This window comes from Aotus nancymaae, unplaced genomic scaffold (assembly GCF_030222135.1).
Source record: "Aotus nancymaae isolate 86718 unplaced genomic scaffold, 86718_ANA_hifiasm-v0.15.2.pri h1tg000044l, whole genome shotgun sequence".
NCBI classification, from domain to species: domain Eukaryota; kingdom Metazoa; phylum Chordata; class Mammalia; order Primates; family Aotidae; genus Aotus; species Aotus nancymaae.
This window is the reverse complement of record NW_026988458.1, coordinates 7,574,745-7,646,833: the sequence shown is the minus strand read 5'-3', so window position 1 is coordinate 7,646,833 and position 72,089 is coordinate 7,574,745. Positions and strand designations below refer to the sequence as shown.

At 42.2% G+C, this 72,089-nt stretch overlaps 1 protein-coding gene across 1 annotated transcript; it reads right to left on the bottom strand.

Moving 5' to 3' along the window:
* Positions 1 to 22,284: 22,284 nt before the first annotated feature.
* On the bottom strand, positions 22,285 to 67,068 carry EFNB2 (ephrin B2). The gene is made up of 5 exons (XM_012440970.2): positions 66,241 to 67,068; positions 44,317 to 44,600; positions 28,238 to 28,330; positions 27,399 to 27,512; positions 22,285 to 25,966 (listed from the first exon to the last, which is right to left on the bottom strand). Exons 1-5 carry the CDS (start codon positions 66,360 to 66,362, stop codon positions 25,578 to 25,580), a joined length of 1,002 nt encoding a protein of 333 aa, XP_012296393.1. The 5' UTR covers positions 66,363 to 67,068; the 3' UTR covers positions 22,285 to 25,577.
* Positions 67,069 to 72,089: the final 5,021 nt, after the last annotated feature.

The window sequence follows — 72,089 nt, the reverse complement described above, 5'->3', positions numbered from 1 at the left end:
CTTAGCTATCCTGCTCTCCTGTGTTGCCTGGGAGACACCACCTTCCACTTTGAAGGCTACCGCTTTCTTTAGGAAACTTCTGCCTGTGTGAATGGCACTTTGCCGCTTTTTATTAAGACACAATGGAGGAGGCAGGTAATCCTCACAGTTCCATAGAGAGAAACGCCAGCTTCTTGCAGGTGTGTGGGCAGGATTCACAGGTGTTTCTGGAAATCTAATCTGGGCACGGGGATTTGTCCTCGTCGGCACATGAAAGGCGTCGATGCCTGCCTTGAAATCTGCCTGCAAGGAACAGTTCAGCCCTTGCTTGTCACCAGCCACGGTTAGGGCACAGCCACAACACGAGATTCCCGTGCTGCTGAGAAATCACCTTGACAGCAGCTGCTGCTGTGAGTAACAGCGCGGAAGCCAGTCCCGGCGTTGCACAAGCAGAGCTGGTGAAAGCCTCCGTTCACCTCTCACGGGGACTCCTGCAGACACGCAGGACACACAGCACCGGGGGAGAGGGGAGGTGAGGGGCTAATAATTGGGAGTGATAAGGAGCTGCTAGGAGGCAGGGCGAGGGCTTGTCCTGGGTCTGACTCTGACAGTGATCAAAGCCAGGGCTTGGTTCCTCGGCTCTCCGTTTTGCTCACAGTGTGAAGAATACAAAGAGAAAGCCCAGTTGCCGAGAGCAGGGTGGCTTTGCGCTCCCCGTTTCTCTCGGTGAGTGAAGACGGGAGCGGCAGACTCCACGAACAAATGGGGATTTCTCTTCTCTTTTGCAAACCCTGAGCACGCCAGAAACACATTTCGGTGTGTTGCTTGGTTTGGCTTTAAGTCTTGTTTTTATCATTAGAAGGGAAGAGCGGGGGGATCATAGCTGGGCCTTGGGAGAAAGGGAAATTCCGAGGAGAAGGTTCCAGGGGGAAAACGAAGTTCAATTTTGAAAAGTGCTTTTTATACCAGGCCTCCAGAATTACTGGGTCTTTATTCGGATCTAAATAAAATCTTATCGATTACAACTACAGTAAAAAGAAACAAAGGAAGTCCCCATGCTGCGTTACCCCTTGTTAACTCTACTTACGTTTTTAGATGATTTAACCTCATAAGCATCGGAAAGCAAAAGCGCTGAAATGCAGGGGGCACCTGTTTGGTTTATTCCTTACCCCTTTTGTTTTTCTTTTGAGACAGGGTCTCACTCTCGCCCAGGCTGGAGCGCAGTGGTGCCATCTCAGCTCACGGCAACTTCCACTTCCCAGGTTCTAGCAATTATCCTGCCTCAGCCTCCCGAGCAACTGGGACCACAGGCACACGCCATAATGCCTGCCTAATTTTTGTGTTTTTAGTAGAGACCAGGTTTCATCACATTGGCCAGACTAGTCTTGCACTCCCGACCTCAGGCGATGCCCCCACCGTGGCCTCCCGGAGCGCTGGGATAGTTGACTTCCTACTCTTTATGCCCAGTTTTTTTCTTATTTGAAGAAACTCAAAAACACTTTTTGCTTTGAATATGTTAAAGCGAAGAAGAAAGGAAATAATTAATGCATGATCTTTACCAGTATCCTGTTTCTTAATTCTAGAGAAAACACTTTTATTGAAAAATAAAACTTCTCTTACTTCCAGTTATGCCAGGGCAGCTGCAGCCCCGACTGCGCTTGTGCTCTGGCCCCGAATGCCTCACCTCTCCGGGGATTCCTAGTCAAGCCAGCGCCCCTAGGTCTCCGGTATTTAGTGAGGATCCTTTCCCGCTTTCCATTCCTTCCTGACCTGTACCTCCTGTTCCCTAAGGCCTGTGCTCACCCTCACTGGTGCCCCTGCTAGAGACACTAACGCAGAGTGTAGTTGGGGTCATTTGTGTAAACACCCACCCGAGAGTTTTTAAGCAGATTACGGTCCCCTTGGATTCCTCTTGCTCATTTATGCCTGTGTTTGTTGCCTCTAAATAGCAAAAAACAAAACAGTTGAGACATATTGAGTACCCGGCATGTGCCAAACACCCCGGAGCATGGACTCACGTGCACCTCATGACAGTTCTGTGAGCGGTGCTCTGACGACCGAAGAGAAAATTGAAGCTGATGGAAGTAAAGGAACTTAGCTCTGGTCACAGAGGGAGCAGAGGGCAGAGCAAGGATGACAGCAGTCAGTCTGACTACAAAGCCCCTTCTCTGAACCAAACAATGCATTCAAGCCTTTTTTAATATCACAGCTTTTTTTTTTTTTCTTTTTTTAGGTGGAGTCTTGCTCTGTTGCCCAGGCTGGAGTGCAATGGTGCAGTGGTGTGATCTTGGCTTACTGCAACCTCTGGCTCCCGGGTTGAAGCGATTCTCCTGCCTCAGCCTCCTGAGTAGCTGGAATTACAGGCACCCACCACCACACCTGGCTAATTTCCATATTTTTAGTAGAGATGAGGTTTCCCCATGTTGACCAGGCTGGTCTCGAACTCCTGACCTCAAGTAATCTGCCAACCTCAGCGTCCCAAAGTGCTGGGATTACAGGCGTGAGCCACTGGGCCCAGCCAATATCACAGCTTTTAATTTGAAAAATGGAATGTTTGACTCTCATAAGTCCGTCAGTGACATCAATGAACGCTGCTTTCTAGTGAAATTCCCCCTATAATCATCACACTATTCCACAAGACGCAGGGAACCACACCGCTTTCTCTAAAGATAAAACATGAAATGCCCCTTGGTCGCCAACGGAAAGTGCAGATGTCCCCAGAGCACACTGCAGTTTTAGCAAACGCCTTAAGATGTCATTGAGACTTAGTACTATGTACCTCTGAATGATACTAGATCTTGTTCCTTAAAGAGTTAATCAAGAGGCACACGTAGTACTAGATCACAATTACTTCAATGTTTTGATAATTGTATTTCAAGATATTTGGTATCCTTTGATAGCGGTTTCAATATAACTGGTTTCCTTGGTTCTCGATGTATTTATGTTAAGGATTTTAAAATATTATTCTTAGAAGGGGCCCGTGGGCTTCACCAGACTGTTAAAGAGGTTCTTGGCACAAGGTTGATTAGAAACTCCGTTTATACTGCCTCTGTTGCATGCAAAAATCATGCCTCATCAACTATGAAGCAATTTTCTTAAAAATGGGCATTTCACCTCTTCATGGAGGAGAGCTGGTTTCACAGGGATGAGGCATAGGCTTAATGCTGGGAGTGTGTGGCCTGCAGGATCTGGAGGTCCCAGCCGCCTTACTAATCTGTTTGGTTTCATCCAGAAGGGCAGCCCCACCCAGTCTCCGAGTCAGCTGTGCACAAAAGAGTCAGAATTGACAAGGTAAAGAACGCCTGACTCCTCTTTACAAACTCCAGGCTCCATTCAAACTCCAGACCCCGCATGCATTTCTTCTTACCTAACCCTGCCCTCTGGGTTTCCAGGCGCTCACTCCCTCACCCTGCCGTTTCAAACCCGCCTTGACTCATCTTCCTGGGCCTGCCTCTCCCCTCCAGAGCGCTTGTTCTGCTACCTCTGTAACTGAGCTGATCTCTCTAGGAATGACCTGTGTGCTGATCAAGCCGGCATGTCTCTTTGCTTCCTGATGTCCTGATATGGCAGCAAAGGGTGGTAGAATTAAGTCATTCCTGCAAAGGAAGCACGAAATGAAATAAAGATGCAGTGGCTGACGATGAAAGTGCTTATATGTTCCTAATGGAAGGAAATGCTAAACCTCTATTAGAGGTTGGTAGGAATAGCGAGGCCGTCTTTTTACTTCTGTGTGTAGTTTTGCTTCTTCTTAAAAAAAAAAAAAAATCTGGGTTTGCAAATCTCTGAATAATACCCACAAAGCCTTCGGGGGCTCCAGGTTACAAACCCTGCCGTGGCTGATGGTAAAGGTGACTCACATTTCCCAGGTCCTCCTAAGCTGTGGGTAAAACGGGCTCCTGGTTACACTCATGACTCGGAATTTCTCTAGCCGGTCTACCTCTCTTTTAAGCACCTTCAAATTCCCCTTAGTCAGTGTCAAAGTTCTCCAGGAAGAGAACTTTTGTTCTTACATTTGTTCAACAAATTCTTCTTGACAACGAGGAGGTGGTCATCATTTTCCTCCTCTGCTGCTTCAGCTCACTGGATATTATCCAGCTTCCAGTCCACAAGAAGTGACCCAGTGTCCTGTGAAGTCACCACCCTAGTGACTTGCTCACCAAGGACCGTGCTGCTGTGGCTGCAGTCCTAGGTCAGCCCCCAATATGGACAGCTGGGCGCTTTTTGAAGGGAGCTCGTGAGACACAGCCCGGTTTGTGGTAGCATGCCGAAAGGTTTTCTGAATTGAAGTCGTGTGTTTGCACCGCGCAACAGAGATGGCAGTGAGACTGCTCTTCAATTTGTACATCTCCTCAATTTCAGTACCTCGCTTGGGACTCTGATGGGCGCATGTGAGGGTCAGGCCAGAGCCGAGGGCAGAGTGGCCAGCAGAGTGTGTGCCCTTGTGCATCAGCTCTCCCTGCTGACCCTGGCACTTGGCCTTGAGTCAGGCTGATGAGCCTCGTCTCTGTCTGGTTTTCCGACAGTCCTTTTCCAGGAAGGCTCTTGGGAAAGTTTGCATTCACAGCCTCAGGCACTGGGTCACAGGACTCCTGTGGGCTGACTCACCTGGTCCTCCAGCAGCCCTGGGCGGTCTTAAATCCTGCGGGGCTGGAGTTCAGGCACAGGCCCAGACCCCATCTCCCCCTCAGGGCTGAGAGAAACAGCACGGTCCTGGAGTGAGCTTCCCACGCCAGCTGTCCTGGAGGTCCAGTCAACAGAACAGAGCCAGCCAGAGCCTTTGAGAAGGTCTTCATGGCAGGAATGGAACTTGTAGTTTCTGTAAAGTAAATGTTTGCCAATATTATTTTTATTGGCATATTACACCCATAATAAATTATTTGGAACTGTTCTCAGTTGTAACTCAGTGAAGATTGTTAAGACAAACCCCATGGGGGCTGCTAATTTGCTCTTACGCATTGGAATTGCAATTTTTTTTTTTTTTTTTTGTGAGACAGTCTCACAGGCTGGAGTGCAATGCCATGATCTGGGCTCACTGCAACCTCTGCCTCCCAGCTTCAAGCAATTCTCCTGCCTCAGCCTTCTGAATAGCTGGGATTACAGGCGCCTGCCACCACACCCAGCTAATTTTTGTATTTTTAGTACAGACGGGGTTTCACTATGTTGGCCAAGCTAGTCTCGAACTCGTGACCTCAGGAGATCTGCCCGCTTCGGCCTCCCCAAGTGCTGGGATTACCGTGGCTCACACCTGGCCTGGAATTACAATTTTGATTGGCTACCCTGAAAGAAGTGAGAGGAAGCAAATGCTTTCATCCTTGGTTATAACCTTTTTAAATTAAATAATCATTTTTTAAAAACTATGTTAAAAAAATTATGTTTACCATTCACTGAATCTACTGTATGTAAATGCGTCAACGGTAATAAGTGCAACGGAAGGGGACGATCTTGTTACAGACAGCGCTGTTTTAAGCACTTTACTTTTATGAAGCCATTTGACCATCGTGACAGCGATAGGAGATTGATACTGTTTCCCTGTTTTGCAGATGAGGAAACTGAGGTACAGACTTAGAAACTTGAGCTCATTCTGAGGCGAGATTTGAAGACCTGTAACCCTGTGGATACAAGAATGCCTTCTCACTTGTTAACCGTGTCAGTGACCTCAACTTAACACCCACAGTACACTGAACTCCTTTTGAGAATCTTAAAATTCCGCCGCCAGTGTTATCCATTCACACTGTGGGTTTTGACCTTCAGGAAATTGAGGAAAGTGGTGAAGTGAATGTAATGAGGCAGATTGTTTTAAAAAGAGAACAAAAAAGTACACAAAACATCAGATTGCATCGTATCTGAAAACGGTAAATGTTTCATGAAGCTTTTGCTTTATTTGTGTGGGGTGTGTGTGGTGTGTGTGTGTGTGCTCGCCAGTGCGCACTAGGTAACCGTGTAACCTAGCTGGGTTGCAGTCTAAAGGATTTGACAAACACTGTCCCCAGCCTGTGTGTGCATGGTCCAGGGCAGGGCTGTAAGGGTTTGGGCTCCTGCCGAGTTAACTGGACCCTCCCTGCAAATGTGTAACTGGTTCCTTATCCTTATCTGAGGTAACTGGCTCCTTATCCTTATCTGAGTTAAGGTATTTTACCACTTTGCCTCTGAAGCACAATGACTGCTGTGAGTTTCTTTCATGGTGAGAGAGAAAGAAAAGCATATTATCTTCATGGCATGCGTTAAACACAGACCCTGAGAAATGGAGTCCCTCCCTCCACGCATGATTCACTTATGACGCTAATCACAGAGGAGCTGCGGCAAGACGTCCTTGTCCTCCCTCCCTCCGACCGCCCTCCTGAAGGGACCTGCACCAGCATTTCTTCTAGGGCAGTGACTGCCATCAACCTGGCAACTCTCTAGGAGCTGCTGAAGGTTACCCCAGGAGGGACAGCCCTGCTGGAGGCCCCACCTCACCCTCCCTGGCTTCTAATAATGGGTATCCTTGCCTACCTCCTCCGAGACATGAGAACCACTTCGTGATTGACTAAGCCATCTTCATTATTGTATTTTTCATGCTCCTGGCTTAGCCGGTGTAGCCACGGCTTATTGCATATTTGTTGAATTCGAGGGGTTTTGCTTTTGATGTGTGCAAGCATTTTGAGACAATTTGAACAGAACCATTAAAAAAGTAAAATGACTAGCCGAGCATGGTGGCATGCTCCTGTAATCCTAGCTACTTGGGAGCTTGAGGCACGAGTATCTTTAAGCCCAGGAGTTTGAAGCCAGACTGGGCAGCATAGTGAGACCCCCAGTTCTAAAACCAATGCATAAATAAATCAAAGTATTTAATAATTTCTTCAGAGAAATGTACAAAAAGTAAGTACCTGACACGTAACATGTTTTGAGATTCTCTGTAGCATAGATCTAGGCTAGGAAATATAAAGCAATCCTCAAGAAGACAGAACTCCCAGGCCGTTACGCTGTGTTGTTTCAGTCTCATGTCGCCATTTGACCCTTCTGTACTCAGAAACTTCCCAGGCCATCTGGACCCGGCAGCTGCACAGCCTGGCTCCAACCCTCAACCTTTGTGGGAATAGCTTCATGACTGCATTTTTGTTACTCATTTATCATAAAATTTGGAAATCTGAATCACTGGCAGAACGTGTTCAAGGAAATTGCTGGCTACCGTTAGGTTGGGAGATACGAAGGAGTCAGAGAGTGACAACCTTGGCCATGGTTCACTTGCTGTTTCCCGCCGTCTCTGAGAACGGTCAGTGCTGCTACCAGGACACAATTAAGGATGGAGAGATATTTTTTCCGTTGCCATTTCCCGTATCCTCTCAAACTTTCTACGTGTCTTTATTCTTGCCTTCATCCTAACAGCTGCTTATGTTTAATTAGCCAACACATACCGTGCTCTGAGAATGGGCTGGGCACTGTAAAAATCTTTCGGATTCATGGTCTCATCTGACTCCCGGGAGCCCTCGTGATGTATGTATGCCTCTCCATTTTACAGCAGGAACATTTAGGACTGCAGAGTTTGTGAGATATGCTCAAGGTCACAAACAATTAAGTTATGGGTCTGGAATGCAAATCAGGAGGTTTAATTCCAAACCTTCCTTCTTCTCGTCTGTTACTGTAGGTGACTGCCCAAGTCCTGGGAGGCACCCATAGCCCAGGACACAGAAACAGCCTCTCCATCCAAGTTTGCATTCAAAGCCTCAGACACTGGGACTTCTGAGTTTCTGTATGACAATACAACAATGAAGCTAATATTTTGTTTTTGCTTGTTTTTTGAGATGGAGTCTCGCTCTGTGGCCCAGGCTGGAGTGCAGTGGTGTGATATTGGTTCACTGCAATCTCCGCCTCCCATGTTCAAGCAATTCTCCTGCCTCAGCCTCCTGAGTGGCTGGGATTACAAGTACGAACAACAAAGCCCATCTAATTTTTTGTGTTTTTAGTAGAGATGGGGTTTCACCATGTTGGCCAGGCTGGTCTCAAACTCCTGGCCTCAAGTGATCTGCCTGCCTCGGCCTCCCAAAGTGCTGGGATTACAGGCATGAGCCACCACACCCAGCCATAATACAGTTAATGTTTTAATCTGCCCAGATAACATAATCTCTTTATCCAGTGTTAGAGGAAAATTTTCCAAAAACAGATAGAATCATGACTCTTGTACAGATATAACAATGAACACACAGTAAAGATTTCACTTAACTCATTAATGAGAAAACTGATGAGACGCAGCAAGCAGTTTTTTAAAGAAGAATACAATAGACAGACACAGTTTTGCGTCAGAAATATAGAAACAAACATGCAGATGAAGGAAATTAGCTTCTTCCCTGGTTGGGGAGGAAAGTCCATTGAATGTAAACTTCTACCAGACAGAATTTATTTTTTATGTCTTCAGACAACATTTTGCATTGCTGTCAGTTATCGGTAAGTTACAGAGTTATAGAATAGTTCAAAGGCGTGGAAAGCCAGGACCCAGAAAACCCAAAATGGCGTGCTCTCCACCAGCTGTCTGCAAATCTGGCCCGCACCTGTTTCTGTGAGTAAAGTTTTATTGGAACACCTCCATTTGTTCACTAATGGTCTACGGCTGCCTCCCGTCACCACGACAGAACCGAGTAGCCACGGCCGAGGACCACATGGCACATACACCTAAAATCTTTACTATCTGGCCCTTTTCAGGTGAAGTTTGCCAACTCCTGCTTTATATAATGACTGGTTTTCCACTGAAGCACACAGATTTCCTTATACCACCTAAAACACATGGCTTTGTATGTTATGCAAAGCACGTGGCAAGGACTCTAAGAATTTCTTTAGGAGCAATAACTGATTACCGGAGATATTTAGTGTGTTTGTTTTGCTGGGGCTGACATAATGAAGTGTCGTCCATTGCATGGTTTAAACAATGGAGATGTATTTTCTCACAGTGTATGAGGCTAGAAGTCCAAGATGAAGGTGTCAGCAGGGTTGGGTTCATCAGAAGACCGTGAGGGAAAAGCCTGGTGCAGGCCTCTCTCGCTGGCCTGTAGACGGTCGCCTTCTCCCTGTGTTTTCACACCATCTTTCCTCTATATGTGCCTCTGTCCTGATGGCCTGTTCTCATAAGAACATCAGTCACATTGGATTGGGATCTACTCCAGTGACTTCCTAACTTGATTACGTCTGTGAAGTCCCTCTCTCCAAATATAGTCAGTTTGAGATACTGGGGATCAGGACTTGAACATATGAACTTTGGGTGGCACAATGAAGCCTCTCACATTTGGTCAGAGGGGACTCTGTGTGCCTACTAAATACACTGTGAAGATGGTCAGATTCTCTACCCGCCCGTGAGAATGATGCTACTGTGGCTCTGCCAGAAGTGGGCTCAGCAACACCCCATTCGTTCTGGAACTTCACGGTGGCTACATGTGACCGCCTCCACTCCTGCCCTCCTCCGCATTTGGAAAAGTCCTGCTCTCCGGCAGCAGCTGGCACATGTAGAATCCTGACACAGACGAGAACGTTTGCAGAGATATATTCTGTGTGTGCTTTTCATATAGCTACCGTATATTTTGTCCTATTGCATAAACCAGGAAAAGCTTGATCTCACTTTAGGTCTGAGTCGGTAGCATTTTGTATGAAGTATATATTGGTGCTGACTTAAATAGTAAAGGCAGGAAAGTCAGGTGCAAAGAACGTTCTTTCCTTACTCTGGGAAAAAAACGCAAATGGATTTCCTTATGGAGATCGCTCCACCAGCGTAGAGACCCCTCCGTGTCTCCGCCATGACGGAGTTAGAGCCCGGACATATTCTCCCCACGCTGAGGGCAGTCGAGCTGAGGAAAAAAGAAGGAAGTGATAGAGGCCTGAGTTTGCAGAAGCCTATTCTTGATCCACTGAGCTAATGGCATTTCTGGGTGAGGCCTGCGTGACTATCTATGAGACTATTGTCTCTTGAAGTTCCCATTCTGGGCTGGTTTTATGACTCTGTCTACCTGCATTCACTAAATCCCGTGATCGCTCACATGTTACTAGAAAAATGCTACCCCTCAAATTATTGCTCGCCTTGATGTTGTTTACTGTAACTGTAGTCATTGATAAGAGGATAAGAATCTTAATAGGATTAGAATCTTTTGTTTAGTGATCTTTAGCTTAACCTGTATGCTACCCCCTCCCATACTTACTTTGTAATTTTCTGTTCCCTCCTGATAAAACTTTTGTAATGGGACCTACGTCAGACACTGTATGAAAAAACATATATAAGCAACTGTGCACAAAGAATAAATCGCTGATCTGAGCATAGCTTTTATCAGACCTCCAGACCCATTTCTTTCTCTATCTCTCTTTTCTTCCGCGCACTCTCTCTTCCAGGTATTAGGACCCTCTTGCTGGTCAAGAGATCCCTGGCAGACGTGCCGATCTCACGGACCCCAACATTTCCTCTTCCCTTAGAGACATCTAAAGATGCTGTACAATGCGGCTTCCTCTTATCCGTGGGGATACATTCCAAGATCCCCCGTGGATGCCTGTAACCACAGATAGTGACAAACCCTGTATACACTATGTTTTTTTCTATATGTTCACACCTATGACAAAGTTTAATGTATAAATTAGGCACAGTAAGAGATTAACAAAATAATAAAATAGAACAATTATAACAATATACCATCGTAAAAGCTACGTGAATGTGGTCTCTCTCTCTCTCTAAATATCTTACTGTATGTTACTCACCCTTCTCGTTGTGATGATGTGAGATGTTGTGATGCCTGCGTGATGAGATGAAGTGAGGTGAATGATGCCGGCATTGTGACCTGCATAAACAATTCCAGAAATAAACAAAGCATATGTTTGAAATGGTGCCCACCTTAGCAGTACGATGACACCTGCTGCTGTCTGCATTCAGCCTGGATTGCCATTCGCCACTTAGTAGCTGCCTTGGTTCTCAGATCAAGCATCAAGGTGTCGGAGTGCTTGTGTTCAAGTAACCCTTATTTTAGGTCATGATGGCCCTACAGCACAAGGTCAGCGAGGTAATATTTTCAGAACTTGGTTGACTGAGGGTAAGTGAAACCAAGGAAAGCAATAAGGAGGGACCACTGTATACGTAATGTAATGTTGTTAACACTAACGTTTGCATGCCATTTATTTATTTATTTATTTATTTTGATGGAGTCTCCCTCTGTCGCCCAGGCTGGAATGCGGTGGCACGATCTCAGCTCACTGCAACCTCTGCTTCCCAGGTTCAAGCAATTCTCCTGCCTCAGAATCCCGAGTAGCTGGGATTACAGGCATGCACCACCACTCCTGGCTAATTTTTTGTATTTGTAGTGGAGAATAGGTTTCACCCTGTAAACCAGGATGGTCTCAACTCCTGACCTTGTGATCTGCCCACCTCAATCTCTCAAAGTGCTGGGATTACAGGCATGAGCCACCCACCTGGAAAAAGAGGTGTATTTAAAAATATATATCAGCAACGTGAAATTATTTGTGGTCAAGAATAAAATCTAGAGCTGGGCATGGTGGCTCACACCTGTAATCCCAGCACTTTGGGAGGCCGAGGTAGATGGATCACCCGAGGTCAGGAGATAGAGACCAGCTTGACCAATATGGTGAAACCCCGTCTTTACTAAAAATACAAAAATTAGCCAGGTGTGATGATGGGTGACTGTATTCTCAGCTATTTGGGAGGCTGAGGCAGGAGAATCACTTAAGCCCAGGAAATGGAGGTTGCAGTGAGCGGAGATAGTGCCATTGCACGCCAGCCTGGGTGACAGAGAGATTCTCCATCACAAACAAACAGTAAAATCTATCACAAAGCCACATCTTGAGATCAGCTATTTGAAATGCAGAGACACTATTCAAAGATCATTACTGAGTGCCTACTGTCTTCTGTTCCCACTAATCTTCACGACAGCTCTTCACGGTGGGTATTAGTAGACCTCTTTTCACAGATGAAAAAACTGAGGTTTCAGGAGGCTAAGTAGCTTTCTCAAGAGTTCAGCTAACAAGCAGCAGGATGGGGTTCCCATCGAGCCCATCTCCAGTGGAAATGCACCAGCAGCTGTCTGTCAGGAATGTGCGAGGAGGACGCTGCATTTGTGAAAGAACCCCCTTCTCTATCAGAAGTGCCATGATGCGGACTGAACAGGAAGGCTGCCACGGGCAGGTTTTGCATGGTGCGGGATGAAGGAGGCGGTGGGGATGAGCAACATTGTCCTGAGTTGCATGCCACTGGATTCCTAGCACAGGGGGAGAGATCGCTGGCTGGCCGAGCCTGCTCCTCCTTGCAATATGATCTTTTTCTAATGTGTTGTTATAATGCTCTGTGGGGCCTCCTGAAGCTCAGATCCACGGAGCGCAAGCCCTATGAGCTAATTCCTTGCATGTGGAAATTGGCAAAAAGAAAGAGAAAGAGCCTGAGAGAAAACAAACGGACTCCATTTTCTCTCTTCTTGGTTACCTCCGCTAGCTATTGATTGTGTTGTGTGTGTTTGCTGAAGTCATTAGAAGCCTCACCCAGTCTCTCAATTCCTTTAAGAAAGAGTTGAGAATGTTCATGATGCGAAAAGAGAGGAAGGAAGAAAAGCAAAACAAATTTTGCTTATCCTTACTGTTCTAGGGAACCACAGCCAACCCCAGGCCTGCATCTGGACAGCAAAGGCACAGTTTGAACGTTGCAGAGAAGCTTTCATTGCCAAGAAAATCTTTCTGTATTGACTTGCTATGAGCTGACATTTTATTGGGAAAAACAAGAAAAACAGGGGCATTGTCTTCAGAAGTCCTAAGTTAAATAAACCATATGTTTCCTGAGCAAGGCCTTCTAACCTTTAGAAACTGTTCATCAGATTAGACAGTCGAAATTTGGGGGTGGAGGAGCCGGGATACAAAGCAGGGAGACCAGTGGATATGTTCATGCCAACACAAACTCTGCAGCTGGGTGATGAGATGAGGGAGGAGGAGCCAGGAGGAACCCAAGAACCTCAGAAGGCCCCAGGACACACGGCCTGGACAGTTTGGGAGGACGAACGAAGCAGAGGTGCATTAAACTCATTCAAAAACAGCCTCGCCATTTCCCTAAGGGCTGATCCTTTTGCCAGTCTTTCAGTGGAAAGTCTCTGATTGTTGGCTTGATCTCTGTTTTTGAACCATCTATATCATCTGCAGACAAGCAAGGCCCAGACAGGCACTGAAGAGGTGTAGAAGGAGAAGGTGTTGCTTCGTCAAAGGATGCATTGGAGGATTGGTTAAGTCTTACCCTAGACAGAGTGGGCAACCTCCTATGTTGTATGATCTATGGAGTCCGAGATTTAAGCTCAAGTTCTAGATCTAAGTTATTGTCCAAGAAAAAGAAATATGTACATACAAACACACAAATCTCCTTATCCTCATCTTCCTTTCATATCTGATCACTAAAATTATGTTAGACAGCCCTTTAACTGAAGAGGTTGAGGCTTGTTTATTAAAAAGAAAAGAACAAAAAAGAAAAGAAGAGAAAAAAGTAATCCCATGAAATGGAAAACTTCAGACTGTTACCAACCATTCATACAGCAGCAATCCTCTGTGCTCTCAGGGGAAAAAAGATTCTTGGGTCACACCAGCTCTGTGGAATCTGAACCTCTGGCTTTGGGTACAGGAAGTTCTATTTTAAAACAGGGCATCAACGTTTACAGAACTTCTTTAGTAGGCTGTTACAACTCTCAAAACAATGACTTATTTCCCTAAAATTTTAATCTTTTAAATAAAGAATAGTTTTCTAAGAAGATTGTATTTCTCTTAGAAAACTAGGATCACTACAGTGGGCTGTGGCTGCTGTTTTCATAGCAGCTCTATCGTAGGTGCCTTTTATGTTTCCTGCAAAGCTTCTGGCACAATTTTAGATAAATGGGGAGACACTTGGGGAGATCGTGAATATTTGGCACAATAAATAAAGCATGTGATTTTCAATGTTTCTGTAGTACTCTTAACATATCCTCTTACTGGTTCAAAAAGGAGAAATAAGTAAAAAAGTATATCAAATTCATGAGCGAATTACTGCCTTAATCTCATTAGATGAAATTTCGATTAGATCCTGAATACTGAGTTTTGTTTGTGCTAGCAAGATAACTGACTGCAATTCCATGGCTTACACTTAGACATCTTCTCTATTAGAAGAAAAATACAAGTCTTTGTGCAGCATAGTACCAGGTCCACTGCTCAAGATCACAGGCTGTGGTCACGTTAGCAGATATCAAGTCCTGTTTTAGCAGCAAATACACTAATGAAAGGGCTCTTATGTATCCAGAGCTATCAAACAAAAGAGGTCTAAAACTGTAACAAGGGAGCGGGGCCTTCAGATTATTTGATATATATTTATGTATTAGATTTATTTCTATTATTTTCAATAGAAATTATTTCCACAGCTGGCATCAAAGCGATATGTAATGTTTCAACAGTTGTTACTTAAAACGGAGATGATACTTTAAATACAGTAACACACAAACAGATTAAAGGCTCCTTTTAGTATTAATCTGTTTCATCCTATTTGCCTCTTGTAGGTTGTAAAGCACATCTCAGAATAAAGATGTAAACAAACTAGAGAAGAGAAGTAATGGAGTGGAACACAAATTATGTATTTAAACCAGAAATAAAAGAGAAAGGAAATTGGAAGGCAATCTGGCAATATCTATCAAAATTTCAAAAGGGCATTTCCTTCCATATAGCAGTCTCACCACCAGGAATTTAGGTGAAGGATACATTTGGAAAAGCACCTCGACGTGTCAAGTGTATGTAAGAATAGGTAGGCTTACACTGTGGTAACAAACAATTTCCCAAATCTGTGGGCTTAGCATCTTCATTTTATTTATTATGCAAAGAGCATAGTACCCCAGGTCAGCAGGAGGCTCTGCTCCACAAAGTCACTCAGGGACCCAGGCTGATCAAGTTTCTATCATCTTTGAGCTGCGCATTCTAGAACTTGTGATATCTATAGTCACTATAGCAGGAAAGGAAGAGTACATGAAGAACCAGCTCCTGTTCTTTTATGTCACCACATCATACCAGCTACGGCCCATTGCCCTCAACTTACGTGCAAGTGAGCCTGGGAAAAATAGTGGAGCACCTCAATTATCTGATTAGCCCTTCTGTCTCTCTACGAACCAAAATATGTTCATACAAGCAGAAGAGCTTAAAAATCATATTTTGCCTGTAAATGATGAGAAAAATAAATGGGCATTATTATGTGGGATGAGGAACGGTCTCCGAGACATATTACTTACTAAAAATACATGCCATAAAACAGTATGTGTAATGCAATCTCTATACTGATCATTTAGAAACAGTAAATGTATTTATATACAAGTGTGTGCTTATGTCATTTTTCTGAACAGATAGACAAGACTGCTTATGCCAGTGCTTCTTTGGGAGATGGAGGAGGGGATGGGAAAGGAAACATAATTTTTAATCAGATAACATTATAGTATTATTTTTATCCACATTTTTTTAAAAATCTAAAAAGATAAATTTAATAGATTAGATAGTAGATTATATTATGAGATGCTTATAAATTTTCTCAAGACTGATAATAGCATTGTGATTATATGAGAGGATTTCATCTTCTGAGATGCTGAGATGTGGGAAGTATTGTGAGATCTGAAAATTCTTCGGTCAAAGAATGTGTGTACACAATGTGTACACACCCATATACACACATACATACTGTGTACATAGAAACACACACACACAGAGCACACACATATGTACAAAGCACTGATTATTCACTCTACATAGAAGGCAGCTGGGAGTTTGATGTTCTGTCTTTCAACTTTTCTGTATATCGCAAAATTTCCAAAGTAAAATACCAGGAAAAATAAAAAGAAACAGAAGAATAAAAGGCACATCACCTGCAAACAGAAAGCGCCACGATCTCCAGTCTCCCTAGCTTAGGGCTCTGTAGAGTTCATAGGTAGAGATATTTGAGTGTCAGAAATCAGATATTGACATCAGAAATCAAGAAACACCACAGAACGCATGGGCATTCATGGTCTGTAGCAGGAAAGTTTTCCAAAAGGATTTCTGTTTGCTGCTATAAAAAGCTGGGGTGACCTTATAAAGCATTGCCAGACTCTTTAAACTGCTTAATCACTGTCGTAATCGTAGTACCTGCTCGGCTGGCGGTGATGGTTAAAAAATTCTATTGCCATATTTCAAACACTTTTCTGGAATCTGTTCTTAAAGTTAGCATGACTGAGACTCAAAAACAATGCACAGGGGATAAAAAGCCATGCGGCTTTAATCCATGTTCTCGTGGCCCCTGATGTGGTGGTGACTCAGGGAGACAGCACGTCCCACCAGGCGGTCTTTAGGAGGTGAGGACTTGGTATGCCACCTTTCCACTGGACAGCTGCCTCTCCCCTGCGGTTAACGACCACAGCACACAAGGCTTTATGAGCCCCGCTCATTGCATTACACGCAAACTTTAATGCCTCCCACTTTTTCAGCAACTGTCTGCAGCAAAAAACCCAGTCCCTGCAGCCTGGCCTCATGGGAGCTTCAGAGACCAGACTATCAAGGTCTATTTTCCATTGTTTAGTGAACTGCCTGATAGTTTTGGAAATGGAGAATAGTGCTTCCACCATGCTTAAGGAGACACATTTAAATTTTTATTTATTTTTATTTTATTTTTATTTACCTATTATTTTGTTTTTGAGACAGAGTCTCCCTCTGTCGCCAGATTGAAGTGCAGTGGCGCGATCTTGGCTCACTGCAACTTCTGCCCACCCCTCCCCCACCCGCCCCGCCGGGTTCAAGTGATTCTCCTGCCTCAGCCTCCTAAGTAGCTGGGACTACAGACGCGTGCCACCACGCCTGGCTAACTTTTGTATTTTTTTTTTCAGTAGAGACGGGGTTTCGCCATGTTGGCCAAGATGGTTTTGATCTCTTGACCTAGTGATCCGCCTGCCTCAGCTTCCCAAAGTGCTGGGATTACAGGCGTGAGCCACCGCACCCGGCCCAAGGAGACTTTTTTTTTTATAAGCCCACATGTGACTGCCACACAGAATACGAACTTCTGACACATGTGCTCCTGGAAAATGTTTTTCATCTTTTTCTGACACTCAGCCAACAGTTTGGAGGAATAAACTTGTGTAAGTTGAAGTGTAATTAATGCAGTCGTTATTTTTATCTGAAATATTTAAGGGAGTTAGTAGGAGACCCTTATCTTTTCCCTCCCCTTTTATAAAGAAGGAAGTTAAAAGGCAGGGACCTGGTTGCTTCAGGAGGAGCCCTGTGTCTGCTCATCTGAAATGCTTCTGCTGCACGTAGCTTGTAGGTCACTTTGGCAAACGCCCCAGATGCTCAGACCTCCTTTTTTTCCTTCTGTTTTTGGGCCCAGTGCTAACTACTGTTCACAGACGTAAAGTTCTCTGCAATTCTTTCCGCAGAGCTAGCTACCAGAAAACTACCAATTATAGCCAAGAAACAGTCTTTCAAATACACATACACATTGTAATGTGGGCTGGAAACCAATTGGAAACTTTCTGATTTGCCCTTTAAGGGTGGAGGCAGGCACTTAAGGCAAACTCCTAAAACGTTGTGAAGAACAGAACAGTGATTCTAAATTTAGCATCCTAAGCAATCAGTTGGCATATATGTAATGAAAGATTTAAAAAGAAAGCAATGAAACCCACAGTAACAGAAGATACAGGTGGATGAAAGACAGCTACAAACAAACACCGTCCTAAAACAATGCCCAAGAAATACAGACCTAGAGCAGCTATAAGCCTTCTTCCTTCCTTTCACACCTGCATCTGAGATGCCTAATTGCTATTCATGAGGTTTTAAAATTGCTGACTGGACCGAGAGTTCTCATAGGAGGATCATGTTATAATCTCTGATATTTAGCACACTGCCTGGCAGATAGTAAGTGCTAAATAAATGATGTTATACGAGTGGACAAATTAATGTGTGTGTGTGTGTGCATGCACATGTGTGCTCATTATATGGAAGCTTCTAGACTTATCGATAAGCAAGAGTCTGCTTGGGTGAGCTCATTTTGAGTGTCTCAGACCTGTCTAATAAAAGGGTGCTGGCTGAGGGTGACTGAAACCAGTGCTGGCTCTGCCTGGCCCCCAAGCTGCTTGCTAACCTGTATCTGTTCTCTGCTGGAAACAGAGATGAGATTTTTGGATTTGCTGTGTTTTATGAGCTACATTTCAACATTAGGTGCATGTAATTGAGCTAAATCTTAGCAAGTCTCCATGAGGAGCCAAGAAGTTCACATTACAGATAGTTGGCCTAAGTCAAGGACCAGCTCTGTGGTTTGCCTCAGGTCACACGAAGAAACAACAGTGCCAGACAGAGGCGCCCCACATTCCACAGGTTCCACGCTTTCTTAGTACATAAAGGAATCTGAGCTGTACCAAATTATTCATGTAAAATAAGAAAAAGTTGGAGTTATGTGTATAGAAGACTCTCTCACTTCTTCTTTGTCGTCTTGAACATCATGCGGGTCACTCAGTGGCTGAAGAATTAAGAGATCAAACTCTTCTCGACCCAATGGAAGATACAGCAAGCTATGAGCTCTTCCTGGAGCATTTTGTTCCCCACTTGATGAATCCCAGAGCTAGAAATTAATTTCTACTACTTTTTTTCTTCCTTTAATGTTGTGTTAATGAAGCCACTGTACAAAAATGATATACCTGAAGAGGATTATTGGAGTGTTCAGTGTAAGATTCTAGTTAATTTTAAGCAATTTGCTTTGATAAAATTTATCTCCTCTACTGTTCTTGGACTTTTTAAGATAAGAGTCATCATGCCTTTGAAAACCACACACACACACACAGACATGCACACACACACACCTGTAATCTCTTTAAGCATGAATGGCACTTAGTTAAGAAATAATAGCTCTATGATCAACTAAAAGATGTTTTTCAATTCTACAGTTCCTCGTCACAGACTACAGAATTAGAGGTGTAAATAATAAGAGGGATAAGGATGTGTTCCAGATACAAGCATGAAAAATATTCAACAGGAAGTTAAATTAATCTTGAGTCTACAAGGAAGACCAAGTAAAGCTGGGCTAAGTTAACTGGTGGCGGAGAACACCGCTACCACCTGGCACAATGCCTGGCTCCTGGGGCATCTTTAGGAGACATTCACTTAGAAGGATGTAGCGAATGTGTTCAGACCCTGCCTGCAGTGACCTGAAAATTTTTTAAATAAAGATACAAGATTCCACTTTAACAATTAGAGAGAAGGGCTGACAACATCGGTTATTATGTATACATGGTTGGTTCTGAAGTCTTTTTGGATTTTGATTCTAGGGAGGGATGAAGAGCTGCAGAGCCCTGAGCCCTGGCAGTAGGTTCTTGCTGGAGGCAGTGGGTAGATGGGCATGAGCAGCTGAAAGACAAGGTGGGGCCGACTGGGCGCAGTGGTTCACTCCTGTAACCCTAGCACTTTGGGAGGCTGAGGCGGGTGGATCACGAGGTCAAGAGATCAAGAACAGCCCAGCCAACATGGTGAAACCCTGTCTCTACTAAAAATACAAAAATTAGTTGGGCGTGGTGGCATGTGCCTGTAATCCCAGCTACTCGGGAGGCTGAGGCAGGAAAATTGCTTGAATCCGGGAGGTGGAGGTTGCTGTGAGCCAAGATCATGCCACTGCACTCCAGCCTGGCGACAGAGCAAGACTCCGTCTCAAAAAAAAAAAAAAAAAAAGAAAACCAGACAAGTCAGCACCACCTCCGCAGCAGGCTTCAGAGCTGTGTCTGCAGGACATCAGGACACAGAGAAGTTTGCATGAAGATACTTTCTTACAGCTGAAAATGGTGATGGCTTTGCTGCACATCCTGCAAAAAGCCAAAAGCAAACTTCGGGATCTTAGAGTCCATCCCTCTCACTTTACAGGTGAGGCTGCTGAGGCACAGAACATAAAAGGATCTGCTGAAGGTCGCAGCATGAGACAGTAGCAGAAATGCGGCTAGAAGCCAGGTGCCCCCTTTCATCCAGTGAACACATTTGTTAACGATCTACAACTGGCCAGAAACTGTGCTGCTAAAATTAGTATTAGTTTCCTTGTGCCATATACATGGCTGTGTACCTGGTGTATACCTGGAGGCTTTCGGAGGGGTTGGTTGTCTTTAAAAATATAATTGACTTCATATGAAGAATTGTTTTAAAGAGATTCCACTAATCAACTCATCCAAGTAGAAAAATCTTGAGCTGGGGATATCGTTAGCTTTTAGGACACATCTAAAAATGAATTAACCTACCTGGTTTGCTATATTTTCTTACAAACAAATGCAGTATTTTAATACGCCCCTCAAATCACTGATGATTGATTCTCTAATGAATTGGAGTAGGAAATACTCTTTTCCGTGACAACACTGAAAATTTGCCTTCAAGTAAGTGTATAGTGTAAATATCACAAACATAATTCAAAAATCCATCCAAAGTAAAAACCAGAACAATAGCACATCCAGGCTAGGAGCCTCGGTGCTGCAGTTAGTACTGTGTCTCCTGGACCATCTGAGACCTATTTGCTACCAACCGAAAAGTAGGGTAATGGTCCTTTTTATTTATTTATTTATATATTTATTTATTATCTACATTGGGAAAGAGAATTTTACTACTCTGGATTTTTCTTTTTCTTTTGCTAATTCTTCTCTGAGTTGGGTTCAGAGACTGACAGTAAGCTGGCTCTCAGTTACCCAGGAAGGGATACTTTATTTTTTTCTCATTTCCATTGCAAACCTTTATCCGAGGGTTTGAATGGCCATCTGCTTTGCCAAAAAGGTAGTTGATAACAAAGAGAGCTGGCTGCTGGCTGGAGAACACTTCCCTGTGCAGAGCAGTAATGTGGTAACAGCAGGCTGGGCTCACCTTTCAGACAGAACAAAGGGCACCTGGTTATACAGACTCTGCAAGGAGCTTCTGCATGTGGTTCCTCCTTCGCAGGTGAAAAGAATGAGCGGACAAATCTTGTTTCTTGGCTGGGCTTGGCTTACTCACTTTGGAAAACGTGGTCTAAAAACAAGGTCCAAACTATGACATTGTGTATTTGTTAATTTTATATTGTAATAGAGACCACAAAGTAAAGGTTGAAAAAGCATTATTTCACTATGGTTCTTTCCTTTTGCCCAAACTAATCAGAAACGACCTTGGTACATAGGGTCGAGGGTTCAGCTTAGTTGCCTGGCCACGAATCGCATCCGTAAACTTGGATCTGCAACTGAAGGCAGATGGGTGCAGCAGGATAAAATCCTGGAAAAGAGGAAACTTAGCATTCTAGCATCAACGAAAACCCTGTGCCTCTGGGGATTTTTGTTGTTGTTGATGAAGGGAGGCATTTATTTAACAAACATTCCTCTAGTACACGTACTGTGCTAAGCTGCATAGATCCCTGGCCGCCCAACCAGCCTTCATCATCACCTGGGGAAGTGTTTTGAAACATATAGTTTCTTCCACTGACTGGGGTGTGGTCTTGGGCAAGTCAGTGAGGCCTGAGGACTCTTCTGGATTGCTTCCTCCTGACTTCAGGGCCTTTTCTTATCCTTTCTTATCCATAGGTCTCACTCCTATGGCAAGGATTAACCTGAGATAATGTAAATAAAGATCTTAGCACTCAGATCTCAAGGCGGATGAAGCTCTCTGCTACAGGTGGGACTCTTGGCTGCTTAAAAAGCTACCCAGGAAGTATAATCATCAGTCTTAATACCCAAGATCACAAGAGGCCTGAAAAATAATTGCACCCCTCAGGGTACATAGTCACGCTCCCCACGAAGGTGACCACTGAAAGTGTGTTTTGAACTCACAGCTGGCCTCTGGCTTGCCTTAAACCAATATCACGAAATGTGCTTTCATCAATGTTAAGTTTTTACAAAAACATTTGACTTTTTCCTTCTCCCTAGGATTATTCTGTTAAGAAAAATGAAGCAAAAGACAGCTGCTTTGCTTCTATGGAAACTAGATCAATTTGGAATTAAGTGTAAGCTTAGAGTACATTTCCCTCTTTTTCCTGAGACAACTAACCTAGTAAACTATTCCGACTGTGCAATTCAGGTGCAACCAGGGAGATTTTCTGTTGAGGAATGATTAGGATCTCATACAATTATATATTATTTTTGAAATGTGAGTTCAGTGGCTTTATGGGGAAACTAATGAGCTCATGGCTCTTAGCAAAATTAACATTTCTGTTAGGTGCACATCCTGATTTGGAAAGTGGGCATACGTGTCCATGGACAGAAGTCTCTGGATTACTGCAATTTTTGGGGAAATAGAGTAAAAGAAGGCAAATTAAAATAACAAACAAAAAAAACTGAAAAGAAAAGAAGGAAAGTACTTTAAAGGCACTTTTTCCATAGGAAAAAAATATTTTATTTTTTTAAGAACAAATTCAGTTTGAAACAGATGTGGAATGTGATTTCACGGATTTCATTTTCTGGGGCTAACTGCAATGTGGAAATAAAGCAGATTTAAAACCTATGACGGCTATTAAAATAAAACAAAGAAAGAAAAAATATTTATAACTCAAGCATAATACTGTGTTACTTACAAATTGGACAACGAAATTTTAAATAAATATTCATGGTACATAATTACGGCACAAATATGCAGCAATTTGGCAACCTTTTATACCATTTTTTCCTCATTACAGTGCAAAGGGGAATGACACTGCCGTTAAACAAGCTGTAGCTAAATACATTGCAAAATTCAGATTTTATACAAAACATCTTGCTTAGACTTTATAAAAAACCAACATTGCTCTATGTACACAATCTGGGTAAGAAAAGCCATTTCTGTCTTGATTTCATGTGTATTTTTATTAAAAAGGTGAATAAGGCTACTGTAACACCCCAAATCCATAGACAGTAAAATCTGAACCTATTTACAGCATCTTCACTTAAATATGATGGTGCAAATTCCAAAGTCGGGTGACCAGGCATGATCATACAAGCAAGGCATTTACAGTAACTTTCCAAAGCTAAACCAACTTCAAATAAAGGGACAGTTGGTAGATTGTCATATTCTGCACCAGACACAAAACAGACGCACAGAACACTTTTCAATTGGTTGCAGGGAACTCTTTTATCAATTCATCTGATTTTTCACAGTTTAGCATAGAACCAAAACGTAGCCAACTGATGATACATACATTTGATTTCATTAAAATCAGACAATTTCCCATTTTTCCCCTTCTTGCCCCTCTCCCCCATCCTAAAAGTAACTTCTGATGGCTTACAAGAAACTCTTGCATGAATGCACAGAAAGGAGAGGTTGGGGTGATGGAAAGAATTACATATGTACTGTGGCTGGTTACCATGGCAACCCTCCACAGAAATATGATATAGATATATATAATATATATTGTAGATATATATTATACATATATGTACACATGTATACCACACACCCACTCACACATACACACACGCACTTTGGACCAACATCATTTCCAGGTTCAGGAAATAGGGAATCATAATTTCTGTGACAACTCATTTTTGCAGGTACTCACTGGAGGTCTGAGAACCTTAAAATGCTGTCGCTACATTTTTTTCCCTTCCAATTCAGAAAGCAAAGTGTTACCATAGTAACAGGACTATGTTAAAGATGTCTATTTTGCATAGCACATAAAAAAGTAGGTTTCCTGTTTACTCTTCTTGTTTCCCAGAAGGGAGGGGGTGTGGGGGAGGACAGGAGGAGGGAGCCAGAGCTAAACTGTCACCTGAAGCCCCCAATGTGACCTGCTGGATTCTAGAGAACACTTCAGCCCATAAGGCAAGGGAAAAGCCAACGCAGAAAATAGATGCCGGAACATCTTGTCACTGTGAAATATATGATGCAGTCACATCGATTTCCTGGAATTTGGGGCTTGTACTTCCTAGTCTACGGTTCCGTGAGGTGCGTTTGGAGGACCTGGTTATTTTTGTATTTGCTCTCATTATTGTTCTTTTTGGAATGATCTTGTTTTTCCCAGAAGTAGCTGTCCAATTTGTTTTCTTAAGCACTGAGCATTGGGACCACTTAATTGCCACAAATGAATTTCACATCTTCTGGTGTGTACTGTGTGCAACCTTAAAATATATATTAGTAAAAAATCTTTCATTTTATATCCCTTGTGTTCTATATACCTATTATAAATACGTCCTCTCTTCCTTCTCCCCCGGACATCGTCAGTTACTTCCGTCTTAAGGACCCTAAGAGGTCTGCCGTGTGTGCTTCACCGTGACAGAGCACCAGGCGCTGCAGCCTCCATCAGTACCGACCCTGCAGCCCTTGCACCAGACAGCACCGCCAGAAACCGAAGTGTCTGTCATAAGGCTCAATCGGGGTGGGGGGGGGGTGCCTAGGGGGAGGGGATCTGACCTACCTTTTATAGATGAGAATTCTTTAATAACGACAATGGTGATGGAATTACAGCCTGTTTGACCTTTGGCTTTTCAACTTTTAGGTCAGATTTGGCTCTCTGCTATTCTCCTAAATGCTGTCCCTGTGTTTAATAAAATGTGATAAGTATAGCAGCTGAGTCTGCTTAAAGCATCACCCAAAGCAGACCGACTCCTTCAGCTCGGAGCTGTATATCTTATTGCCAGTACCACAACAGTCCTGCCCGAATACATCATCAGCGGCCTACTTTCTCCCTCCCTCCAAGCCTGCCCCTTTCCCAACAATCCCCGTCTTTGTTCCCCAGAATGCAGAGGGGCTCTTTTTCCTGCACGTTGCTATTTGATAACAGTGACTGCCTCCCGAGCACTGAAATCCACTGTGTGTGCTGTTGTGTCTCCTACTTGCCTCTTAAATCTTAGCAAAACCAAAGTGCTGTGCTACCTAATTGGTTTTTTTCTTTTTTCCTTTCCAACTTTCTGTTTCAGAGGCAGCAGCAGTGAGCTGCAATTGCAGCCAGCCCTTCCCCCAGCCCCACCTCCTTCTACAAACTCCCAGCCTTCCTCGCAGACAGCCTAGCGTCTGGCTAAAGGGCACCGTGTTAGCAAACACAATTTCTAGGAGCGGATTACCCCTGGACTGAAGCTGCTGCTGCAAATGGCTGGAGTAGGGGACTCCAGAAACGAGTGTTCCATTAGTGATGCAGATGTGAAGTGGAGGTCTCAGGTGAGGTGCTGCAGAGCCCTGGGTAACAGAACGAGTGTGACAGTAAGGACTAAACGCTAGAGATCTTTGCAAACCTTAACTAGCCCGAGGTCCGTGTGACAAGTCCGGTACGTACTGCGGGGGAGACGCGCCCCAGGCAGAAGCCGGCCCTTCCAGACATGGCGTCCTGGGGCACCTGCCAGGATGCTCACAGCCCTCTCGCCCACAAACCACTGTCTTCCCTTGGCTTCCGCAGAGGCCTGAGTGACTGCAGCACATGGCTTCGAGGAGGAGACGTGGGCCGCGGCACAGCAGTCCGAATGGGCATCTTCTGCACAGTCTTCCAGCTTCCAGGGAGCATGTGTGTTCACCAAGGCCGAATGCTACAAGACTAGGTAAGCTGTCCAGCGTGACGGGCTCTTCCGAGAAGGAGTGTCTCTCTCCCCCACGTGCTGCACTTCAGTCAGTTCTCCAGCACTCGGGCTCTGAAACCCTCAAGGGAGGCATCGGGACAGTTGGTGTCCTCTGGGAAAGCGCAGGTACCGCCAGGGTCCCTCTCAGACCTTGTAGTAAATGTTTGCTGGGCTCTGGGGGGGCATCTCCTGGACGATGTACACCGGGTGCCCGTAGTCCCCGCTGACCTTCTCGTAGTGCGGGCAGAAGACGCTGTCCGCAGTCCTTAGTGGGATGATAATGTCACTGGGCTCCGAGCCGTTGTTGTTGCCGCTGCGCTTGGGTGTGGCCAACGTGCTGAGCGACAGCGTGGTCGTGTGCTGTGGCGAGTGCTTCCTGTGTCTCCTTCGGTACTTCAGCAAGAGGACCACCAGCGTGATGATGATGACGATGAAAATGATGCATCCTGAAGCAATCCCTGCGAATAAGGCCACTTCGGAACCGAGGATGTTGTTCCCCGAATGTCCGGCGCTGTTGCCGTCTGTGCTAGAACCTGCAGACGTGGAGAGAGGAAACGTCAGCGATGGTCACTGCTGTCCCGGTGCCGACGGACTGCTTTTATGACCCTTAGAACTGTGAAAAACAAGCCAGGCTTATTTGCCTAGCCAATACCTCGTCGAGGAGCTCAACACAAGTAGAAACAAGAGGTATCTCTGGGGGGCACTTTCATGTCCTCCCAGACACAGGGTTTCCTTTGTGTGTATGTACCATTATCCAGCAAGAACACAGACTGTGGGTGGCAGCCAGCCCTTGATCTTGCTTCATCTTCTAACCCGTGTTAGCCAGCCTGGGGCAGCGGCAGGGAAGAAAAAAGGAAGTGGCCAATTCCCCAGGTCAGCGGACAGCGTTCACGTGGCATGGCTCTTCTGCCTCCTTTGAGAAAGGGTGTTTCATGCGAACCTTCAAAGGGCCTGCCTTCTAAAGAAGAGCCCTGCCTCCTGGCAGAACAGCTTGGAACGCGGAAGGAGTGAGGGGGCCTGGGAAAATGTTCAGCTTGTAACTCGTTTGTATTATTTGATTTACACTTAAAATATATTTGGAAGGCAGCAGAAACTCTCACACTGAACAGACCGCCAGCCCAAATGTTAAGCACTAAAAAATTGCCTGGCATCATTATATTATCCATTTATCAGTTTGTCACAAGAATTTGACACATCTTGTCATTGAAAGTTAGAAATAACAACTTCCCTCCTTGACTCTTGGAAAGAGACGGAATATTGCTGCAGACGATAAACTCGCACAACTACCAACCAAGCACACAGATCCCTAATACAAAACTGCTGATGTGTGCTCAACAGCTCCTCTATAAAACATTCATTAGCATGGTAACAAATACAGAGCTATTTATTTCAAGACTGTTAAGAAAACGAAGGTCAATGACGGGCAATTTTATCTGGTGTTCTACACTTTTGTCAGGGACCTGTTTACTATTTTCTTTTACATGGAAAATGTAAAACAAAATAACGATAACCACCTGAAAAAATACTATTATGCGATATTTTTAAATGTTACCATCTAAAATTTAGAAGAGGATCAATTAGGCCCTCAGTGGATTAGATATAATTAGATGAGGGATTAGCACATTAATTACATATACATTAAAAGCAGTTTTAAGCTGGTGTTGACAACCAGCTTGATAAAATGTCAGCCAATGAAACCTTTGGCCTGACAGAGTAATTCTAATGACTGGCATTTACAGCTCATGAATTCTCCTCTTTTGAATGTATGACTTTCATTGGAATGAGTTATTTTGTTCTTATTGAGTGTAATTAATATTGACTCACTGAGAGCAAAGATTCCTGATCACTGTAACGACCAGCTAATCCTAAGTGGTAAGAAGTCCTCAGACTCTGCCCTACCTTTTGAGATGCTACTAAGAATGTGGTACCCACAGACCTCCATACACACAGATCACACTGCTATACCTGGATTTGGTTTTACAAAGGGACTTGTTGTGGAACTTCTTCCGTTTGTACCAGCTTCTAGTTCTGGACGTCTTGTTGGATCATTATTCCTGGTTGATCCAGCAGAACTTGCATCTATATGAAAAACAAATGATTAATTACGGCACAGACATCTGACGAGATCTAGCTTTAGGAGCTGCGTATTTATTTCAACAGGCATGAATAGCAATGAACATAAGAGTCTTTATGCAAAGTACTGTGAAATACAAGAATATAATTTTTCTTTTAAAACAAAATGGTTGTACTAGTTATTTCAGAGGTTTAGATCGTGAGGCCATCTGTGGAAACTATAGGGATTCTTGCATTTGGCAGGCAAAGCATTGCAGATGACATTTCAATTTAACTGAGCAATTTGATTGACTACTATACCAATTTTTAATTAGAAGAATAATTCTTTCTTTCTGCACAATAGGTTATCTATATTGGAAAAGGCACAATGAACAAAAATCTTCCGTAGCCAAGATTCAGAAATGAGCAAAACTGCACAAGCTTTTAGTTTTCATTCTGGATATTTTGATTCTGAACCAAAGAGGTGTTTTGTTTTTTAAAAAGAAATATCTATCTATCTACACATGGCAATAGACATTCTACCTTGCTGACCTTAACTCTTAGCGAGATCTCCAATAAAAGCTTAGTACATTGACTTGAGGAAATCTGTCAGTGGCTCAAAGTGCAGAAGGGTTTGCTTGGAAAGCTAAAGAGAAGAGCGAATGAAGGTGAGTGTCGGCAACATTAGCACCACGCTAGCTGGGGGCTACACCAGGTCACAGTGGCGTCACGAAGCAGCAGATGGTCTTTACCTTGTCCAACTTTCATGAGGATCTTCATGGCTCTTGTCTGGCACACCCCTCCCTCCTGGTTATCCAGGCCCTCCAAAGACCCATTTGATGTAGCTGATTAAAAATAAAATGGACAAAACAAAAAAATAAAGAAAAATCAGGAAATCAATAAGCCAAGTTTACATGAACATGAAATGTCTGAAAACAATTTGAAAAATAAGAATTCAGTCTTAGTCACAAGTTTTCTGAAAGTATGGGGATGCTGAAAGCCAAAAAGAAAAAGAAAAAGAAATAAAGAAAAATGGATATCGGAAACACTGCCGCATGTGCGCTATCTGGTTCCAAATTTATTTAGGCACTTTCTCCTTCCTTCACGAATGACTGATTTAATATTAGTCTATAAATAAAAGGGATGGTCTTTTAAAAAGTCTACTGACTCTTTGGGGGCCAAACTCAAAGAGCAAAATAGTTAATGCAGCCATTTCCAAACGTGGTAATCATCCCACGACACCTGCTTCCTCCACTGCAGATTTCCTGCTTCAAGAACAATTAGCTTGACGCTCTGTTTGTCAAGCATCCAAGTTCTGTAAACACTAGAACAGGAGCCTCCCACAACCCTTGTCTTCTTTAAGAAGTAGACTAGAATTCAGGTCTTTAAAACCTCCCCTTTTTCCTCCAACACACGCATTATTACTGCCAATGTCAACCTTAGTCAACCTCTTCAACCAATCTACCTGTTGTGGGAAAACTCTGGCTGAATGGAGGGTTAACACACATGCCCACCACTCATTCTGGGTTCTGTGGCAGCCCTGGAGAGAAAGTAGGGACTTTTACCAGCCACTTGCTGGTGTTCGGCAACAGAATTCCCTTTCTACCTCAGCAGTGAGAAGTGGAAGGAAGGACAGAATTATTTTACCCTTTTCTGTATTTTGTTTTTAACAGCCTATGCTCTACTCTATTTAAGCACATCCTTGTTCTGTCTCTTTAGACCAGCGAGGTCTCTGAATAGCTTTCTAACTAAAGCTGTAAAGTGATAGGCTGCCAGGTACTTTAATGAGAAACAGGCTTTGAATTACAGTTCGAGTTCCAGGAGAGAAAAGAAGGTGGAGAGTGCTAGACATTTTCATTCCCCTAAAGTTCAAGGGGCAAGGAACAAAAGTGTTTCATATACATTTCTGCAACTTAAGTCCATTTTCTACTGGATTATCAGAGTTCTGTCTTGTAACATTGTACTCTGCAAGGGACTGAAAAAAGGATTGCTTTTCTGGTAAAAATAAATCCCAATGACATTCTTTTAATGGGATTGTTTGTTTTCCAAATAGTAGGTCAGCAAACAAGTTCTATGTGCATTTACAGTAGAAATATGCATTCCATGGAAATTATATTAACTACAAAAATAAGGCACTTATTTACCTGTCTTTGTGGTCTTAAATTAACTTTTACTTTCACTGTTTTCCTCAAAACAAAGGCTGCCTCCTCTGTGCATAAATATCACCGTGATTCTCTGAGTGCTTGCTTAAACTTTACAGTCTCACGGTCGCATCTCATTCTTCCCTTACTGTGGGTGTTACATTTTTCCTGGGAACCTGAGCAATAGTTGCCATAATAATAATAGTTTTGGAAGAGTAGTGAGAAGCAGACAGTATCTGTAGATACAGACACTGAAGACTAGTAAGAAAATGTTTGGCAGACAGGTTAAAAAAAGCAAGATACCTATAGACTCCGTACACGTTTGTGTAAAAAAAAAAAAAAAAAAAAAAACTTTTTTTCCAGTGATTCATTCTGCTCTTTCCCTTTTCTCTCCACCAAATATGTGCCTAAATTTCAAAGTATCCTTTCCTCCCAAAGCTTCAAACAGTATGGATTTCTATGAGCAGACCCTATTTCTGGACCATTTCAGAGCAGTGCTATAATCTTCAACTAATTGTTGAGAATTTTCCTATTTGATTTTTCTAAAAAATTAGGATATGTCTGCATATAGAAAAAGTGAAAAGTTAATGTCTCTATTTGGCTGATAGTTTAAAATGTTTGGTACTCAAGTGGAATCCCAATGTTTTTAAACTCACATGCACATAAATGAACCTACATGCAAAAGTGCCCTCAAACTCAAAGTTAAAATGACTTACTTTTTGTTGCTAAAAGTTTCAACACTAAGCTGAAAAATGACAAAATGAGACCTGAAGGGCAGTGCCCAGAAAAGAAAGGAGAGGAATATGCCTTTATTTATTTTAATCTTGAGGGGAAAATAAAGTCAAAGATTCAGATCCAAAAGAAAAACAATTAAATGAATACCAGAAAGGGAAAGACAGGCACAGTAGGGCAGTTACTTGTAAACAGAATTCAGAACTGCGTCTGCAGAGGGAGAAGCTACTGATGACTTCTACTTTGTCAAGTTGGAAGCACAAGAGGTGCACATTATTTGACTTTTTTTCTTTTAATTTGTAGGTCAATGCCTTTTCTGAATATCAATGCTTTTGTGTGGAGCTCCCTAGGTTTACCCAAAATGATGTCTTGACAACCACAAATATACAATCTCTAGAGTATTAAAATTCAATTGCAATCTATACTTTAACATCCACAGACTACAAGACAGTAGGAGGAAGGCTGCGTTGCATAAGAACAGAACTGCTTTGCACTGTTAAGAGTGAAACAACTTTTTTCTTAGTTTAAAAAAAAGGGTTGGGGGGAGGAGGGAAACTTTCAAGTCTTAGAGTTGAATAAGGAAAAATCGACAGATGCTGCCTTTGCAGGTTCTTCAGAAACCACAGGCTACTGCTTGTTGGAGGACGGTGCTTGCAGGGTGGTGAGCAAAAGTGGGCTGAATGGTCTTAGTGAGGACAGTTTTTCTGCTATGTTCGAGGGTTTGATTGTTTTCCTTTTAGGTCAACTTGTGACTTGCAAAGGTTACTGAAGTTATTGAAAAATTCACTACTAATATTATAAAATAATATTATATTTATAATATAATATCCAAAATGCTTGGCTGCTTATAAAGGAGCATTTAAAATGCTGTTACACGTTCCACCAGAAAAGATTTTTGCCATGAGTTAGAAATGATCTGAGTTGTCATGAATAACTCTGTTTTAACCCAGTTAGTACGCTGGAACTAACAAACTCCAGAAGGTAAACTTTACAAGTATAACTCAATTCAAAATGACTTCAGTCTATTTTATATTTGACATAAGTATAACTTCCCATAGTGAAAATCACCTTTCCTCTCCCTGCTACATTCTCATCATGGAGTATAATTCTTATGCTGAGGTTCCAGCCCCTCTCCTTGAACAATGACACAGGTTAAAAAAAAAAAAAAAAAAGTCTCCTATCCCAATTGTACCTCCCTCCTGGCAGCGAACTCTGAAAGAAAACCGTAAGATTAATATTCTGATTTCTCCTGCAATAGTCAGTCACCAAGAAGCTCGGAAAGGCTTAGTGGCTGATTTTTAAAAATAACAAGAAATTGCTAATGCTTGGAAATAAATCTATTTCCATTTCAGAAGACAATTTTGCAATTATTTTCATTGTTCATTTGAATGTACTGGGAATTTTAAACTTAGAGAGAGAGTGAAAATAAATTGTTAGTTCATTATACTTAGTTTTTCTTTGTATCTCTCTATCAGCATTATCTAATGCAGCCACAATCATAGTATTGCTAAATAGATGAAATCACATTTAATCATTCAGAGACAGAAAAAATAACATTGTTATATCTAAGCTTTTAGTGCCCAGATATTTTTTTTCCCTTGGCTCAGGAAAAAAATAGACTTTATAAATTTAAAAATTACTAGAAAAGTTTATCTATCCAGTTGGAAAACAGGCTTAATAAAGATACATGGGCATTTTACAGCCTGCCTTAAAAGCTTTTGCTTCAGGGGTCTAATTGTATGTAGTAAGCATATAGAAGTTACTGTGTTCTTTCCTCTAGGGCCTAATTTCCAGTGGGTAAAAATTACTGCTCAGCAAAAAAGTTCCTTTCACATCCTCTTAACAGTTCCGTAGCACATCTGAAACCACAGAGCCGACATCTGCGGTTTGCCATCTATTTGCACCTATACTTATCTGTAGTTCTCAGTCACTGGGAAGAGTATACTGGTTATTTGAGTAGGAAAAAAACCTGAGAACCAGTGAGTAACTGTAAAGCAGACTCAAAGGGCAAGAATATTTCTGGCTGTGCTTTTTAGCCCATCCCCACGGAGAGGAAGTAGTATTCCATTTTCACATGCCCTTATCTGATGCTCACCGCTCTGCTCCCCAGGAGGCTAAGCTGCAGCCCCGCACCTTGGCTGTGTTTAGCCCACCACATTGGTAAGAGTGTGCTAATCAGATGGAGAATCAAACTTCTGGATTTGTGCCAATATACGGGTCTCATTGGCATAGAGATTTGAAACAGGGGATGAAACAAAGAATCCTACAAAATAATGGTAAGTAATTTTAAGTTCTTATGGAAAGAATGACGCACCAAGAAATAAAAATACTATGGAGGGTATTTCAAATTATCTAAAAATGTAGCATATTTGTATGGGGCCAGGATGGAGTAGAGAACTGATGGACACTTGAAAGCAAAGAAGTCCACCAGAGAGACATCTTCAGCATCCAGGGACATGAAAACCACAGAGTCGTAGGACTAAAAACGTTGCCCTTATATATAGCTGCACTGGACACAACTTGCTCTCATGTGACCACAAAACAAACAGCATTTTATGAGCATTCTCTGTCAATATCTGTGGAAACTATTCTTTTCCAGCATGTTCTCACATGCTAGCCTTGCTAATTTGGATTTCTTAGGCTAGTCTTCCTACACATCAGTTTCCTTAAGCTCAACACAGACTTCTGAAGATCGGAAGACTGTTATCTTGGCAAACCGAGGAACTAAAGAAAGCATAATCCAGTAACAACACGGAAAGCAAAGCGTGACTTTAAAATAAACATAAACACGACGACATACCAAACTGTATTACTGCTTTATTCTACCAAGGGCTATCAAATCTTTGAGTGTCAAAATAAAACGAATAAGGTAAGTTGAAAAATAAGAAGGCTGATAATAAAAATAATTAATTAATGTGAATATACAACCCAGGAAGCTAAGATTTATCTATTTAACACCATGACATCAATTCAAAGTATGTACTCTAGAACTAAGAATTCAATTTCTGAAACTCAAATTAATATAGTTGAATGCCTTGCGTTTCACAGTTACCTTTTAAGATGCTAACTTAGATGAAAAGTTCTAAACATAGAAATGATAATGTTAACTGAATGCCAAAAATAAATGACTGTTTCTTTAAAGTTAATTAATAAGATCTTCTGAAACAGAAAAATCTATTTAATTTGCCAACAGGAAAAAGAGAATTTTATTCATTTTTTTCTAACTTCTTTCTTTTTATGTGTTTTTCGCTGTGGCTTTAAAATGAGAGAAATGAGAAATATAATCATGACTTTCCAAGGGCCTCATTATTCTTGTTTAGCTTAATATATTTAAAAATTTCAGCATTACTTCAGATCACATAGCACTTCATCTTATAATACCAAATTTGCCTTATCTTAGAGCAAAAGTTTTATGGTATACTCCCTTAAATGGCCTCACTTGAAGAAAGAAAAATACAAAGGAAATTATTTTCAAGCAGAAATATGCACTTAGCAAAGTTAATTTAAATAAAACAAAATAAGCCCTCTATTTGATGAGACAGTTCTCATTAACCTTTGATTAACTCTTATTTTGCACGTAGGAAGCCACAGCTAAAACACTATATAAACTATCAGTGATGTAGGATATAGAGTTTTTCACCTGTGAAAACATTGTTTAATATGATAGGAAAAATCACTTGAATTAATACCACATTGCTATGGTTGTGTTTTGAAAATTTAAAGCAGTAAATCATGCATTAAGAAGTAATAACTGGCTTAGCCTCAGTGACTTTTCTATGCAACACAATTAATTAGTTTTCTGCACTAAACAGAATAATTTGGAAAAAGTAGATTCTAAAATAGAATCACAATTTAGACCTCCCCTCCTGTTTGTTAGCATTGAAATATGCCTGAAAATGTACCAAGTACAAATGGACGCTCTTAAAGAAAATGGTACACTTTATTTCCTAATTTCAAATATTCATCATGAACAATAATAGGATATTCTACCAAGAGCTCAGAAATAAGAGGAGTGTTAAAAATGGAACACCTTTGAAACACTTTGGTAAGTTGTTTTCGTTTGTATGTGCACTTAAAAGGCTTTGATGACATCTATTACTTAATTACTTCTACTTGAGAAGAGAAAGGATACCAGGATACAGAACTGAGTTTACAGATGCCACCATGCCAGGTGAGGCTTGGACACTGCGGGAGGTGGTCAGTCTACTGAGAGAACAGTCACAAAGTAAAGCAATAAACATCACATCTAGAACAGGAGAAATTCTATCACAGCTTTTGCATATGGCCTTTTAACTATTAAAAACCAGATGAATGTCAAGTAATAATCAGTGAAGACACTCACGGCCATAGGTATTGTTGACAATACAGACTTGAAAAGTTACTGACTACAGACACTCAGAGTGAAAAGACAAAAGAGCAGAAAGCAGTAACGGCAGGTGCACATGTAGGTGCGTCTACCTGTGTGCGTGCAAGCAGGTGTACATGCAGGGGGTACAGATCAAGAAAACATACCCTCCAGGCTCAGTGACGCACACTGACACTTTTCTGAGAAAGATCAGACAGTACTTCCTCCAACCGCCCCCCACCCGCTTTTTTTTTTTTTTTCGGCTAGAGATGTGTTTAACCACGTAAGATTATTTATGGAGTTGTTTATTTCACTTCCCCTCAAAATATTACTTGCAACACCTTGGAGTCTTAAGTTTTAATGAATTCTGTTGAGGATAAACATAACTTTCCAAATCTAAGATCTTATTGTTAAAAGTTACGACAATTTATGCAGGAGGAATCTCTCAGTTTAAAAAGAAAAGACTTCAACATGATTTCAAAAAAAATGAAAAAAAGGCTTTTCATCTAGTATACTTTATGGGATTGTTTCTTATTGCCACAGTAATTCAGAAAAACTTAATATAGTGGGAACATGAGAGTCACTGGTAAAAGAATAAATAACTTCACATAAAAGAGCCAGCCTTAAACACATCTGAATATGTGTCAGCTAGGGAATCTGGGAGTGGCCAACCTGGAGAATCATTTTTTGTCTATGAGGAACATCTGAGCGCTCGTCCCGTCCTGTGGAACATGGACTGTACAGGGACTGAGGTCCTAAGTCTGGAGTAAATGAAGGTTGCCACATGGAAGGCATTAGAATGATGGTGTTAAGTGAAAATGCTATAGCTGGCCAGGTGTGGTGGCTCACGCCCATAATCCCAGAACTTTGGGAGTTCGAGGCTGGTGGATCATGAGGTCAGGAGATCGACACCATCCTGACCAACATGGTGAAACCCTGTCTTCACTAAAATACAAAAAATTAGCTGTGTGTGGTGGCACGCGCCTGCAGTCAGAGCTACTCAGGAGGCTGAGGCAGGTGAATTGCTTGGAGCCAGGAGGCGGACGTTGCAGTGAGCCAAGATTGCACCACTGCACTCCAGCCTGGGCGATGAAGCGAGACTGTCTCAAAAAAAAAAAAAAAAATGCTATAGATAAACTACATGCTGTTTTCAAGCAGTTACAGTCTTCCTGCCCAGCTCACTGTTTCAGGGCCATGCAGATATTTGTCCAGCCTACCGCCACTGGACTCTTTCTCCCCCATATATAAGCCCCCAATAAAACCCCATGTCTCAAAACAAACAAACAAAAAAGAGTCAGCCTTAATATAACATGGACCAAAGTCTACTAAGAAAGAGGAATTGTGTTTTAAAAATAGGTGGCCAGATGACCACTTCAATAGCAATGACTAAGCTCACATTTTTAAAGAAAAGAATAATGTAAGAGTTCCAAAGATAAAACATAATTCCCTATTGTCTATATTGCTATACTTAAGCATCAGATTTTTAAAAATGAAACTTCCCAGGGAAAGGATAGTGATAATATCTAATGAAAATATTCTGAACCACGAAGAAGCATGTGTTTGAGTGAATTATTTCCAGCACATCATCCAGTGCCCGCTCTCAAGATTTTAACAGTCTCAATCATTAAAACAGCCTTGCCAAGATATGAAAAGGTCTAGCTAGGAAAGGGTCAGAGTAAAAAGTTCATGGAGGGGAGGGTGCACATCCCATAACCCTCTAGCTCATTCTACTGTCACTAATTGCATGCAATGATATTAATGACCCAGTAATTGCAAGACGAGTAGCACTGAAGTGGAAAACATCCAACGGAGGCTGAGTTCATCTCTAGGTGGTTGGACTTCACTAGCGACCGAATTAATGTCTGCTGACAGTTTCGAATATAACACTGCTGATGAGAAAATGTGCCACTCTCATGGCACCATGGTTTGGATGGACATGTTTGCTTTGACCACTCAGAGACAAGCAGTAACCCCAATAAGGTGCCCCTATCTAAATTTGCCCTACACATGAACCTTATTCTGTTCAGGGGACATGTTCTATACGCTTTAGAATCCAGAGCAATTTCCCACATGTTTGCTCCAATAAAAGAATACCTTCATCTCCTGTTTAACATCAGGAACAACAAAACGGGCTACTTCACCAATGCAAAAAGCCACTTGCAAAGCAGAACTGTCACCCAGCCTGGCTCCTCTGTAATGAGATCAATTACACTCCAGCTTGAGGGTCTGCCAATCCATCAGTCCATCCAGCCAGCCAGCCAGCCAGCCAACAAAACTGTAGCACTTATACTGGGCTGAGAAAATTTGAAGTCTCATACTACCTCTACTTGTATGTTTGAGAGATTTTTATTTTTAATAACTATATTATGTGGCAATTTTCTATTCAGGGGCTCAAAATACTTGCTAACACAAAAACACAAAATAGTATGGACTTACTAAAAAAACTGGAATTAAGAGTATGTCTTAAAAACAAAGAAAATTCATAAGATCTAACAAATTGCCATCATAACTACCTTTCCCAATGGCCTTCCTTTCCTACTACCCTCTAGGAGTTTCTTAGTTCAACTTTGGGGTCAGATGATTGCAAGTTAGTTATATGTTACACAATACATGACAAAGCGTCAGTACCAAAATGGCTGATACAAGCATCGAGTCCATCCTTTACAGTTCATGAGCTTCTCTGCTGTTGCTATATATGCAACATGTGTGTATGTATACTCCCTTTGCTGTCGCTACATGTGTGCTATGTATGCATGCATACTACCTTTACTATTGCTACATGTGCACTTAGATGTCTGGACCCAGGAGGCACTGCTGTAAACTAATGATGCCAGTCTGAGGGTCCAGTGGCCCTGGATTGAGTTTGTCTCTGATACTTGATGGCCAACTAAATTGTGCTAAGCTACGCATACTCTCCCAGTGTTGGCTTTCTCACAGTGACAGAAATTGCTCTAGGACGTGTGTTTCTAGACTTCAAAGTGAGACAAGCGTATGTGAAGGTCACAACACTTCCCGAAGTGATCAAACACCCAGACTGAGATTTGAAACTTCAGGAACAAATGTGTGACTCTTAAGAACTATATAAATAAGTTTTCTCAAAGTAGTATTTGTCATGTTTGTCTGTATGTCTTGGCTATTTTCATGTGTTTTACTTTGCTTTAAAGTTTTATCTTCTTGATGAATGTTTAAATGTTACTAAGAAATAAATTTGTCCTCTTTCATACTTGTACTAGGTCTCTAGTATTGTCCAACTATTTATAAATCCCAGTGAACCTTTAAAAAGCCATAAATACAGGTGCTGAAGATACTAGGATATTTCATGAAATAATGAAGGCAGTTTTATTCTGAGTAATTCCCGATTACCGCTGTCACGATGGCTTAGGTGATGTCATCTAATGTGAACAGAGTCTCCGTCCACAGTAGCCTTTTCCTCTTACACACTGAGCCACATAGGACAAACATCCCCACGGTCATGACTTCATTATACCTGAGAGCCAGAAGTTTCTCAGTATAATCTCAAGTTAAGCAGAAGCTGAGACTTTATTCCTCAAGTGTAAAGAATTTATCTTTATTCATATTAAATTCAATAAGGAGCCTCACTGATACACACTGGGAAAACCTTGAATACAGCCAGAAAGGGAGTTCACATGATGTTAAGAAATAATAGAAACAACGCTTCTAATTATCAGACTAATGGACTGATCTACTTTCCCAGCTAGCCTCAGAGATAACGCAACTCTGACATATTTTCTTCTCTGGAGGACCATTTATACCACATTAGGATGCTGCTAAAATTATCAATAAAGACACAGTATTTTCTTTCTGTAACAGGGAACTGAGAAAAAGTCCTGGCAAGGCTGGTGACATGGAAACTGGGAAAAATGATTATATGTATCTGAAGACTCCTCCCCTGTCTGTCTCTTTTGGGTCTTACAAAGGATCTGCTAACAAGCTTGGGCAATTCCAGGAACAAAAAAGATATATAAATGCATGTTTCTTGGTAAAAGAAGCTCAAGGACAAAAGAGCTTTTATAACATTCAAAGAAGACAGAGAGAAGATCTTATAATTAAGTTATGCAGCATGACTGAAACACGTAAACTCTTTGGAGTTCCATTTTATGGATGGACTTTGAATCAGTGAAGCTTTTGTGGGCCCATCCTCTCCAGCTTGCAGTCAGCACAGGTCTGCCTCTAGCCTGGAACCTCACACTTCCTCCCCTGCTCCAGAGTTAACTCTTAGCTGTACGTATCTGGTGTCAAGGGTGGAAGTACACATTTTATATCTTCCACCCCACTGGACTCCCATCAACCCTGTGAAGCAGGTGCTGCCATTATCCCACTTTACAGATGAAGAGACTGAGGCAGAGACAGGTTAAGTTACTGATTGAAAGGCACTCAGGAACTTGGGTCTTCTAGACCCTGGACTCTCAACCTATGATGTTGATCTTGGACTGGGGGAGGGGTGATGGTGCTGTATCCCCCAAGCACCCAAATGCACAGTCTCCAGCAAGATTCTGATTAATATCCTATTACAAAGATGACAGCTGTAGGTTAAAAATAAAAGTGTGTTTAAATGCTTGAACTCAGCCATTATGCACAAGGTATCAAACATAAATCCTCACCCCGCAGTCAGAGGACCCAAGTGACAGGCTGATGTTGCTGTATCACCAAATGGGATTACATGTAATGATGGAAATGTGGCTTTTGCTACATTTATCATACATAAATAATTCATCAAATAAAGCACATAATCGCTTTATACAGCCCACACATTATTCTATATTCTAAAAGCAATCTATAGGTAAGAGGACATTTGAAAGCTCCTGTAACTATTTTGCTAGAGAAAGAACAGTGTATTCAGTACATTTCAGTGCTACTTGCCAAACCTACTCCCTAGAAATAAGTAAATCAAAGACAGAAAAAATAAGAAAACAAATATACTCTCAACAACATAAGCAATAGACTCTAAAGTTCTTCTGTTTTGATTCTTTAAGAATACTGTTTCTTTATATTTGTGCAAGCATTTTACTTTATTTTGTGATTTTGCTTAGAAGTGGAGTATATGTCTAAAAAAATAGCAAAGCTGTTTGTAGAGCCTTCCAATTTTACATGCTCTTTATTAAAAAAAAAAAAGCTATAGAAGACTAAACCAATGAAGGCCCTAAGAAATGGTAGCTTCTCCAGACTCATTCAGCGTCTCAAGGAAGACTTTGCCAAGGCATGGAGAGTGAGGGAGGCCTCCAAGAGGGATGCCGTGAACACCACAGGGTGGATCTCACAGAACAACTTTTAATCAAACAGTCCTTAGTAAAGATGACTTACAGACTATGCCACAAGACGTGTCTTAGCTGTGGATTTGCAGCAAAATAATGCAAAGGCCATATGAAGCTAAACTGGGAGGTGCTTCATTAATATGGTTTTCTTTGTCTAACGGCTCTGCTGTAGCTACTGTTCACTTGAAAAGTATGAACACAATGGCACTCACTTTTCATCCACCTCTGACTCACATGATTTTGGTAGTCTGACGGAAACCTCTGTGGGTATTTTGCAAGGTTTTATGCTAAGGTCAAAGAACCAGCCCATAGAACCTTGCTTGGTAAGGATAGCTGTTGCAAAGGGCCAACACACCAAACCTGCCAACTCCTTCAGCTCTGCATGTCACCTCTGAAAAGAAACTAAAACAGGCACAGAAAGTGCTGCAAAGAAGACTCTATGGATAAAGGCTAACAGGAAGGCTTTCCCAGTATCAACCAGAGAATTTATGACGTCTAAGACAAAGCTTCCCTTGAAAATGGGCAATTTCAGAACAGACAGTTATTCACTGGACATTAAAAAAATCTTTAAAAATATAATAAAAATAACTATAGGTTATGTAAAATACCTACTTTGTTTTTAAGGCAGTTAAAGATATAAACATAATAAAGAAAAGGTCTCTTCAGACCACATGGCCATAGTATCTCCATCTTTGGATCACTTGAAGATTAGAAGATTTCATTATGCAAATTAGGTCCATGGCTGATTACTGAAATAGGTCCCTTGAAAAAGTCAATTCTAAACAAGAAGAAAAACCCATATACACATGCTCCTTGACTTAGGTGGGACTATATCTTGATACTTAATAAGCACAAGGTAAGCTAAAAATACCATTAAATTGAAAATGCATTTAATACTCCAATAAACCCATCAGAAAGTTGAAGAATTTAAGTTGAACCATTGTAAGTTGGTGACCATTTGTATATAATTTTGCCACAAGTTAAATAACCATCTATGAGAAGACTTAATGAGGATGCATACCAGTTTGCCACATCATCTCCTAAGCAGATTTAGTGAATACTTAGTAGGTTTAAAAAATACAGTTCAAATTAAAAATTAATATTCACTTCTGAAACTCAAAAGTGTGATGACTATATTTTAAAGCAGGTAACACCACAAATCAAATTAAATGTTTTTAAAGAATTTACAGAGGATCCTGTCCATTTGAAACCACACCGACAAGTGATCCTATATAGGATTTGTATGCTCAACCATAAGATGGCTTGAAATTGGAGAAGACCTCCATCATTAGCCAGAAAAATGACAATGCCAGAAGTGTTTTTTAGAGAAGTAAATTACAGTTTAAAGAAACAAAGTGACTTTCTCATTAAGCTCAGACAGCAGGGTGCTCCCCAACGCAAGTCAGTCCCTTTGGACTGCTCCTCATTGGGTAAAGTCAAGCACGCCTCCAAAGCATCAGATCTCTTTTCCTTTCCATGGAAAGAAATCAGCACGCAGTAACATAATATTTATTATAACACTGCTCATTGTAAAGGCACTTACCAACTAGACACAGATTTAGGGTTAAACCCATGTAACACTTATTAAAGCCACTCAAATGCCAATATTATTTACTGTCTTAAAGTGAACCAATGATTTAAAGTGTTAAAAATATACATGTAAATTTTAGTACTTTCCATCAAGCTACCTAGCACTATTTGTAAATGTACTAATATAAAAATTGCTAACTTCAAAAACTTTTCATCTCGAAAAAACCAGTACAGAGCTTGACTGTGTATATGCATGCGCATTTTAAAAAGTAGTGACTTTTTAAAATCCATTAATTATTTTGGTGTCTTTGGACTTTTGAAGAAGCAATACAAAGCCAATATTAGTTTGTAAAACTATTTTAACATTTGTTCTCTGCATTTCTCATTTCCTTTCTAGGGAAACTTGTAGATCAATAAGCTTTGCTGTAGGGTGGGTGAGAAATTGGCTTCTATATTTTCCCAAGTATCTGAAACACCTTCCTCTGCCTACGCCATCATGGAAGTCTTTCAACTCTGCCGAAAGTCTCAACAAGACTTCCTAGCACACTTCTAAGCCCTGAGTCCTTCACCCAGCCCTTATGACAATCCCCCAAAACAACATTCAAACAGCCTCTCATAGTTTCAAACTTGAGACGCTCAACTCTATATTAAGAAAGATTCATTTATCCTAGGCTACCATGTGCTTTTGCATGGTAAATCTTAACTCTAAGGAGAGCTCTGATGGCCAGAGTAGCTCAGTAACTGCAATGAACCTGTTAGTGTGGTATGAAGAGTTGCCAAAAAAAGAAAATAAGGGATGCCATTATTGTGTAGATTAATATTATAATTATAAATTAAACTGTGCTTCTAAATACAAATCTCTCATGTATTGATAAAAAGCAATTATTAAATGTTCACCACATTAAGTAAAGTGATGTTGGTAAACCATTTCTTTATTTGCATATCTTGCCTATTATTTCACACTAAAAGTTAAATTCTCAATGTTTACTAAAATTCCACTTTTGCTCAGTAGGAACTTAGAATTTGCAAAGCATTCCTTATGAAGTCCCAAGCTAAAATAAGGGGAGAGACTCTGGGTCTGTTGGCTTATCAGTGGACCTGGGCTGCATCCACAGGGTAGGCACATGCAGTCACTGCCCGAGAGCATCTAATCTCTAGTGTGTCCACTCTTCTGGTACCACTACCTTCTTTCTCTCGCCCCACCCAGGGGCATTCACTTTCTTCATAAATTCATCTGATCAGTTTTAATTCCCTGTAAATGTCATGCTAAATAGTAGCTTTCACTGAAAAAGTCTTACTTTAAGTCTTTACTAATATAAACACATTGTTAGGCTTCCAAAAGCTTAAAGTTTCCATTTATTGTATCTGATAATTATTTTACATTTTCAAAGATTTCCCTATTATTCTGTATACGTGACCACCCCGTCTACCTGTTTCATTTCAGAATGCTTTAATTTTTATTTTATAATCATCATTACTTTATTAAATATATACTCTACCATTCTTTTTTTTTTGTTACTAATTATTGGTAAGCTACTCTATGTATCAAGTTGGCTTTAAAAATAGGTTTTGGTTCTGTGCTTTAAAGTACAGCTCTTGAGCTGGGTGCGGTGGCACATGCCTGTGGTCCCAGCTACTACTTGGAGGCTGAGGTGGGAGGCTCACTTGAGCCCTGGAGTTCAAGGCTACAGTGAGTTGTGATCACGCCACTGCACTCTAGCCTCGGCAACAAAGCTAGACTTCGTCTCTAAAAAAATAAAATAACAAGTGCAGCTCATAGGTTGAGCTGCAAGAGTTTCAGTTTCATCACCAAGAGTCTCCTACCTAAAGTTTTAAGAGTCCACCTTGGGGCAAATAATAAACCAGTGGCAGACAGCAGTTCCCTAATAAATGGAAATCTATGGTAACCAAGCGAATGGAAAATTCAACACAATTATAATTTTAAACCAAGGAGATTAAGAAAAAAGACTTCATTGCTTGAATGATGTGAACAGCTGTCTAAGTCACCTAGACTTTAACAACACCTGGGGTCCTGGGAATGATGCTGGCCTCATACCAGCAAGAGATCTGCACATAATAGGTGTGGGCTCCAAATGTGCTCATCAGCTGACTTCACGTCCTTATGAGTTAGCCTCAGATATGACCCAAAGGATACATACCACCTATTCCTGAGACAGTGTATCAAACTATTTTATATATATGGGAAGAAAAAAGAGTAATTCACTGAGCAAAGCAAGTTTTGTCTTTTTCTTCTGAATCTGGTTTTAATGTGACCCTTGCCTGTCATCCCCATCCTTCTAATTTATGAGCTCATCTTCTCTGGATTGGTAACTTCTTGAGGAAAGCATGCTGTTATACTATTTTGTTCACTGCTGAATCCCTAGCACTTAAGCACAGTCTCTGCCACAGAATAAATACGAAATGAATGAGTGAATGAATGGATGGATGGGTGGGTGAAGAGAAAAGGCATTGCACAAGATTTACCTATCAAAATCCACCAATGGTCCTTAAAAATGGTTTTGTCAGTAGAGATGCTGAATATATTCATATAATACATTTATTTCAATACTATGAGAATTCTAGGAGTTTTTTTTTTTCTCTTTGGGGATGTATACTTAATGAATACTGGTAGCACAGGGTCCCAAATTCAATGAAGGTTTCTTTGAAAAAAAAAAGGGGGGGGGGACAATTTTTCAGCAAAGATTCTCACCAAATTATTTGCCAGAATAATTTTAAGGAAACAAAAATTGATACAAACCTATATAGCTTATCCTAATTTCTATAAAATAAATGAATAAAATTATACTTACATATAATGTAATAATCTTTGTTCTTCTGAAATTCTAGACCCCAGAGGTTAGGGCTGAATTCTTGAAACTTGATGGTGAATTTTACGTCTTGGTCTGGTCTGGCACAGTTGAGGAGAGGGGTATTTTCCTTCTTAATAGTGCATCTGTCTGCTTGGTCTTTATCAACCATATAAACTTTATAATATTCATACTGGCCAACAGTTTTAGAGTCCACTTTGGGGCAAATAATATCCAATTTGTCTCCTATCTGTGGGTATAGTACCAGTCCTTGTCCAGGCAGAAATCTAAAAGCATAAAAAAAAAGCCATTGAGTTGATAAAAATCAACAGTATTGATGATAGTTACAATACAGCCAGCCAATGCCAATAATCCCAAACTACGAATTTTCAGATTCACGCTTTTATTTACCAAAAGTCACTTAGTTCAGATCAATATAGGATGAATGTATTTTGGAATTAAGCTTTAAAAGAAAAAGGAAAGACAGAAAGAAACCACTTGCCTTACTCTACGCCATAGGATCAGGCTACCTGCTGACATTTCTTTACCACTCCCTCACTTGCAGTATTTCAGTACTCCTTTGTGTAACTTTACAATTAACTTTTCCTCCACGGTGAGTCACATCTTCCCACATGTTTGTTATTTTTTAACCACTGGCAGCTCTAGTTTATTGGGCATGCCACAGAGAGATCTCATCAATTGGAGGGAACAGTGAATCCACTAATACTTTGTTGTCCTGTTAGTTTCCATTTGCTGTTGATGTTAATTAACAGACAAGTTTCATCAAGAATGTTTCAAATTACTTATCATAATTAGTCACTGATCAAACAATGGGTTTTTTATTACACTGAACAAAAGAAATGTCTGACAAACCCATAAAAGATAACCAGAAATAATTAGTTGTAGTATTGATTCAGCTGCAGAATGAAGAGTCCTCTACTTGCAAGGACAACAACCACTGTCCCTGCTCTACAAATCTTTTCTTCTTCCCTTGAGATGTATTTGCTCCAATTAATTCTTAGAAGCAAACCTTTAGAACTAAGACTACTGATACAATATCCCCTTAATGCTCATAGCTAAAAGCCTCCCTCCTCCCTCTCCTCTTTCTTGCTAGCCATGCTGCTGAAAGCTCTTTCTTAATGGGGAGTTTCTCTAAAAAACTGAAACAAGAACTTCCTAATGAACATCCTTCTACAAGTGCTAACACTAACAACACACTTAGAAATCCCAGCTCGTTCCCTAAGCAGCCAAGCCTGCAGGCTCATTAAAATATTAAAGCCTGAGAACAAAGAATCGCCTCTGAATCCGTCCAGTCCAACCCTTTCTTTAACCAGAGACGCCCACCAGCCATGATGACTACAGGGTCATAATTCACTGAAAGATAAAGCAAGGATGATAGGGCGCCTCCAATTTTAAACCTATACCAAGGTAACAGCTTATGATTTATGCTAATGAATGGTATTAATTTTCTGAAAAGCGCATGATGAGCGTGGTTATGAAGCAGCACAAAACGTAAGAGAAATCATATTATGGATTCATATTAAAAGCCTGCACTCTTTATTGGCAGGAAAAATGTATGTGGCTGTTACCTCTTTCTTGGCCATGTGTTACTAGACAACCCCCAAAAGAGGGGTGGTCCCTTTCTTTTTAATTGAGCTCCTTTAGCAAGGACATATGTCATTCATCCATTCAAAAAAAAAAAAAAATCTTTCTGTGAAACAGAACTCAAAATGAATTTTTATAACAATGATATATTTAAAACCACCATGTGTGTACTGTTGAAGAATTCTCTAGAACTTCTGACAAATGCAGATCAGTGAGAGCCTCTCCGTGGTATCCCCTCAAACCTTCTGAATGTCAATGTATTCTCTCTAGACAATGTCATCTTCTTTTGTTTGTGGATGAGGCTAATTTCTTTACCTCCCCCAACCCCTCCAACACACACATAGTAATTCTGATGTGCTGCTGAGGTCACAAACCTCAGGCAAGATGCCAGGCAGTAGGCACAAACTCAACTCCATAAGCATTAAACTGATCATCTTCCTGACATTTTCTTTTTCTCCTGTCTTATTCCTTGATCTTTTTAGGGCATCTTTAAGGTTTACAAACACCAGGGGTCGGTTCCTGCCTAGGGTTTCTCACACCGCTCCAAACATTTTCTATCCTGAATCTGCTCCTTTTGTAGCATGCACAGACAGCACTATATAAGTGTTAGCTACTGTTAGGAGAAGTATTCCTAAATTACAAGCCCTCGGGGCTTCCCAGGCTTCAGAGATCAGGATTCTTACCAGGCCAGATGTACCCATTTCCTCAACCATTCATTTAGCTCTTTTAAGAAAATGCATCACACCCCCTCCCAAGCTGTACATCACTGCAAATCTTAGAACTCTCCCACATTACACCCTATGTCTCAAGTTTGGCTCACTAAGCGCTTTCTTCATTCAAACTGCTCCCAAGATCCTGTTTCCTTCATAAGGATTTTTTTTCTCCTGCTTAACTGAAGACTCACAGGAGGTTTCCTCCCTGGCCATGCAAGTCACTCCTCTTGACTCTCATCACTCAATGATGCGGTGAGGTCGAGAACACGTGACACAGGGGTCGGTGGGGCTTCGAGGATCTCTGCCTTTGAGACCATATTTTCAGGAGGCATAAGTCACATAAATAATTTAATGAGCCTTTTAATTCATTTTACAAACGAGCTAGGTCTTCCTTGACGTAAAGTTTTCGTTCAGCGTGTACTGTCCAACTTTGTTAAAAATCTGTAACGGTCAGTGAAGGCAACCCAGGAGAAGGCTTATCAAAACAAGAAGTTTGGTAGAGAGGCTCACATTTCAATACACATATTTGATATGCAAATCCCGGTAAAACTCATCATTCCTGATGCTTCCAAAAGCATTAATTCACCTTTCAGAACACATTGTGGCAAAACATAAGGCAAGAATTTGATCCTCGGCTCTTTAAAAGTAATTGTTTCTAGAGCTCATTAAAACAACGATTGCTTCTTTAATTAAATCAATACAAAAGGCCCCAATACTTGAGTGCTTTAGTAGTTTACTTTTTAAGCATATACCTAAACAGCCATAGCATGCCAGTCCCTTTAACTGATGAGGTTATGGCTTCTCAGTGGACAGAGTGCAGCTGAGCTGAGAGCCTGAACCACATTCTCCTGGCCATGTGTTCATGATGTACAGTCTGTGTTACTGACTCTGACTCCCGGGAACTCTCACACTTCCTAAAGCACTGTGGCAGCAAACAAGAGTGCTGTGAGTGTAACAACTATGTATTTTGTGCCAGACGTTGTGAGTGACAGAAAAGTAGAGATCACTGATCATTAGGAATTTATAGTCTAGCTCCCTGAGGGTAGGCAAGTCCCACATGTGACTAATTCAGTATTAAATGCCCAAGGGGCTGACATAGACTATAAGCTCTATAAATAATGTATTAGTTGAAAAAAATAGGAATGAACACATAGAAGCTAACATTTATACAAACTGAAGTCAAATTAAGTACCACTATTTGCAGATCACAGGCATGATAGGAATTCTGAAGACAGAACCACTTAGAGTTGGGGCAGGACACACCAAGGAGGAGAGACTGGATTTCTGCAGATGCTGTCTCAGGCATAGTGGTGTTCCTGGAGAGCAAGGGGCCCTGCAGATGGAGTTTCTGACCCTTTCGCTCAGAAAAAGTTTTAAGTATCGGCAGTCTTCTACAATCCCTCTCTACTTCATATGCAAGGCAATCAGCCACTTCCAGAACCACTAATAATACAAACACAGCTGCTTTGAAGCACTTGCTCCTGGCTCAGCACTGTCCAAAGCCCCTTACATCCCATATTCTTCATTTAAGCATGACATGTGGACCTAACACACAAAACAGGTGAAGACACGCTGCTGTCCAATAAGCCATGACAGGAAAAGTCCCCTTTCTCTGCATACTTTTCAGTTCTCACTGCAGCACATTAAATTATAACTCTGGCCTTGGGAGACACTTCCCTCCGCCGCCGCCAAAATCAAGCTGTTCACAGATAAGCCATGAAGTTAAGGGAAACTGAGAGAAAGCTATACACAGGCACATGTGAGCGTCACATGGAGAGCCAGAGAAAGTCTAGCTCCACGCCAAGCACACATCAGTGGTGCCTAAAAAGAAGAGGCTTCTTCCGAGGCGGTCATCTGAGACCACGGCTCAGATATGCAACCCTTCCCCAGGAGGCCAGGAACTAAAAGGTAAGGAAGAAACCTATCAGCTATATGGAATTTGAGTTTTACATTTAATATTACAGATGGACTCCAGACAATTATGCAAACAGCAGACTACAGATGAAAAGCAAATGGAGTAAGTTTCCTAATACTATCATTTTTTAATGGAAAACAATGAGTTCCATATGCTATAATCAAGTCAGTAAACAGAGTTCCTATTTTTGAAGCAATGGGGTTCATATCTGAATTGTTACTTTTAGATTGCTGAGGCACATTAAAATGAAACTGCACAGCACATCTATCTATGCCCTAAATATTTTGTAATATTCAACAATATACTTATGCTGACTTTGAAAGTGTTAAAAAGAATTATGATGATGACAACTGGCTAATTTTAAATTACTAAACTGACTTTCCATTGTGGATGCCAAGTACAGATTTCTTTTTGTGTGTTCCGATAATGCTCATCTCGTAACCAAAAACAGCAGAGGAAAACCGCCAGTTACCACCCATACCGCATGGGGGGAGGCTGTTCTTGTTAAACTTCGCGCAGACAGAAAGTGGTTAGAGAGAGGTGTCATTTAATAAAGTCTGCTGATTTCTAATCCCAAATAAAAAGCAAAGACCACCAAAAGTGAGTCATGTCTCACACAGGAGAGAGAACTGAGCCAGACCAGTTCCATCTCTGAGCAAAGTCGGAGCAAGCTCTCTACTGTCTTCCTGGGAGGGGAAAGCTGCCTTTTCCTTTCCATCAGGAGAATGTCCAGGTTCAGGAGTGCTTCCCACGCCATGGCATGTGGCTTGGTGCATTTTCACTGGAGGGCCTCCCTGGGAGCCATGGGAAGCTGCTCTAAGAGTGGGGCACACCGGGTGGAAACAGGCAACTCCTTCAATGGTTTTCCCCAGTGAATCAGTCCCAAGCAAGACAATAGATGCCCTGCCTTTGAATCAAATATAGAGACAATATAATGTGGAAAAAACTGGAAACACTCAAGTAGGGCTTCCAAACTTAACATGCCTCTGGTGAAATGATCTGATATTAGAATCTATTTTTACTCTTGGATTACCTATTTAACTTAATCCAAGCTTTTACAAGTTTTTCAACAATCTGGACTCTAATATTTCTACATGGATACTTTGGCTAAGTCTAATAATCTCAATTAGACATGAATATTTAGTAATCTAAACTGGATCTCTAATAATTTAAATTAGACATTTCAACTTCACAGTCATAATTGTAAAATCTTTAAAAAATAGTCATTATGCAACACAGTATTCTTTAATATTAATAGACTGGAACATAGCACAATTAATGAAGACAGCAGAAAGTTTTAACCTACGCTATGAGCACATGCTTGTTTAAAACACAGGCCTAATACACTGAAAACACAAACCAGCCACTTAGAGATCAGAGGTCACCACATGTGATTTTCATTCACAGACCAGACCACGGCACGTTGGGATGTCAAGTCTGGACTTTTCTGCTGACCAGTATTGCATTATCAGGTCTCACAGGGTGCCTGGGAAGTAGACGGAGGCGGTGGTTGCCTGATCTATTTCTGCACTTTGCCCAGTATAATAGGAGGATCCGTGGGAAGCCAGCAGTAAGAGATGTTTATGGAGAGCTGTGTAGTGAACCTGAAATTGCACTGCCTGCTCCCCCTCACCCACAGCTACTCCATTTTCCCTGCTTCTTTCTTCCCCTGACCACACTACATGCACCTTAGCACAAACATCTGATGCTTTCATACAAGGTTCCTCAAGGTTGGCCAAAGCATATAGATTAACCGAGAAGAAAACCCAAATCACTGGGGGGCCACTTGACGCTAGTGCGGTCTCTAGAAATACACACGAAATGTGTGAAAATATACCTGGTGGCTTTCCTGAGGGAAGCCAAAGATCCACAGAGGGAAAGGATGGAAGAAGGATGAGTTAATATGTCAGTAACTCACTACAAGAATATTAAGCTGACACAGAATAAAAAGATCAGAACAAAAAGATACAAACAGGAACTACCAGTTTCTATGTTCAGACAGATAACTAGGCCAGGTAAACTCCAAACCTAGACAGATACGATGACAGTGCTTGGAAATGCTGTGGGAAAGCTTCTATTAAAAAAGCATCAGATTAGATCCAGAGCCACTTCTACCTAATATTAAACACACAAAAATCTATTTAAATAAAATATTGAGTATCTGCGTGTAATTATGGCAGGTATCATGCACTTGAGAAACAGGGCCACGTGACTCACGTAACAGGAAAAGGTGAGTCCTGACATGGATGCTGGTATACCTGCAAGTGGAATAAATCAGGTAGGGGGAGAGGACCCTACATAAAGCTCTTCTACCTCTGGAGCAAACTGCCCAGCAGTCAATTTGCAGTACTTTCCACAAAGAATTTTTATTTTTCTTTTCATTTCAAAATTATATCATTAGTGTATATGATCATTGTAAGTAGATGGCTAATTTCAGTTGAAAGCATACACATCAATAATATATGGTATGTTGTTCTGTTTATTTTGCTGACTACACAGAGACAACCATAAACAAATGGGTGCACATACCGCCTTTACCTGAGACCACTTTGGGCTACTGAATGGTGGACTTAGAATGACTTTTAGCTTTCTGTGTTTTCTTTGCAATAAACAGTCAATGCTTTTGTGATAAGATTAAGACAGTATTTTTTATGGAGTTTCAGAAAAACTTTGTACTATCTTTCATAACTGACTTTAAAAATAAGCATTTAAAATATTTAATGCCTATAAACTTCCTAGCGAGCAAATAAATAAAAGTATCCTAGTTGAAGTCGTGGCCTGATTAATACATACATCTTTGAGTCCACAGAAGCTGTAGTAACAAACTTGTTTACTCAAATAAGTGAAATATAGGGAATACATACAATTTATGCTTAATCATTGAACTGTACAAACATTTCAAAGATTCTAAACCCCAGCTTTAAAAAGAGGCTCAGCCTCTTGTTGCAAACCGAAAGTCATATGATAAAAGTTTACTCCCAAGCCAGTGATCTGTATGAAGTACACTTTGAATTTACTCCATTTTGGAAAACATGGACTTTTTCCATGAATGGCTTTCATTTTTTTTTTTAATTAAATGCCAAAGCCTACAGTGAAGAAGAGAAGTCAGAGTACAAACCGGTTTGTCTGCAATTCCGAACGCGGATGAGCAGTCTGCAGCTCCGCTGTAATTGGCTGGTGTTTCCAGTCAGCGCCTGACAAAGGATGCATGCTGCTCTGGATCAGCCCAAACCCTTGACCCTTCACCCTACCACGCACTTTGGGCCTGCCATGTCTATATGGAGCTAGAAGACCATTAACACCAAAGACCGAGGCTCCTTTCCGAAGTGCTCTGTGCACCTGGGAATGCAAATACTCTCAAAGAATGACTCTGCATCATGAGCGTGTGGATGTGATGGCACACTTCATAAACAGGCAGAATCTTCAGTCTTGCATGGCTTCCATTTAATGCTAGATTGCTGCTACAGCTTATTAAGATATTCTCTCAATGGCCCAAACAGAATTGTTTTGTTTTAAATTGAATAAATAAAGGCAGGGCCTAAGAAAGACACAAGCAGTAATAAGAAATACTTGGAAAATTTTTTCCCGTTTTTGTGGATAGCACTTTACTGCCCCCTTTTGCACTTTAACATCAGAACAAGTTTCTGCACAGACTTATTCTGAAATCAGAGAAATATTGGGGTGTAGTGATAGGATGTCAGGTTTACATGGAATTACGTTACCAGATACCACTGCTTAGAGTAAAAAGTAATTACCTTGAAACTTCCAGCGAGTGCACCACTATCTTCTCAGTGGCCTTAAACCTCCAAGAAATAAGGTAGTAATTGGAGGCTTTAATTGACATTTTCTGCCTTAATTTGAATGTGTATGTGTGTTGGAACAACTGCCTGTTTTCACAGGTGCCTCTTCTTTCACACTTTCCTAAAACAAGTATCATCTGCAACATGAACCTGATTTATTCAAGGCAAAGAAAAGGGGTCTAAGAGCAGGCTATACAATTTGGAACCCTTAAAGTGTTATAAATCTGAGAGCAAAGACTAGGTGGGGTGGGGGTGGGGGAGCAATTCACACCAATGACAAGCAAAAGCTTTTCAAGAAAAGGAAAGATGAGAAGCACAGAAATTCAAACACAGGGTGAGCTGATAGGCACACAAACCAGTTTAGCAACTCTTCAAGGTGAGGTGTATTTGTGCCTCTTCATCGTGCACACCTTTGACAAAAAGTAATTAAACTACAGTCTAAAGGAAGGTTCTATTTGTCAAATCTGAATCTGCAATAACAGAGCTAGAGGGTCCCCAGTCCCTGGCCCAAAGACCTCAATCTGCATTTGACAGAGCTGCAGGTGATGCTGTGTATACGTTCATTTAAATGTAATCCATTTTCCTCTGTCATTTTACAATTAGCATATGAGTCAAAATAATATTAAATTTCACAGCCTACAGTGCTGCACAATTGAATGAAAACTGACTCCTTTTGATGTTAATCTTGTTTTTTATTTGTGATATAATGCACAAAATCCTGGTGGCTAATTTTATTTTAAAATGCTTAAAGACAGTATTCTCACAGTTTAAGCATTTTTTTTTTCAAAAAAATAACAGAAGTATTTCTTTCATTTTTATCTGTGCCATGATTTTCACTGTCATAAAAAGCCTCCAATTCACAGAGGGGCAAACCTGTAAGAGGCTGAGGCTGAAAAATCATCTACTTTTGTATTAATCATCTATAAGTCAAACGTTAAGAGTGTGATCCCCAAATATCATTGTTGTCTTGTCTCTTCAAAAGTTAAGAGACTAGTTAAATCTCTGCCATGAAATTAAACACAAAACCCAACCACCTACCTCAAAATAAAAATACAGGTCTTTACTTACCAAAAAAAAAAAAAACAAACAAAAAAAAACACACACACACACATACACCAAAAATGGCCTCATGAATTTTGTAGCTAGGTAAGACAAAATGTGGAGATTTGAAGAGTAAGGCTGGGATGCTATGTAGGGTGGGCAAGTGAGAAGGGGTGTGATCTCACAAATGCCAAATTTCATCCTGCTGGCTTGGCCAGGCCGGCTCCATTACGAAAAGGAGGATTTCATAACCCTCAGAGACAAGATGCACCGCAGGCTTCTTTCCCAACTGTAATCTGTGTGCACCTGCACGGTCTTGTTCCAAACCACGCTTTTAGCAAGAGTCTACATAGGAAGGTGGAACTCCTGTTATTTATAGGTGAGGCACCCGAAAGAAAAATGGTTTTCATAGGGAAAGAAATTCAAAGGGCATTTCCAGCTGGTTCTCTCTTGTTTTAGATATGAGCGTTCAAATCCATGTGCTCATTTACCTGAGTGGGAAAAGTTGCAGAGATGAAAGGCTCACGTAAATCATACAGGGAATGCTTTGGCATTTAAAAAACTCTGAGAAATTGAATTAAGATACAGTGAAATGCATAACAATACTACAGTCTAGGGTTAGAGAGAGTATATCTTTCATTTCAACCCTCTCCCCATCCCTTTCCTTCCTACCATCGCATTTTTTAACTACAAAGAATTTTGCCTATTTACAAAAATGATTCAACCATGTTTTATTAAAGTAAAACCCTTCCCTTTTGGTGGGGCCAACAGCCCAGCAAGGGGCTGCCATTCCTGCTCCTCCAGGATTGAGTGTCTTGTTTACCATGGGACCCTCCCCCTGCCCCCACCAACCACCAGGTTCCTTACATAAATAGGTGCTCAATAGGTGTCTGTGTAATTAGAGAATGAACAAATAAATAAGGCGTAAGATGAGATACCACTCTCCAAGTCCTCTCTTGCTGTAAGATTCGCCTTGCCAGTCAAGCATAATCAGCCTAGTAACACAGTTTACAAGGCTGTGTGCAACTGCTTGACAAGCAGTTAAATGGCTGCCTCACAGATTCCTCCTTCCTGGGCTCCAGAGGAGGGTCAGGGCTGGGTCTGCTGTGGGCGTATGACAGAGACATTTTCCTGCACATCTCAGGGCTTTGCCACAGCCAGTGAAGTTGGGGAAGAGAAGGAAGAAAAACAAAGCAGACTACAAAACAGCCAGGTCTATACTGCTAACATCAAAAAGGAGCAAAGTCAGACGGGGTCCCTGACTTCCATACAGATCACCCCCATAACTGTGTACCTTGGGAAAGTGGGAACAATGCTCCACTGTACCTTTGTGGACGATCCACTTATTTCCTGCTTAGTCACCACATCCAGCCTGGAATTACCTTGACCAAAACCCAAAAACACCCCAGAAGTTAAATACTGTAAGTGATTCAAACAAGCAGCTACTGAGAACTGCATGAAAGGAACTGGACGAGGAGGAGGAAGGAAGATGTGCTGGGGTCTGAGTTCTGAAAGGCATGAAAATGTGGTTGTGGAGACCTCTGGCCGGCGGCTGCGTGCTCTCCAGGTAGGCAGATGCTAAGCATGGTGAAAATGCAAACCAAGAGGCACCACGTGGAGTCAAGAGAACCCCAGGCCCACCGATATTCACCGCCTGGCTTCCTTAGACAAATGGCTCCAAACTTGCAGAACATCAAAAGCCAGATGGGCTGTACTGAATGAATCCGCAGGCAAGAAGCCAGAATCCCAGTTTGCTGTAGAAATAGGCCTGGACTTGATTTGAGTCTTCTCAGCTCTGACAAGCTGGAAGCTGGCATGGATCCCAAAATCCAAAATAAAATGGCATTTAATTGTGACTAGACTCTAAAAAAGATGTCATACTATCTCCTTAGCTTGACACACACTCAGCATCTCACCAAATGGATCTCCCCTCAAAAATCTGACCTCTTTTTCTCTCCACAAGGATCCATCAAATGTTTAAATTTTTAAAAAGAAAATGTTAACAGTCAAAGGAATAATAATATATGCATGACCATTATATATTGTAATAACTCTCTAGTCATCCTTTAAATGGGCTGATCATTATTCTGTTCCATTGGGTATAACCTTATTATACCCAAGATTTGATATAACCTTATTATATCAAAGATTCAAAGGCTCCATTTAAAACTACATGACCATCATAAGAAAGTGACTATAAATCAAAATGGATAATGAAAGAATTATACCAATTATACCCCAAACATTTTTATCCATCATGTATGCACTGCTTTAAGCAAATGAATGCTTAATTTAGATATATGATGATGAATACTCCCTGCAACAGCATAAACAGGAGAGGCAGAGGATTAAGAAGAGGGACCCTGGCCCCAGAGTAGCTGGGTTTAAATCCACTTATTAGCTCAGTAAGACTTTGGCTAAGTTAATTAACCAATTTGGCCACAGTCTCCCCACTGGTATTATGAACATAATAAAAGTACTTTCCTCACTCATATGGTTACCATGAAGGTTTCAGGAGTATTTGTCAGGCAGTTAGAACAGCAGCTGTCATATAGTGAGTGCTATAAATAAAATGCTGTTACATAAAACAACGTCCACCAGTTAAGCAGTTTTCTAAATAAGAAATATGAATATCAATGTAAAAAATGCAAGACTGCCCATCCCTACAGGTTGAATTCATGTATTCATTCAACAACCCAACTGCTCACAGAACCTGTACTAGAATATACAAAATGAATTCAGGCAGAGCCTCATCTCAGTCCATAGTTGCACAGCTGAATGAGAAAGTCCAGGGTTATAAGTGCTATAACAAAGCACCAAAGGCAGAGAAGTATAGAGGAGATGAGAAGAAAGAGGAGAGAGAACCTAATTTAGCAGGACTAAAGAAACACAAAGGGTGCTTCACTTAGCAGAAATAAGGAAGGAGTAGAAGTTTGGCAGGTAAACAAAATAAATTAACATCAAAGAGTTTAAGGTGAAAGTATTATGCTACAGTCTTTATTAACAGAGTATTTTAATATTTTCCTTGTATACAAAGGCAAATTGAACCACAGCCAGGCACACAGTACATATTCAATTGATTTTTATTGGTAACAACTGGCATTGTATTGAAAGGTTCATTGTGCCAATCAGAGCTTAGCTCCTTAAGTACACGTAATGTTGACCAAAAGAGTAACAACTCTTTTATTCAGCATCATTATGTCATTGTCCCTATTTTAGAGATGGGACAACTGAGAGACACTAAGGATACTGCTCCTAAAGCTACACAGCTAATAAATGGCTGAACTAGGATTGAACTCACACAGCCAAACTCTAAAGCATGTGCCCTTAAACTACAATGGCACTTGCCCTACTGTCTTGGCGAAACTGAATCGCTTCACTAGCCATGATCATACTCATTTTGAAAAGCGGTAGGTACTGATAACTCTCACAGTAAAAGGTAGCTGAAATCAGTGGCTTAGCTGACCCTGTGTGGGATCTGTCTTTGAGCAACGGCCTGATGTAGGGAATCCTGGAGCAAGTTTGCAAGCGGACGTGATAGACACACACTGCCCTTGGCTGAAATACTGTCTCTTTGGCATGCTTACTGTTTTATTTATTTCAGCTGTCTACTGTGACTTTCTTAGTGATGCCCACAGTCTTTCGACTCAAGCTCCTCCTCCCCTGGGCTGTTTCCAGACCCTCCAGGGGTGAATCCCATTCCCTTCCTCCGTGTCCCCACCGTGCACCAGGCACCCACCTCTAAATGTGCTTGCTCCCACCTGGGCTTCTCTCTACTGCCTTAGACTTTAAATCTCGAGGGTAGAGGTCACTCTGCCTTCTATTCTTAGAGCCGAGTAACAGGCCTAACACTTAATAGTTGCATGTTAAATAAACAACAAATTCTCCACCATCAATGGTTTAGATCCCTGATGATCCCTGATGTTCAAGAGCAAGAATGGAGACTGCAAGGCAAGAACCAGAGATTTCTTCAGAGATCCCAAACAGCTTTTAATGTTATGTTGTTTTTCCCAAAAAGGCTGGTGTAGGGCGAGGGTTCTCAGTGTGGCCTTGAGGCAGCAGTGCCAGCGTCACCTGAGAGCTTATTAAATTGTCCATCTTCAAGCCCCACCCCAGACCTCAGGAGTCAGGAACTGGGGGCGGCGGGGGGAAGGGGAGGGCAGAAACCCCTGTTTTCTCAAGCCCTGCAGGGGATTCTGGTGCCCTAAAGTTCAAGAGCCCACGGACCTCTGAGCCGTCCCATTGTCTCAGGTCTCATCCATCTCTAGTAGCAGAAGGATGACAGTTAAGACAGGGTAAGCTGCCATCAACACAAATCTGGGTTGTCTGTCCATTCCACTAATACTGGATGCCAGTGCTGGCCAGAAGTAGGGACTGATGAAATGAAGAAGGCATGTCCCTGACTTTTAGGACAGGGAGAGTCATGAAGACTTGCGTATCAATCATGACCATGTACTGTGTATATGGTTCTTTCTATGTATGAGGCATCTAAGTACAAAGTACTGTGGGATTATGGAAAAACGACTTAAAGAGGTCACTCTTGATCTATGTCATAGAGAGAGAGAACATGTCTAGGAGAAATAATGAACTGTACTAGACAGTCCATTATAATAATGATCCATTTTCCCAGAGAAAGGGGGGATTCAAGGCCTACAAGAGCTTGCTTTTTTTTAACAAAATCTAAAATGTACCCCAAATACAGTTCTGGCAGGTAAGTAAAACGTGACATTTTCTAACTTCTTCTGCAGCTAGGTGCATTCTTAGCTGGTCTTGAACATGATTTGCCCTGCCCCACTCACTCATTAGGCAATTCTGATTCTGGGCAAATGTTTTGGGGCCACGGTAAGCCAGGTAAAGGTGTGGAAAGAGCAAGGATTATAATTGATCAGTTATAACCCAAGGCTGGAAGAGATCAATTGAGAAACACTTCTGGCTCTGAAGGTCGGAAATTCTTCGCTATGCACACAGGTTAGGTGCCCCGCAGGGAGTGTGGATTGAGAACAAGGGTAAAATAAGCAGACGATAAGGAGTTGCACCCACCCCACTTACACACACACCCGTGCCAAAAACGCGAAGGCCTTACTGGCTTTCCTCAAACACAAATATGTTGACTCTACTGGTTTCAAAAGTCTGGGTAGCACTCACAATTACTCTGGGGTCATACGAGAGTGGTGTACGTGGAAGACATGGATTAAGGCCTCAGTGGCAACAAGGACGCAGGTAGCAAGTATTGGAAGCCAGATACAAATACTGTAATTAAAACTGGATGCAACATACTTAAATTGAAAAAACAAACTAGTAATATAAATAATTATAATAACATAATAAAATAATAAAACTAATAATATAAATTAATTAATAAAGTATGGCAGAACACCAGTGGTTAATTCCCAGCGCTCTAATTGTATGCCCACCACAAAGTAGTCTGAACGCTTACCTATTCACGCTTTAGAGAATGAAAAGAGCACACCATTACTACTTCACCGCTCCCCGCTTTTTCTTCCTATTTTGTTTAGAGAATTACTAAGGGGAGAAACAACTCGTTTAACAGAGCTTTCCCTTGCTATGTTTTCTTATTTGAAATCAGCAAGTATGTACTTAGCAACCACAGAATGCTTTGGACTAGAATTACATATTTGAATTTATACATGAAAGGAAAATATGTTAATAGTCTAGAGCCGCTGCTGATTCTCTGCTGGAATAACAGAAATAGGTTCACCTGGCATTTGATGTGCATGGCAAGCACTTTATAACTGGTCACCTACCCCTTTCACTGGTTTTCTAGGGCCTCCTTCCTTATCTCTAACACTTCTGAAACATCTTCTCACAGGTAGACTGCAAAGCTAAATGTTGGAAGAAGGTTAGTAAACAAACGCAGGGCTTTCTTGAATGACTGCCCTAATCACTTTAACCCTGTTCCCGATAGAAAGCTGGAGGCCAGGGCAATTCAGCTTTTTCTTTTGTCATTTGCCTGCCATAAATATGCACCAGTCTGCGTTTCAAAAGCTAAAGGAGGCAGCAAGCTTGCTGGACATTTATCATGCTCTGTTCCCTGTTAACAAGCAAATACTTTAGTTGAATGGGCCATTAGCAATCATTGTCAAGTGTAGAATGCAAGGTGCTTGGATGTGACCAGCTTGTAAATCAGGGGGTACCCCTTCTCTGATGAAGCTAGACAAATGAAATGGATCTATTGATACAGACTGCTGAATGAAGTTAGAAAAAGAAGGTAAAGTAGCAGGAGCTGGATATGGCCAGCCTATGTGCAATACTTTAAAAATGTTTTTAATCTATGAAAGTTACATAGTAATGACTATCGTAATTACCATAGTAATGAGAAAAACAGGCAACAAAGGCAATGTATCTACAGCCCCAAACAGATGGTTAAGTCAGTTGAGAATTCAGAACAAAATCAGTGAAATGGGTCTACAATATAATATTTATGACTAATGACCCTTTTCCGTCAGACACTTAGAATCCAAGTGTCTAGAAGGGCCCATGTTGCTGTTAAGGGGGAAAAAAAAAAAGCACTGAATTCCCCTTTGTAAAACACACCCAAGACCCACTCCATCAAGAAAGAGACTTAGGATGTTTGCAGCCTTTGGCATTTTCAATGTCTTGAGAGTTCAGACTCTCCCAAAGAAGTGCTGAGATTTTCCTGTAACGCCGAATAGGGGGGCAATCCAAGTATTTCCTTCTGGCTTGACCCAATTGCGGATGTCAACTCTGCATGGAACCCAATCATGGTTTCAATGGCTTATTTTGTTTAATGACTGAAATGGAAAGTGTGGAAGGCAAAAACAAAAGTCTAGCTTATTTACAAGGTTGTTCAGGACAGAGGGCGGTAAGAGTCGACAGCACAGAGATTTTTTTGTTTTTGACTTTAAGGCTAGGGACCACTAATGTCTTTACAATCCTGTAACTTATGCTAAGGTAGCCTATCCCATTCAACTCAAAGGTTAAGACTCACATTTATGAGTAATTACATCTAGGTAGAGCTCACTGCTTTTGGCATATTGGATTAATACTCATCTGAATTAAGACTAAATTCCCCCTGCCCCTTTTAAAAATTGTATTCTATCTTTTTTTTTCCAGGGTGGGAAAGACAGAACTCACGGAAGAGCTCTGTGGCTGAGGGAAAGGGACAATATGTCCTGTTTACCTTTGCTTCTCCCATGCAGCGGGAGAGGGAGCTGGGTCTGAAAAGATGGCTGAAATCAAAAGGTCTCTGTTTTCTTTTCAGATAACCCCAGCCCTACCTATCCCCTCTACTCTGCTCCTTCCCAGCACGTCCCTGTCTGAAGCCCAAATAGATTAAGGCAACAACCGCGAAGTGCAGTTAATCCTACAGAACGGCTGCCGCTGTTAGGCCAGGAGTTAAAAAGGAAAATCTCCCAGGCCCTAACAACTGCAGTGATCTGAAGTTTTAATCAGCCCCAATCTCAATCTATCAAAAAGGCAGTCAATGAAATCTACCTTTGCCATATTATCCACCACCAATGAGCAAGAACTGAGCAGCTTTTCTTTACCGCCTCAGCCATCCCAGGCCACAAGTAGAGCTTTCATACTTCCTAATCCCAGCTTCCAAGTCTGTGTGGTTCTCACATAATGCCCAACAGCCTGGAGGCAAGGGCCTTCGTCCCGCGCCCTTTTCAGAGACGTGTCATTTCTAACATCAAGCTAATCTATATGTTGCCATGGCTTCACCCTTCATCTGCCTTTACATCTTATGAACTGCATGGATTTACCACATTATTTTTATCTGAAAGACAGAAAATGGTGGTTTTATTGCCATACAATCAGATTACTACTGCTAGTTTCTCTGTGCCTTTTTACCATACTTCAATCAAAAGGGATCAGTTTCTTTATACTCTGGCCTTGATTTACATCACATCTGTAAAGACCTAGTCTGAGTTGTAATCCCCTTATTAACTATGACCAGGGTTGATTTGCCTAAAAATAAAAGCAAATTGTGTCAGACCCTTTCACTTTGTTTTTGATTCGGAACTACAAAATGGATTACTAAAGAAATCTTCGGAGTTCACACGGCTAGTATCGTGCTGAATTTAAAATGAGAATTAAACAAGTTAAACAGGGGAGGCATGTCGACGGTTTACATCTTCCATCATGGGAGAAGGGCTGAATTGCTTATGTCTTTGTATTCTTTGGCTTTATAGAGACAATGAAGCCACAGGAGTTTTTCCAAGCTGTTCGGAACACATCCCATTTGCTCTCCTTCCTTCTTTGCTGTTCTTCTATTCCTCCCCCAGCCCCTTTCTGATTTCCCCCTTAAAAAGAAGGGGGGAGCTCTTCTCTGAAAGAGCTAATTCCTGACTAGAAGCTTATAGTTCTATGGGTTCTGCATATTTTAATCAAAATATTTTAAACAGTTGAACACTCCTCTTTAAGGCTCTACTCTGCCACACAAAGGGTGAGCTCATAAGCAAATCTATGTAGATATATAATAAGTGACCTGAAAAACAGGTTCTTTATGTCAGCAGCAAAGGCAGGCAGAGATTAGGCTGATAGGAGGACCAGTTTCATCATCTTCCTTAGAAGAGCGCTTCTTTTTGTCTAATTTGCAATTAAGTATTTTAAGAATGAAGTTTTCATAAAATGCTAAAAGCAGTATATTTCCTAAACATTTTTGTATTAGGGTCTACAATCCCTATCTCCTTTTTCCCTGCCACTCCCATTCCTATGACGCATTACTGCAGTCACGCTGGGATCTCAAATAGTTTCCCATTAGGTGAACGCACTCTAAAACGTTGCTCCAAGTTAGGTGTCACATTGAAGCTCTCAGGAGCTACCTGGAAGATTCTGGTGGAAGTAAAGACAGCAAGCATTTAGTTGCTCCAGTTGCAACGTCCGTCTGAAGGCAATTATCTCACTCATCCACCAGCCGAAGGATATACTTCAGTAAGTTTACAGACAAGAGACTTTATGAGAATTAATAGAAATCTACCAGTTGTTCTTCAGCTGACTCTATATGGAGAAACCATTCAAACACGCAGTTTTTAGCTGGTCTCCAGGCCAATGGCTAATTCACCTGTCCACATACTTTAGCTTAAGTCAGAAACCTTTAGAAATGTTGGAGTCATTTGCATTTCTTTGCATCGGCAGAACAAATGTCAACAGCTTATGCTTTGTAAAAGATTTAGAACCAAGTGCTTAACAAATCATCTTAACCTCCAGCTCCTGTTTCTGGGGCTTGAGGCTGTAATTGTTGAGGTCAAGATGTGCAGTCCCTAGACATATGATTCTCAAATAAATTCTCATCTGAAAAGAAGGCTACCAAGCATGTTGCGAGGTATCGCTTTAGCTTGGTCTTTGTGCTCTGCCTGGCTCACTTGTCCTGTAGAACAACGACAGTCCATTACCTACAGTTTATCATCCTGACAAAATGTGAGGAATGTGGATGTGAAAGCACTCACAATTCCACCCCTGGTGCTTGGAGCTTTTTTCTCTCTATATTAAAACCGACAAGATTAACCCAAATGCAAACTGTGGAGCATAGTTCAAGGGGCTATTCAATCAGTGCTGAATGTGCATTTGTTTACCTACAAAAATAAGAATTTCAGACACAATGGAAGGCAGGCTGGCTTATATATGTTATTGAATGGACTGTTTAAACAGCACTATCCATTGTAGTTTATTTTATCAATCTCTGATAGGTCTGTATTTATGCAGAGCCTGATTGTGGTGAAGCCCATGTATTATATGTTAGGATATTATCCAACAATTCTTTTGTATCAAGTCAATTAGTATCAGGAATCCAGTATTATTACATAAGGAAAAAAAATACATAGGAAAAGCAAAATGCTTTGTTAACTAGTATGTGATGCACAGGGAATGGTAACCCCAGACATAAGGCACTAGTACTCGAAATTTTCAACAAAGTCAGTGTAATACATTCCAGAACACCAGACAAATACAGATTTGCTGACATTAGAGTACAATTAATACTTTTTTTTTTTTTAAAGAGCCCACTACTTTAAGCAAAAATATCTCTCTCAGAAAAAAATGTTCTACTGAAGTGTTAAAAATGGAAGCTAGGCATTGCTGTTCTCTGCTGAATTTTTTTTTGTTTTTTAAAAGAACAACTTTAAACAACCAAAATGGCTACAACGGACCCAACTCTACCAGAACGTATCAAAGCAATGTGAATAACCGAGCAGGGCAGCTACCGTTTTGAGCACGCAGGACTTCTTTCCATTATTACATACAGTCAGGGATGGCAGAGTCAACAATGTGATTAAAGTAGTTACCGAGACGCTGAATTTACAAAGGGGTTTCTGGACCCTGTATCCAAACAGCTGCTACATGCTCCCTGTGTCGACCACCTGCTAAAAAAGCTGACCTCTGAATGAAACAAATCTAATTACTGATGGCGGCTTCATTACAAATGAATTGTTCCACAGTTCATAGGAACTGATGTGAAACTTCAATGCATTTGATTACCTTCCTGCCACATCATATTTACCGACTGAAACGTCCCCCTGGAAATAAATATACAACTTCCACAAGAAAAGCAACACCCTGGCATCGGGAGGTTATATGCATCCTCAAAAACTTAAAGGGTCTTTCCTAATGGCTCCTGCAGGAAGAAATGTTTCTCATCTCTAGAGCTAACATTCAGCTATAAAGGAGACCTTTTCCAGGGACACATTATCCAGTCCTCCAGGAAAGCCGTTAGTTATCAACAGAATTTTAAAAGAAATGCTGCTGAGGAGGAGAAGGCAGCAGCAGCAATCCCAGTCGCGCAAAGGGCAAGCTTCCCGAAACGCAGGGCCCTCGCAGGTCTCCAGGTCTGGACACAGCTGGGAAAAACAGACTCATCATCATCATCAGGATGGTGGGTAAATACCTGTCACCTCCTCCCGGCACCCTGCCACCCCGACACATTACGAAAAGAAGTTATTAATGTCTACACCTGAGATAGAAATAACGGTTGTTCTACCTTTTTTCCCCCAGCTAGGTATTTCTAATTCTCCTACCGGATACACACAAACTACTAGTTAATAATAACGCAAAGATAAAGATACACACACACACAGAACTAAACGCTGAAGAGGCTAACGGAATTTCTTTCAACTAGGTTTAAACAGAAATATTAAATCCTCATAGGAAAAAAAAATCAGCCCTAAAGAGAGCCGGTCAGTGAAAGTGCAGAGAGGCTGGAGCAGGCGACCTGGGGGAGGGGCGAGGCCTGGCGCTGTGCGATTCCGCATGGAAGAGTGACCTCTGGAGGCACCGGGCGCACAGCGGCGCCCGTGGGCTCCCCCGGTCGCCTCGCCCGCCCGCCCGCCTCTCCCGGACTCCGGGACCCGCGGCTGCGCGAGGTCCTAGCCCGGCTCCTTCCGGCTCCACCTGGCGCCTTCCAAGCCGGCTTCGAAGCAAAGATGCCGCCGCCAGTACTTCATCGGCAAATACAAGAATCTACATTAAAAATCGGATCCACGCAAGAGCAAACGAGGCTGCGCTAAGGAACTTCTCCGTAAGAGCGGCGTTGGAAGTGCCTTCTAGCATCATACAAACATTTGTTTAAACCGATTGGTAACCGGCGTTTTTGCCCTTTTCGTGAAGGGATTCTTGGTTAACATATTAGCGAATTTGAACTTTAACACTTTTAAGAGAATGTACACACTCCCTTAATTAAGACGTGATTTCTAAATCGGCCCCCCCATTTCTTTTCTCCTAAAACCAGGCCCAACTTGCTCAACTTCAATTAGGCCATGGATTTTGCTTCTGATAGCAAACGTTTACTCCAGAAGCCAGCTAATGTCTGCACACTTCTCCAAGTTTCTCGAGACTACAATTCCATGATTCTGTAAAATATCTTTAGGCTGTGACTCGAAATAGGGTGATATGCAGTGCTGAATGCCCAGATCACGCCGAGTTTTGGCCACACAGATTTAGGGATGGCATTTTCTAAAATCTGAATGCACTCTGGTGGCCCAAACTGAAAGTTACTCTGCACAAAGCCTGGCTCGCTCCCAGCTGCGGCGTCCGATAAGAGCAAGTCCGATGATCCTAAGGATTCCATTCCCACCAGGGGTCTCGAGGGCTTCGGGAGCAGTGTCGACTGGGCAGGGCCCCAAGCTTTTATAGAAGGTGCCTTACAATTAGGTCGGCTATCGACACCGCGTACTCCGGAGCTACCGGCTTAGGAACGAAAGCGGAGGCCGAAGTGCAGCAGGCCCTCCGGGAGAAGCCTAAGGCCGGTCTCCCGGACGTGGAGGAGAGGGCTCGCCGCCCGAGTTCTCCTGCGAAGCAAGCGAGCTCCCCGCGCACCCTCGGGCTGGCGGCGCCGGGCCAAGGCGCACAGGCTCCAGGGCTCTGCAGTCAGCCGCGACTCTAGGCTCCCCTCTCCAAGACGCGCTCCGCGGCCCGCGTCCTGCCACCCCGGTCGCCCGCCCGCCAGCGGGCCCCGGACCGCGCTCCCCGCGAACGCAGCATCTCCGCCTCTCTCCAGAGCCAGCCAGTCCCTGCGCGCCCGCCAGCCTAGGTTGTGGACATGTCCTTCGTCCTCGAAAACAGGAGAGGATCAGGTATCGCCATCGGACACCTTCCCGGACGTGACACCCGAGCCACTAGGAGCTTTTAGCGCCCGAGAGCGCTCGGGGGAGGAAAAGGCGGAGAGGCCGTCCCTTTTCCATCCCCGGCGCTCGGGTTCGAAGGCCAAGCGAGGAGTCTCCACCTAGCGAAATGGGGCGGGGGTTGGGAGTGGGGGACGACAGAGACAGAGGTTCCAGAAAAAGGCTCCGAGGCCCCGCGGACTGACCCCTCCTTCTGCCCAGACGGCGCGGCGGACCCGGGGCTGGGACCCAAAGGGATCGCGGACACCACTTACTTGGAGTTCGAGGAATTCCAATAGATAGGCTCTAAAACTATCGATTTGGAAATCGCAGTTCTGCATAAAACCATCAAAACTCCCCAGCAGTACTTCCACACGGAGTCCCTCCTCACAGCCATGGCGAAGCCACTCCCAGCTCCGCGCACTCCGGGCCAAGAAGGGACGGACGGGACGCAGGCCGGGACCCCCAATCCTCCGGGGCAGACAGGCGGGGAAGGCGGCGGGCGCCCGCAGGCAGCTCCGGGACGCGCTGCGCAGCTCCAGGGGTCGCAGGGCCAGGTGCGCTCGCCCTTGGGGGCCCTCAGAGCGCGGGGCAGGAGCGCACGCGCGGGGCGCGGCGGCGCGGCGGATTGGGGGCTCCGGGGCGCCGCGCCGGACGCAGCTCGGACGGCCGACTCCCGTGCGGCTCCAGGGTGCCGGGCCGGCCGCTGCGAGCGGGTGGGCACGGGGCGGCGGGGCGGGAGCGGGGTGGGACACAAAGACCCGAAGCGGAGACGGCCGGCGCGGGCGGCGGGCGCTGCGCCCCGAGCGGGGCCGCCTGTGACTATAGATCCAGTGCAGCGGGCAGCGGCCCGAGCGAGCGGGCGCCGCGTCGGCGCGGTTCCATGTCCCAAAGCGCAGCGCGGAGAAGGGCGCCTCCGGGCGCGCAGGAGCCTCCTCACTCCGCGCGGCTACAGGGCCTCAGGGCAGACAGGAGGGAGCTCGGTCCCTGCCGCGGACTCCGGACGCGCGCGGGCCTTTGTGTGCGGGGAGGGCGCCGGGACCCGCTGCGTGCGCAGCTCCTCGCTCCAGCCGGCGCCGCGGTCCCTGCCGAGGAGAGTCAGCGCGGCCGGCGCGCTGTCAGAGCGCTATAAACACGGGGCCCCGCCCCACAGCGCGAAGCCCATTGGCCCGCCGCTCAGCAGCCGCGCGCTGGCTGGGCGGCTGGCCCGTCCGTCCGCCTTCCCCGCCCGACATTGGGCGCCGGGAGGCGGGGCTCGGGCTGACAGGTGAGCCCCGCCCCTGGCCCCCGCGAGCGGCGGGAGCGGAGCAGACGGCGGGCAGGAGAAGCTCCCGGCGCGTGCACAGGGCGCCCCCCGGTCGGCCAGAGGCGGCCTCGGCGCAGTGCAATTGTGGAAACAGCGACGGCCGAGTAGCGGGCCACCTGTCCCAGCGCCCGGCGGCGCCTTCCTCCTCGGCGGAGTCAGAGGACGCGGCTGTCCCTCGCGCGGTGCGGAAGGCAACAGGCTCCGCTCGGCGTCCTCCGTCGGCCGACGCAGCACTGCCCCGGTGCAGGACTTGCACTCCGCACGCACCCTTCGTGCTCCCGGCTTCTGCGCGCTTCTCCCAACGCCTCTCGGCGAGGGCTTCCCACTTGATTTTGGTACCAGGAGCCTCCGGCTCGGCTTCAGTGAGTGGGTCCGGAAATTGCAGGACGATTCCCGCGACGCGGCGCCGGAATTTGCTGCTGTAATCAGGGCCTGAGCGTCGTCGCCTCCCGCCTTCTCCGCGGGCGTCTCCCTTCCCTCCTGGCCTCCCGGGAAGGCGGCTCCCCCCGAGCTTTCCCTGCGTGTCGCCGGCACAGACACGCCCGCGGAGACCGTCTCCCTAGCCTCTAGGAGACACGCGCCCTTCCCAAAGTGACCAGAGATTTAGAGGGTGTGAGATGGAAAAGTCAAGGCATGTGCTTCTCACTCCGCGTCCGCAAGACCCCAGTGCAGAGCTAGCAGAAACTCCTCGCTACTTTCTCGGCCGAGCGCCGGCGCTGACGCTCGTCCGGGACTTCCACGGAGCCACAGCGCCCACTAGCGGCCAGCTTTGCTTCTCCGCATCTCGAGAGCGCAGCGGTCCGCCTACCCGGATCCAGCATCCCCGCAGCATCTAATCGAGTCGCAATGAACATCTTTTTACACGTTCAACAGCAGAAAGAACACGGTAGAAATAAGGCACAGTACAAATGCATGATTCAGTATGAAAAGTTAAACGGAATAAAGTATATCGTATACCCACGATTTTTAAATTTAATGCCATCCACCTCAGGATTTGTTTCAAACTGAGCAGTAATTCTACAAATTATATATATTTTAAACAAATTATCCACTACGCTAAATTTAAAAGAGAAAATACATATGGTAAAACATCGTTTTCTTTCACTCTTTTTAATAACTTCTGAAGATTTTTACGGTGCGTTACTTTTAAGTATCCGTTTTTGAAACATTAGTCTAAGTTACGGTATTATCTCAATTGGAGTGGTGAAAGCTTGTGAAGACTAGTTGAAGATCGAAAACACACTAAGGCATACAACATACTGAATACACTCACTCTTCCGAACAGATCTTTGAGAGCAGAAAACTTTCATAATTTCTGATTCTTTAAACTGAGAAAAAACTTTTGTAAAACAGGCTCCACCACGTTATACCGATTTGAACAGCCGATTCCCAGGAAGCACCAACAAACCAGGAAGGAGCAGGCACTATGACTCCTAACTTGACAAGGGTGGAAAAGGACTAGTTAATATGCAAAAATATCATTTAAGGAACTCATTGAATATAAAGTTAGCTTAATAATCTTTTAAAAGAACATCGAGTACTCAGTAACTTTGACAAACCTACACTGTGAAATTTAAGTTGTGACCTCTTGGCTCACTACATCCTCCTCTCCAAGTAAACTAGAGGAAATACAGGAAATTTGCATTGTCTGAAAATAACCCAGCTTCCAAAAATAACATTTTCAGTAAATCAGTCTCACATCCAAAATTAAAGTTTTACCTTGGGACAAATGTAAATATACATTGTAAAATCGCTTCCTTTTCAAAACAAAGTGCGTATTTAACTGAAAAGGAATCCTACACAAAAAATTATATGGTATAAAGTGTAAGAATACGCGGCTTAGTTTCAGTCGACAGATTCAATGGAGACTATGTGAAAACCATTAGCAGTAGCAACTCTCTTCGCAGATGTCAGCATTCTATTTAATGGTAATTTTGGTAATTAAAAGCCTCACCAAAGGCATCACCTCAAAACTGTTTGTATCTACTATTGTATAACATGCCAGGCAAAAAGTAGGTCATACTGGCATGTGCCAAGACAAAGTAGAATTTCCCAAGCATGCCAAACCAAGAACCAATCACATCAGTGTCATATCTCTTATTTGGACTTCATTTTACAATTACATTCTTGGGAAAACTTGTTTTTTTCTTTACTACACCTTGAATCATGCTCAATGTATTTCCAGAAATCTGTACTTATAAATGTATTTAAGCCCACATCAAATGAGATTTTATTTCAGCAGAGGGTTACTTCACTGTTCTAGTTAAGGAGGAAGTTTTGAAAAAAATAGGGATTTGGGAATTTCAAAGAATACCACAGTGAGTTATAAAAGTGAACACAAAGTTGAATAAATGTAGAATGAGATAACAAAAGAATCCCAGCTTAAAGTGTGGAATCAATTTTGGCCTTTCCCCAACTCCAACGAAAAATGCACCTAAATAGTTATGTTCCTACCCTTTTGAATTCCTAGGCATGTTTTGGTCTTTAGAACTAATCGTTACTTCTTATATATTCCTTATACAGTATTCCATCTATTCTAGGACATATTTCAAAAGATATATGTAACAGAACTTCTACAAAAACAAAAGCTTATCTAACTACAACACTACAGAAAAATAAATCTGGTATGTGTTGACTAAGTGTTGTTCAAGCCATAAATTTTCTATGTAGCTTCTAAGTCTCCAATAAAATCATACCCTTTGCTTCCTGGCATTGTATGCGTTTATCTCATACAAGTCATCGAAGTTTTTAGGACTCTTTAGCAAATCTCATTTTCCCCATTTATCCTCGAGGAAAAGACCTGACAAGAGAAAATAAAACCCTTTCTTAAAATCAACTTTGCTAAACACCCCTCTTGCATCTGCTTCTGAAATTCAGATTGTTAAAACACTGAAACATTTTATATTAGATTCTACTTGTTTGGCAGGAAAAATACATTAGGCTGTTGGTCAAAAGAAAATCATTCTCTCTGGTTAAGTTTAGAGACAACTCATACCTTATAGACTGTCACATATTCCTTATGGAAGAAAAAGACCCTATTTTCCACTAGTATCCATTTTAATCTGAAGCTCAACATCTGATTTCTTTTACAGCATTATTAATGTAAAAACAGCACACATGGAAATGCAAATGGCTCCAACTAGCATGCACACCTGGCATGAAACGTCATCTCTTTATGTGCAAACCAAGTGTTGAGAACCAAACTCCACTCATCATTCCAAGCTGAATTAAGAGGTGTGATGGAGATAAAGGAGCAGATAATGGCTAGCTGTGCACCCTCTGGATTGCATCACTAATATTTAACCTCTCTAAACAGGATTGCTCTTTTCAGACTGATTTGATACAGACATAACATATATGAAAATTTAAAAGTTGAATGCTACTGTTATAAACATAAGGAAAACTTCTGACAACAATCATAACAGATCTCCTCTTCTGGGTTCATAAAATCATTTTTTGCCTTCTCTTCATACCATTTAATAACAGCTTCAACAGCACTTAAACTGCAATAATGTATCATTTTGTTCACTCTTATTCTACTTGTCAAGTCTGTAATCCAAAGTGAAAACCTAGAAAATGAGAATTTATCATCCAAATGGTAAACAAACCCACTTTATTCTAACCCTAATGAACTTAGGTTTGGTAATCAACAGCTGTAGCAATCTTAGAAAACTTATACTAACCCTATTAAAAACATGCACTTTTATAGCATTGATGCAAAAACAGTGATGAGAGAAAACAGCTATATCACTGCAGTTATTGTCTAATGTACTGGCTCTTCAGGGACAGAGCAAAAAACAAGAAAAGTACAAAAATAGAACTGTCCCAGCATCCTCTTATCAACCACTGGAGGTTCAGGAAAAGAGCAATCTTGAAGTATGACTTCCAATTAAGTTTTAATTTCTAAACCCAATGATGACTTAGGTATGATAAAAGCACTTATTCAATTTGTGGAACACTTGCATAGATGTAAAAGCAAGCATTCCCATTTGTATTACTTTGTAAAATCAGAAGAAAGTTCCAAAGAAATACTTAATCGAGTAAGAAGCTGGTTCTTTCTCACACACCCACCCCTTAAATTTCTATTAGGTCTTCTGTATCCCCCCACTTTTTTCCAGCACCAAATCAGTTACTCTAGAATCGACAGATAGAATACAATCTACTCATCTTAAGCCTATCTACAAAATGAACAGTGTAGTTTATCAGCAAATGCAAACCTTCTAGATTACTGCACCACTACATTTTCAATCATCATGGACAACTGAATGTTAGAAGCCCAAAATAACACAAAAGTAAACCAAAAACCTTACAACAAAGGTGATAGTGAAAGAATCAAGACCACTGTTGAATGGCAATTCAACAAATCAACAAAGTAGGGCCTATTGCTTGGGCTTCCACACTCATTCTAGACTTCTAGATTGAGGCCTTGTTTACCTTCAGCAGTCCCTTGAGGTCCTCTGACTATTAACACTGTAGTGTTTGCTCACAAGGCTCTCCTGGAAGGGGGAGGAGAGCCTCAAAAACGAAGCCTGTCTTCAGTATTTCTCATGCCCATTAATACAAAACAGATGAATGGTTTTGGGTATAAAGATGCAGAAAATTGAGACAACTGAAAACAGACACTCTAATGGATAGAAATAGCTTTGGAGAAATGTCACTGAAGTGACAGTCTCCTTAGTATAAAATGAGGCATCAGAAATGATACATAGAGTTCAACTAAGCCAGCATTCTATGCTTACTATACTTAGAAAATTTAAAAAATACAAACCACTGAAAATTCTTAAGATACTGCTAAACCTAGGACAGGTGGTGATACAA

Bases quoted from the DNA above. Each gene is read 5' to 3' on its own strand.
- EFNB2 (XM_012440970.2), bottom strand. From the start codon at position 66,362: ATGGCTGTGAGGAGGGACTCCGTGTGGAAGTACTGCTGGGGAGTTTTG. The intron at 28,331-44,316 runs GTAAGTATAATT...ATTTTTAATCAG, and splicing joins CAAAGATTATTACATTATAT to CTACATCAAATGGGTCTTTG. The intron at 27,513-28,237 runs GTAAAGACCATC...TTTTTCATATAG, and splicing joins CCTCATGAAAGTTGGACAAG to ATGCAAGTTCTGCTGGATCA.